General features: G+C 39.7%; 2 protein-coding genes across 5 annotated transcripts in view; both read right to left on the bottom strand.

The window, feature by feature from the left end:
* Positions 1-19,369: 19,369 nt before the first annotated feature.
* Positions 19,370-50,846, bottom strand: rbm24a (RNA binding motif protein 24a). 4 transcript variants are annotated; one of them, XM_048612695.1, is made up of 5 exons: positions 50,613-50,846; positions 31,304-31,531; positions 31,018-31,141; positions 30,692-30,746; positions 19,370-21,349 (listed from the first exon to the last, which is right to left on the bottom strand). In XM_048612695.1, exons 2-5 carry the CDS (start codon positions 31,469-31,471, stop codon positions 21,010-21,012), a joined length of 687 nt encoding a protein of 228 aa, XP_048468652.1. In that variant the 5' UTR covers positions 31,472-31,531; positions 50,613-50,846; the 3' UTR covers positions 19,370-21,009. The 4 variants fall into 4 exon arrangements, with proteins under 4 accessions (XP_048468652.1, XP_048468656.1, XP_048468662.1 ...); XM_048612699.1 differs by having other exon boundaries at positions 50,692-50,846; XM_048612705.1 differs by lacking the exon at positions 50,613-50,846 and adding an exon at positions 31,625-31,707.
* A 20,740-nt stretch (positions 50,847-71,586) lies between these two features.
* Positions 71,587-72,089, bottom strand: part of stmnd1 (stathmin domain containing 1) — a 29,421-nt gene continuing 28,918 nt past the window's right edge. The window contains 1 exon segment of the mRNA XM_020517947.2: positions 71,587-72,042. Coding sequence (XP_020373536.2) covers positions 71,710-72,042 — 333 coding nt within the window. The 3' untranslated portion in view covers positions 71,587-71,709.

Raw genomic sequence — 72,089 nt, 5'->3', positions numbered from 1 at the left:
TTTTCTCACCCGAGCAATAACATCTGCCCATTATTCTTCCTCCCTCCTACTGGGACTGGAAATTCCCACCCATTGCATCTGAATACAATATGTAACTTCCTGGCTCTGCACATCAGCCACTATATGATGACCATTAAATGAGGGTTCGTCCCTTGGATCAATAAGAAGCCTCAATTGCATGGCAGGAGAAGCACTTGGCATGACTAAAAACCAGGTGCGAAATTGATGAAGTGACAACACAAGACTACACGTAAAAGCATTTACCACTAATCCATCTTCACCTAGCTCTCTGACTTTACAAATTCAGTCTATCTGGAAATTTCATTATTCTCTTGGATTACATTCTCTTTGGATTTGGAAGGTCAGTAGTTTGCTGGGGCAGTGCCTGTTACCTTGTTTCTCTCCCTTACAATCTTAGGTCCCTTTAAGTTGAGAGATGATTCAACTCTAGGATTTAAGACCCTAAGATATAGGAGCAGAATTAGGCCATTTCACCCACTGAGTCTGCTCCGCCATTCAATCATAGCTGATATGTTTCTCAACCCCATTCTCCTGACCTCTCCTTAACCCTTGATCCCCTCGCTAAGCAAGAATCTATCCATCTCTGTTATAAATACCCTCAATGACTTGGCCTCCACAGCTTTCTCTGGCAATGAGTTCCACAGATTTACCACCTTCTGGCTGAAGAAATTCCTCCTCTTCTCAGTTCTAAAGGGTCATTCCTTCATTCTGAGGCTGTACCCTTGCATTCTAATTTTCCTACAAGTGGAAATACCTCCTCCATGTCTACTGTATCCAGGTCTGTCAGTATTCTGTAAGTTTCAATGATGCTCCCCCTTATCCTTCTAAACTCCATTGAGTACAGATCCAGAGTTCTCATATGACAAGCCCTTTATCCCCTAGATCATTCTTGTAAACCTCCTCTGTACCCCCTCCAATGCCTGCACGTCCTTCCTTAGATATGGGGCCCTAAATTGCTCACAATCTTCTAAAGTAGAATTTAATTTACAGACATGCCTTATTTCAAGCCAAAATAGAACAGCAATTTATTCCTACTGCCAAAGTTGTTAAAAGAAGGTAAGATACCAGAATAAATGGAAGCATTAAAAAAAAAGCTTAGAAAGAAAAGGAAGTAAAGTAGACAGAGCAGATGAGCTCTGGGTTGCTGGACTGAGGAGTCCGCACGTTGCGCTGCTATTCCACTGTCATCTTGCTATACTGCTAAGATTGCATTTACCTTCTAACTGCCAACTGAACCTGCATGTTAACCTTAACAGAGTCCTGAACTAGGACCCCCCAGTCCCCTTGTGCTTCAGATTTCTGAAGCCTTTCCCCATTAGAAAATAGTCTATGCCTCTATTTTTCCTAACAATGTATGTAACATTACACTTTCCCACATTGCATTCCATCTGCCACTTTGATTAGTCTCCCTGCTTGTCCAAGTCCTTCTGGAGTCTCGCTGCTTCCTCAACACTACTTGTCCTTCCACCTATCTTTGTGTCATCTTCAAACTTAGCAACAATGCCCTCAGTTTTCCAACTGTGGTCCCAGCACTGACCCCTATAGAACTAGTCACCATCTGCCATCCTGAAAAAGGCCTCTTTATCTCCACTGTCTGCCACTGCCAGTCAGACAATCCTCTATCCATGTCAGTGCCTTGCCCCTAACACCATGGGGTCTTATTTCACAGGTTCCCATGCAGCACCTTGTCAAATGTCTTTTGGAAATCTAAATAGATCACATCAACTGGCTTTCCTTTGCCTAACTTGTTCTTTACTTCCTCAAAGAATTCTAACAGATTGGTCATGTATGATTTCCCCTTGATGAAGCTGTATTGACTCAGCTGTATTTTATAATGCACTTCCAAGTATTCTGCAATTTCCTTAATAATGGACTCCTAAAATTTTACCAACAAGCAAGGTCAGACTAATCAGCTTATAGTTTCCTGTCTTCTGTCTCCCTCCCTTCTTAAACTGAGATGTTACATTTCCTTTGCAGATGATGTCTTCCCTGTTGGAACATACAAATTCATCCTTGTAGCATTATGATTTGTTGATTATTGGTCTTTCCTTTTCAGGGGTGCCTTCATGGAGTTCTATACAATATACCTTCAATCTGTGTCAGTGGATTTTTATTCTAAGTCCACCTGTAGTTTTGAGCTGAAGGATGTCAACTGTTTATTTCAAAATATTGAATGTTTTGGTATCTCTCAATCACCATCGCTGATTACGTTATTGGTGAAACCAATGTGCTCATTTCTCAGTTCTGTTATTTGTGAATGTTATGGACCAGACAAAAACCCCTCAAACAATTCAGAAGATAGTCTAGACCCTAACTTTTTCTTATTTTAAAGGTAAATGTAAGGTGTTGCATTCCAGATGCAATTCAATTGGTTAAACTACTGGATGTAGAACAAAACATACTTTATTTTTCCACTACAGTTAACATACAACAAAATAAAGAAGGAATGCAATAACTTGACCCTATTGGAAAACTTAACAGAACTATAGATACAGTAACTATTATTAATTAACTATTCCAATATAGCAACATTCCATAAACACACCCTTGGCAAAAGGAAAATTCAGAAAAAAAATTGTCTCACATGCAGTTCTCTAACCCGGGAGGAAAGAACATCAAAAGGCAATTCTGATAGAGACAGACCTCCAGCTTTCAGCTATAGCAAAGAGAGATTTGGCAACTTTTCACAACCCCAGCAGCTTCTGCTGAAAGCTAAACTAAAGATCCTGGTTCTGTGGGAGTTTGACCATACCTCTTCAGGCTGCTTCTAATGTTCCAACTTTTAAAAAAGGTCCAAAGCTTCACAAGTTGTTTATCTTCTCATAGACTGCTTGGCATCTGTCCCCCAGTCTCTCCCTAAAGGAAACCAGGACAAAATACATATCTTAAAGCCACAGTATCGTCACATGAAATTCTTCTGGCTTGGTATGATCTTGACTTTTACTGAAGATTCTTCTTGAGAAGATAAGGAAGTCAAATATCCTACTTGAATCTGTCTCTTCAAAGTCACCTCAGCATTAGACATTTGTCTTTAATGTGTCATATTTATTTGTTCACCAAGTTGTGTTATAGTCTGAGATTCAAATGGACATGCTGTTCATTGGCTATCTCATTGCTTGTTTTTCCTCACAAACTTTTCTGGCTGTTGTAATCTGAGCACTCATTAGTATTGATAGCAGTGGAAAACATTACTGCCAGTATAGTCACAGGTTTCAATTTCATTGACAGAACAAAGAAAAAAGATATTATACCACATATCTAATCTCAATGGATTGTTTGTATTTTTTTCTTAGGTTCTGCCATAAGTCTAGGGAGGCCTGTTCCAAATGCCGTCCTTTGACTGGTTTCTCCTCAACTCACTATTCTTTGACTTACTGTTCCTTGACTAACTATTCCTTAACTTGGTATAGTTCAGCTCTTTCCACCATTCGAAGAAGATTATGACCAAGACACACCTTCCTACTCAAGAATGGAAATTCCTGGTAGAGAAATATGTAAATATTTTCTATTAATTGACACCCCTATGACTGGGGATTTGGTTGTAGCACACCTTAATTCTTAGATGCTGTGTGTCTCGAACACTGTAGTTGACTGTAGATAGTATATTTCTAACCATGGCTTCCTATCTGAGAAATAGTCATGTTCACCCAGAATGTAACTTGAATTTTCTGAGATGACCATTGACACAAATATCAAATTGCAAAAGTTTAAGGTCTAAATCACTCATCTCCCTGAGGAACAGTTTATGGTTTCCTTCTGTTGTAGATTGTTCTACCTCTTTAACTTTTTTTGTGTCAGTAGCTATTTTGTGTCTTACTATTATGAAACTGTGTTCTACCTCTGCACATTTTCAGAAAGTGAGCTGTTGTGTACAGAAAAAAAAAATTCACTTTTCATAGCTAATCACTATATGCACCGGTGAGGTTTCTTTGTTTTTGTGCACTGGCAAGGACCTTTAGGCTCTGATGCCAGTCCTACTTGAAGTATTGGTTCCTCAAGTATGTTGTTTGTCAATTTATACCATAATAGGCTCTGCTGATCTTCTGTGACAAGATTAATTTTCACTTCTTAGGATTGATCTGTGTTACTTCCAGACATCGATTTCACTCCATCTGAATGGCTTTCTTTAGAGTCAGGTCTTCTTTGCGCTACAATAAATCTGACAAAGACTCATTAGCAATTCCTATCACAATTCTATCTTATGTCACCATATATGCATTTCTCTTCTAATCTATAGAAATCATTCATAAAATTACCTCTGGATTCCCCTGGATTCTGAACTCCCCTATGAGATTTTGTTCTTTCAAAAAATTTAGTTCTGAGGTTGTAGCAAATTGTAAAAATCTCCTTGGAGCTCCTCAAAAATATCTGTTGCTTTTTAAAATCCCATCATGAGCTGTAGCATTATCAGCTGTGCTTCCAATTCTGCATAGAAGTGTACTTGTTCAGCTTCTGATTTAATATCTATGTTGGAAACTATTTGGCATCTCAGAAATTGTGTTCTCAAAGACCTCTAATTCTGTGTTCTATTCAATCCATTACTGAAATAAGTCCTCTGTCATTATTATTTCTGAAGTATTTACTCATGTTTGGGGCCTAAAATATAATAGAATAGAATTTTCTGCCTTTCTCAGATAAATTTGAGGATTCCTGTTTTTATTGTGCCTTCACAATATGAATCTTCCTGCTCCTGCTTTAATAAATCATTCCCCTTAACTACCATTTTACTGAATGATTCTCACTCCTTGCTGTTCAAGTAAATGATTTCTGTCTTTATCATGGCTCTTATGAAGGATTTCCCTCTATTTTCATGGCCTAAATGAAGTCTCACAAATGTTCTGACCCTTTAGACCAGGTATGCTTATGGTTTTAATCTGCCCAACATTATCGCTTTAGTTATTTCCCCCAGGTCTGCAACTTGAGATTGTTGTTCCTTTTATGGTCCTTTACTTCTATTTCTATTTCCATATCCATGCCTTGCTAAGTATACTCGCATTGGAGGCACTGCTTGATTAAAGCTATAAGTAATCTTTTAACCTCTTACTCTTGAAGCCTAGATTACTGTACCATTCATGAATTTCCCCTGGCCTATCAGAGATTTCAAGGTTTACTCATTGACACTCCAATGTCCACTCACCCAACTCTGAAGTATGTCCCAGGACTCCTCCACAGACAACTACCTCATTATGTAACTTATATCTGTTTTGGCACCCCATTCTCTGTTGTAGCATGTCTCACAACAGATCTAAGATGCATTTATCACTCATTTGTGTATTCTTCCTTGTTGAAGATTGCCTCAAGGCTTTCTTCTGTAGGGTCCTTAAATCTTCCACTCTTCCTGGCTGGTAATTGTGCTGGATGACCAGCTGACTTAAAACTGAGCCTGAAGATCTCAAACCACTGCTCACTATGTGTTGTATGAGTAGTGAAATCAAATCTGCGGTGCCTACCATATAGTATAGGCATACCTTCTCACAATACTGTAATGGCTGCTGCTCCTAATGAAGCCTGCTGCCACCATTCCCTTTACATGTCAGAAACTACAGAAACTGCTTGGTCAATTGTGGTGGAGGAAATTACTTCCTGGGTTAATCAGAAGAGTTTCTTGAAATTAACAAGACATGGTTTATTGCATGTTAGCAACGTGTTACATATTACACTGACATGCAAGACACAGTTACTAAAATTTTCATGAAGACCTGGATGGTCGATTTTACTCCTCTGAGATCCTAGCTGTTCTGCACATAAGTCCAAATGACACCTTCACAATGGGTGCTGATAATGGCACTCCTCAGTACCAATCCTTTCCAGCCTTTCAGACCCATATGTCGCAGTTGTTGGTGGCTAGACATCACAATCCCAGGATATCACTGCAGGATGTTCTTAGGTTAGTACCCTAGGCCAAACCATCATCAGCTTCTTAAATTACCTTCTTTCCACAATTTCATGAGAACTGAGAATACTCTCTGATGATTGTACAGGATTCAATTTCATTCAAACAATATAGTCTATGCCTGCAGACAACATTCAGGCTTTCGTTGATAAGAGGCAAGTAACATTTGCACCAAGAAAGTGTCAGGCAATGAGCAACTGCAACAAGAGAGCCAAACCACCTCCTCTGACATTCACTGGCATTACCGTTACTGAAACCCTCAATATCAAACTCTTGGAGATTACCATTGATCAGGAATTAAGCTGGACCAGCTGTGTAAATACTATGACAACAAGAGTAAATCGGAAACAAAAACAAAAAGTGCTGGAAAAGCTCAGCAGGTCTGGCAGCATCCGTGGAAAGAAATCAGAGTTAACATTTTGGGTCGAGTGACTCTTCCTCAGGACTCAACTGTTCTGAGGAAGGGTCACTCGACCCAAAGCATTAACCCTGATTTCGCTCCACAGATGCTGCTAGACCTGCTGAGCTTTTCCAGCAATATCTGTGTTTGTTTCTAATTTCCAGCATCTGCAGTTCTTTTGGCTTTTATTTAAGAGTAGATCACAATTTGGGAATTTTGTGGTAACTGACCTCCTGAATCTCCAATTCCTGTCCACCATTTACAAGGCATCAAGATAAGGACAAAGGGCTGGATCTTACTTTCTTTTGGATAAGTGTAGTTTTTGTCGAGCTTCATGGAGGGTTTCCTCTGTGAGGCCTAGCAAGTTTTTTTGCACTATTGTCCCAAGCTGGCCTCTTAATTATTGACGATACCCCTCTCATCCAATGCTAGCCCGATTCTATCACTCACTGTAGTCAGAAGAATTCTCCACTGCTCAGATATCCGGGGATATACTGTCATCCCTAACAATATTTAAAAGGTCATCATACACTGAGACAACCACTGGTAGTGTGGAATTGCTCTTCACAGTCAACTTAGTGGCACAGCATCCACAAAGTAGCGTCTCTCACAGCACAGGGGCTGACACTTCCTTGCATGTGCAATAGCCCATCCTTACTAATTGCCATTTAAGTGCCAGGTAACACAATTCACCAGTCCCATTTATAGTCTGAAAAGATTTTCTACATGTATTAACACCGTGAAACTCATTGTGATAAATGCAACCTTGCTGGCCCACGTGCAAACAAAATCAGTTACTTACTAAGTTTCTGCAAAATAATCCCCTAAATCATGAAGGTCATTGCAATAATTTTGGTTTATAGCCAAGATTCGTCCTGTTTGCCATCAAATACTAAGGGATAATCACCCTATGTTGGGGTAAGAACAGAGTGTGAGCTCATAGTTATTTTCTGTCGGCTGGTGTGTTGGTTTGCCACAATCAATTTTCTACCAGAGTTTTACCCACAGTTTCAAAGAAGAATCATACTAGACTCAAAACATTTAATCTGTTCTTGCTCCACAGATGCTGCCAGACCTGCTGGGTTTCTGCAGTACTTTCTGTTCTTATTTCAGAAAAGGAAAGTTTATGTGAGGCACCAATAACTCATACAACAGAAAGCTGGGAGGAATACAGAAAGGACAGGGGTGAAATCAAAAGTCAATTAGAAAATCAAAGAGATGGCATAAAAGAATATTGGCAAATAAAATCAACATAAACTCAAGGATGTTTCATCAATACATTTAGAGTAAAAACAATAGGGTCCATAAATACCAAAAAGATAACCTACGTGTTAAAGTGGAAAATGAGTATAGGAGTTGGGAATTCATGTTGCAGCTGTACAGGACATTGGTTTAGGCCACTTTTGGAATACTGCATGCAATTCTGATCTCCCTGCTATAGAAAGCATGTTGTGAAACTTGAAAGGATTCAGAAAAGATTTACAAGGATGTTGCCAGTGTTGGAGTGTTTGAGCTATAGAGAGAGGCTGAATAGACTGGAGCTATTTTCCCTGGAGCGTCGGAGGCTGAGGGGTGACCTTATAGAAGTTTATAAAATCATGAGGGGCATGGATAGGGTAAATAGACAAGGTCTTTCCCCCAGGATGGGAGAGTCCAAAACTAAAGGACATTGGTTTAAGGTGAGGGGGAAAAATTTAAAAGGGATCTAAGAGGGAATCTTCCCACACAGAGGGTGGTGCATGTATGGAATGAGCTGCCAGAGGAAGTGGTGGAGGCTGGTACAATTACAATATTTAAAAGGCATCAGGATGAGTACATGAATAGGAAGGGTTTAGAAGGATATGGGCTAAATGCTGGAAAATGGGATCAGATTTATTTAGGATGTCTAGTCAGCATGGAAGAGTTGGACAAAAGGGTCTGTTTCCGTGCTATATGTCTCTATGACTCTATGATTCTATGTGAGTATGGCTTGTAATGAATTCTTGCATTGATCTGCACAAAAGAGGGTGATGATGCAGGCATTATAGTTAAGGAGGAAGACTGTGTAATACTGGATATGATTAGCATAGGGAAGGAGGAATTATTAATAACATAGTATCCTTGGAAATTGGCAAATTGTTGGATTTAATTGAAATCAGATAGTATGCATAAATGACTCTTTTACAGGTGTGCTAGTGAGGGACCACGGGGATCTATGTTGGGCCCTCAACCTTGTTCAGTTTGTATCAATGATGTAAATGAGGCAATTGACGGCACAGTAACCAAAGGCATGGTCTTCTAGTGCATAAGTCACAAAAAATTAGCATGCAGTTTGGATAGGCTGGACTTATTTTCACCAGAATTAGAAAAGTAAGGGTGAATTTATTAAGTGTATAAGTCCCTAAATGGTCTTGATAAGGTGGATATAGCAAGAATATTTGTTCTTGTGGGGGAATCCAGAACTAGAGGACACTTTTAGAATTAGGGTTTGTCCTTTAAGGTCAAAGATGAGGGGAAACTTTATCTCTTGAAGGTTGTACAATTTTTTTAACTCTGCCTCAAAAGGTGATGGAGGCAGGGTTGTTGGATGGATTCTTGTTAAGCAAGGGATTCAGGGATTTTTGGGAATATGTGAGAAATTTGGAATTCAGACACAAAAGGATCAGCCATGACACTGTTGAATGGTGGAGCAGACTTGAAGGCCTAAATGTCTTACTCCTGCTCCTAATTCAAATGTTAGTATGCTGAGATAATTTAGGCAGACAGGTTAAATTTTACAAAGAAAGGTATAGAGTAATCAAGGACAGTCAGTATGGATTTGTTATAGGAAGGTTATGTCTAACATGAATGATTTTTTTGAGGAGGTAACAAGGACGATTGATGAGGGTAGTACAGTTGATCTGATCTACAAAGGTTTTGAAAAGGTTCCACATGGCAGACTGGTTCAAGATGAAAGCCCATGAGATTCAGGGGAATGTAGCAAGCTGCTTGCAAAATTGGCTAAGTGGCAGGGGTGTTTTTGCAACTAAAAGGCTGTTTCCACCTCAAGCATAGATCCTTTATTTTTTGTGATATATATTAGTGATTTGGTTATAAATGTAGAGGTCATGATGTAGAAGTTTGCAAATGTTATAAAAATTGGCCACATGATTGACAGTGAGGCGGAAAACTGTTAACTGCAGGAAGATATCAATGGACTGGCCAGGTGGGCATACAAGTGGCAAATGGAATTCAACTTAGGGAAGTTTGGTGTATATTTTCGGAGGTCAAACCAGACAACGAACATACAATAAATGAAAGAATACTGAAAGGTGTAGAATACATGAGGGACCTTGGAGTGATGTCCACAGATCTCTGAAGGCAGCAGCACAGTCAACATGATTCTAGGATGGTGTCTTGCCTCCCTGGTGCCAAGGCAAATTATGTCATAGAGCAGCTGCAGGACATTCCTCTGGGGGAAGGTAATTAGCCAGAGATCATGTTCATCATTCATACCATGATTTAAGTAGGAATGGAAATGATGTCCAGAAAGTAGATTTTTGGGGGGGCTAGGTTGGAGATTGAAATAAGGACTCTAAAGCAGTAGTCTTAGGATTTAGTGTCAGACACACATTCTAAGGAGCATAGAAATAGAAGAATTGAGTGATTGGACACATGACTAGAAAGCTGGTGTAGCAGGATCAGAATTCTGAGGAATTCGAACCAGTTCTGGGAAAGGTGGGATCTACAAAAGCCTGAACAAGACTGGAATAAATATTGTTGTTGGCAGATTTACCGATGTTGTTGGTTAGAATTGAAACTAGACTGATGAAGGATGAGAACCAGAAGGCAAACTCAGAACAGGAAATAGGAGGCAGAAACTTAACATGTGACTCTGAAACACAAAAGAAACAAAGGTTAAAAATATATACAGCACAGACAACTGGCAGTACTAAAAATATATGTGTAAACACAAGGAGTATAGTGAATGAAGTTGATGAGCTGAGGCCAGAGATAGACATATGACAGAATGATGTTATTGCTATAACAGAAACTTCACTTAAAGGGGGACAAGATAGCACCTGGATGTAGAGTTTTCAGGCAGGATAGAGAAGGTGATGAGAAAGGTGGGGGTGTAGCGTTATTTTTAAAGGTTCAATCTCAGCTGTGAGGACGGATAATACTAAATTAAGTAATGTATGTAAGTATCATGTGACGCCATATGCGTTGCGGTCAGAAGCAAAAAAGAGACAGCTACACTACAAAGTATATACTATGGACCCCCAGATAAGGGAAAAGAGTTAGAGGAGCAAATATGTAGGCTAATTTCCGGGGAGTGTCAAATGAATAGGGCAATAATAGGTGGGGACTTCATCTATCCCACTATCAAACATCTGCATAACAAGGAAACCCACGTCAGGCTCCTACTTATTAACTACAGCTCTGCCTTCAACACCATAATTCCAAACAAACTCATATCTACACTCTGAGATCTGGGTCTTGGCTTCCCCTTCTGTAACTGGATCCTCAACTTCCTGACCCATGGACCGCAATCAGTAAAAATAGGTGACAACACCTCTTTCACCTTAATCCTCAACAATAGTTCCCTGTCAAGTTTGCGTACTCAGCCCCCTTATATATACCTTATACAGTCACGACTATGTGGTCAAATTCTACCCAACTCCATTTACAAGTTTGCTGTGACACCACCATCATAGGTTGGATCTCAAACAACAAAGAGACAAAATACAGGAAAGAGAATGAGCGTGTAGTGGCATGGTGTAAAGAACAACAATCTCTCCGTCAACATCAGCAGAATGAAAGAGATGGTCATTGACTTTGGGAAGTGGAGTGGAGGACATGCCCCTGTCTGCATCAATGGTGCTGAGGTGAAGATGGTTAAGGGCGTTAAGTTCCTCGGAGCAAAGATCACCAACAATCTGTCCTGCTCGAACCACATTGACACGAGGTCAAGAAAGCATACCAATGTCTCTACTTCCTCAAGAGGCTAAGGAAATTTGGTATGTCCACAAGGACTCTTACCAATTTTTATAGATGCACCATAAAAAGCATCCTATCTGGATGTATCACAGCATAGTCTGGCAACAGCTCTTCCCAAGATGCAAGAAACTACAGAGAGTCGTGAACACAGCCCAGCCCATCATGCAAACAAGCCTTCCATCCATTGACTCCATCTATACTTCCCACTGCCTCAGGAAAGCAACCAACATAATCAAAGACCCCCACAGCCACGTTATACTCTCTTCCACCCTCTTCCATCAGACCGAAGATATAAAAGTTTGAATACACAAACGAACAGATTCAAGAACAACTTCTTCCCCACTGTTATCAGACTTTTGAACGGACCTCTCAAATGTTAATTCTGATCTCTCTTTCTCTCTGCACCTTCTCTGCGGCTGTAACACTGTATTCTGCACTCTGCTCTACTACCCTGATGCACTTTCTATGCTACGATCTGGCTGTATAGCACACAAAACAACATTTTTCACTGTATCTCAGTACATATGACAACAATCAATCAATCAAATTTGGGGCACAAACAGTGTATGAAACACTGAGAGTGCAAGCTACACTCAAAAGAACTTTTTGAGCTAGCTTGTAAAAAGCCCAAGAGAGGGCACAATTCTAGATTTAGTCTTAGGAAATTAAGCTGGGCAAGTTATTGAAGTAGCAGTGGATGACGACTTTGGATGTAGTGATCATAATAAGTTAGATTCAGCATCATTATGGAAAGGGACATAAATAGAATGGGTGTGAAAGTTTTAAATTGCAAAATTTACAAATCTGAGAGATGATCTGGCTGCAGGCGACTGGTTACAGTTACTTGAAGGAAAGTCAGTGACAAATCAATGGGGGGCATTCAAAAATAAGACTCCACAAGCATAGTGTAGACATGTTCCCACAAAGAAGAAGTGTGGCACTACCAAGTCTGGATTTCCCTGTTATCCTGAAGCATACAGGCCAAGATAAAGCAGAAAAAATATAACTTACATAAACCTCAAAAAAAATATTATTTGGGAAGCTTAGAGGGATGTAGAAAGTATAAATGCGAAGTGAGAAAGGAAATTCGAAAAGCAAAGAGATGACATGTAAGAATATTAGCTAGTAAAGTTAAAGAAAATCCAAAAATGTTTTCTTTAAGAACAAAAGAATGACTAATGGAAGGGTTGGGCTTATCAGAGAGCTATACAATAGAATCAAAGAATCCTTACAGTGCAGAAAGAGGCCATTCAGCCCATCAAGTCTACACCGACCCTCTGAGGAACATCTTATCCAGACCCAGGCCCTCATCCAATCCCTGTGACCCTGCATTTTACTATGGCTAATCCACCTAGCCTGCACATCCCTGGACACTATGGGCACTTAGCATGGCCAAAATACCTACCCTGCATATCTTTGTACTGTGGAAGGAAACCAGAGCACCCAGCAGAAAGCCATCTGGAAGGTACAGTCTAAGGATTTTGTTGAATTGGTGCAGTGTATTTTGTAGGTAGCACAAACAGCTACCACTGAGCTTCAATGGTGGAGGGAATGCATGCTTCTGGATGTGAATCAAAAGGGCTGTTTTTTGTGATTTTTAGCTTTTTTATGGGCTGATTCTTGTGAGCCAGTAGTGAGTTTGCATTTGATGCTCGTCATTGCTTGCTGAACAGCTTATTAACAGCCCAACACAGGTTGCAATTTTAGCAAACGCATCAGACGCACTAGCCATTGGGATAACTTGACATAGAAATCAGAGTAGGTTCTTGGTGGGTTTAACTCAGCATTTGCTCCAGGAGATCCATATTGGCCATGGGCACACTGCAGAGCAGGGCACAATCAGCATCAGTCATATGAACCCTTCCATCACAGATACTGGCACTCCACTTTCAGGGAGGCCTTGCCACTATCCTGGTATCCTCCAATGCACTGGCACTGTGCCCTGCAAGGGCAGACTGGTTTAGGACAGAACACTGGCAACAAGCAGTGTATTATATTGATCTTATTAGAGTTTCTACTAGAACTGCTTCCTTGCCCTCAGGATGCATTTCTTGCACTGACTTGCTGCACCTTTCCTTGCATTGGCAACTGGCATAGTCAGACAACCAGGCAGGTGGCCATGCTTTGCAGCAGTCTTAAGTGGGGGCATGTTCATCTTGTTGTGAGTCAGTGTGCCATATCTCTCATGACCTGTACCACATAGTCTCAGTCTTAGCGTCAAATGTATGACTTCTTCAGGGAACAGTGCTACATTGTCTGAAAATCTTAGGGGAGTAGTCTGCAGTGAAGTCAATGGGGGCACCCATCAATCAAGGGGGTTGTGGTACCAATGTTTATGCTCCCACAAAACAGTGTCCTGCAGCTGCTCAATGACATCCTTGAACCTTGCACCATGAAGGCAACATATTATCCTGCAATCACATCTATGGATGCAGAAATGCCTGTCAGTTCCACTATCAAATCTCCTACTATCATTGCCCTTCCACCCTTCTTCCTTGTTACCCCCAGCCCGTACAACTTGGGCAACTGAGCCACTCATGGTGCCATGAATTTGGCATTTCTCTAAGGAATCATTGCTCTCATTTGTATCTAAAATGGAGAATTGGTTTAGTGAGCAAGATAGACTTGGGAGTCTTCCGTACTACCTGTCTGGTACCCAGCCAGTGATATTCATATGCCATTAATGAATAAAAAGAACCTTCTAATCTGTCTGCCAGTCATCCATTCCCTTTTTGCCTGCATGCTTCTAACTTGCAGTGTTGCTATTTCCTTAAACATGCTATTCATGTAGTTTTCAACTTCATGATGCACCACAGTGACTCCAGTCACTACTTGAGTTCTGAAACATGGAGCTCAAGTTTCTGTAGCTGGTGACGTGTCCTGAACATGTACTTGTCTAGTCTATGGAATTGTCCATGACTTCCGTAATTTCTAAAAGTTCATTTTTAAAAGAAATTAAGCATTTTAAAGATGATAAGTGTAGCGAATGGGTTTTTAACAATGAGAGTTTTTTTTTGGAAATGGTGACTTTATCAATAGACACTTAAGAACTTTACTTAATCTCAGCATTGGTCAGGATGAGCATGAGGGTTGTCCATGGTGGGTAATAGGGAGGGTGTAACGGCAAATGATGATGGATTAGGAGGCCTGAGTTGGCACTAAGTTCGTATGGGGATATAAAGACCCATGGGGTTTCAAATACACACTCGGATCTGTCAATCAAACTCTGAACTAATGGGCAAACACTCTGTTAATGATAGGTTGTGATATTAGTCAATCAACGCTAATCCTATAATGATAACTTTCAAGCTTATTTCAACTGGCAGAATGAAGTAGCAAGGATTTTTTTTTCTTGTAATACTGCAGGCAGTGTTTTCAAAGATTTAAAGAGCAGGTAATTTAAATATATAGGTCAAAGATTTTTAAGATCACATGACAGAATAAGTGTTGGGAGAATGTTTTCCCAGGTTGATGATTCTAGTTCTAGAGGAGTAAGGAGATCAACTAGAACTGAATGAAAAGTTTATTCACCCAAATGATTGTGATTCGGTGGAATTCATCAACCACAGAGCTTTGAAAGCTCAGTCATTGCGTACATTCAAGACAGGGATCAATAGATTTATCAATATATGCTCCCAGACCTCTGAGTTTCTCTAGCACTTTCTGTTTTTGTTTTAATTAAACAATTAATTTGTGGGTGTGTCTGTCTTCATTAAAGAAGGTACAAGAAATTTCCAAGAAATAGTAGTGACCCAATGGAATGAGGGACTGACATAAATTACTATTAGTCAAAAAAACTACTACTGGGGAAATTAATAGGAGTAAAAGTTGATGAATCCTCTGGGCCCAATAACCTACATCCCAGAATGTCGAAAGAGGGCACAGCCTCAGAGTGAAAGGAAGATCCTTTAGAACTGAGATGAAGAAGAACTTCTTCAGCCAAAAGATGGTGAATCTATGGAATTCATTGCCATATAAGGTGTGGGAGCCAAGTCATTGAGTATATTTAAGACCGAGATAGATAGATTCTTGATTAGTAAGGGAAGAAAAGGCTACAGGGAGAAGACAGGAAAGTGAGGTTGAGAACCATATCAGCCATGATCGAATGTCAGAGTAGACATGAAGAGTCAAATGGACTAATTTTTCTGTTACATCTCATGGTCTTAGGAGGTGGCTATAAATACAGTCAAAGCATTGACGGTTATCTTTGAAAATTCTACTGATGAGAGATTGGCCTCTGCAGATGGGAAGGTTGCAAATATAATCCCAGTATTTCAGAAGTGAGGAAAATAGAAAATGGGCAATTACAAACCTGTTAGCTTTATGACAGTAGTATTATAAATACTAGAATCTATTTTGAAGTTCGTGATAATTGGGCGATATAAAGCAATCTGATTGGGCAAAGCCAACACAGAATCAGGAATGTTTAATGTGGGTTTTTTTGGTTGTTATTATCAGTATAGATAAGGGAATACCAATGGATGTGGAATAATTGGATTTTCAGAAGGCTTTCCATAACGTCCCACACAGGTTAGTAAACAAAATTATGAGTTAGGGTGTAATATATTGACATAGATTGGGAATTGCTTAACAGATAGAGATGAATAGAAATAAATGAGCTACTCTCAAGACGGCATTCTGACTAAGATGACTAAGGTACCTCAAGGCTCAGTGATGGGGTCCCCATTGTTCATAATCCATATCAATGTTTTAGATGAGACAGCCAATTGTAATATTTCCACATTTGCAGATAATACAAAACTTGGTTTGAATACAAGTTGTTAGGAGGATGCAGAGAGGCTTCAAGGGGATTCAGACGGTTTGGGTAAGTGGACAAGAGCACAGCAAGTGGAATATAATGTGGATAAGTGTAATGTTATCTACTTTGGTCGGAAGAACTGTAATTTTTTTTGTTATTTTCCTATATTTTTGGTTGTGGATTGAAATAGGAAAAGCTATTAAACACCAAAGAAAGAAGGATTGCTACACTTTCAAAAGCAAGTCTCCTTGTTTAAGCAGTAGTGAAAATCCCATGGTGATCAATGGCAGCTTTGTATGAACAAAGATTTAGCTGTCAATAAGTAATTGATTGGTCTGCGAATTAGAGACCAGTTACTAATTAAAAATGACTCCTACCTTTCAACAATCACGAGATTGGCTGCCAGGTAGCTCAATTGCTTGGGGTTGTGAATGTTCGGGAGAAGCCATCAGATCTCTGCAAAGGCAGTAATTGTCTACTTTCTCTGCAGTAAAAACCACTAGAAGTCTGAAGAAACTTAGTGCCCTCAGCAGTTGCTGTAGGCTGTGGTTCTTAGCTAATGAACTTATAAGTATGAACCAGCCTCCCTATACTTTCTCCATGCAAGTGAAAGAGAAAAATCAGCTCAGTGAACCTGTGAACACAGACCATCAAATTGTCTTTCCAGTCTTTCCCTCTAACCAACACACTTTTTTTTGTTAGTGTCTGTTTGGATGTGTAGTGAAAGGACTATGTATTTTTAAAATGTGGACTGTAATGAGAAAGAACTGTTTTGAAAAACAGGGATTTACCAGGATGGCTGCATAATTTCACAGCAAGGAATCTGATATCAATTGTGAACTTGTTTGTGTGGATGTAGGTTCTTGCAATATACAGACAATCAAGAGCAAGGAGTTGTTTGCAAGTAAAGCTGAGTGGTTCTTGGCTAACTGATCAGGTTGGAACTACAGAGACACAGACTCAGAGAGATAAAGATTCAAAAATGAGTGCAGTTGTTTTCCCCAGCAAAAGCTGCCTGGTCTCTGCAGTTAAAAAAGAAAAATCAGTTTAAACTTGAAGAAAACCAGTTATGTTTCCTGCAGCAGTTGCTGTAAGATCTGATTCTGAATTGATAAATCAGAGACAATGAATCAGTGGAAACTTGCGAAATACAATTGAATACCAGGGGCTTGGCTAGCCAAAGAATGATTATCTCAACATCAGGCTCGGAAAACAAAGACCAGTGAACTGACTTTCCAGTTTTTTCTACCTCTGCCAATGATCTATTTCTCTTTTTTTTTTCCAATGTGTGTGTCTAAGGGGTGTTTATAAGGGGAGTACAGTTTGAGTTAGATGTAATAAATGCCAATTGTTTATACATGTTGTTTATACATGTTTGGCTGTCTTACAGATAAAAAAATGACAGTTCTTATTTAGGACAGAAACCTAGTCTGTGCTATCAAACGATCTGAAAGTCAGGTAAGTTGGTGTACTGAGATACCTTAAATAAAACCTTAACATCAGGAATGCTGGGGTGTGATTTATGACATGCTACCCCAGTGAATCATAACAGTAGTAAGGAGTTTATAAGGGGGTTAGACTTTTTTAAAAAACTCATCCACGAGATGAGGCCATTGCTGGCTAGCAGAGCATTTATTGCCAATCCCTACTAAAAGTCAATCACATTGCTGTGGGTCTGGTGTCACATGTAGGCCAGGATGACAGTTTCCTTCCCTAGAGACATTAGTGAACCAGATGGGTTTTTCCCCTACAATCAACAATAGATTCATAGTCATCATTAAGACTCTTAATTCCAGGTATTTATTAAATTCAAATTCCACAATTGCCAAGGTAGGATTTGAACCTGGGTCCCCAGAACATTATCTGGATTAACAGCCCAGCAATAATACCACTAAGCCATCGCCTCCACCTTTTAGCTAGTGGCGTTAGCTGTCATTGATTCATTGTTTAGAATCTATTTTTCATTCTTGTTCAGTACAAGCTTTCTGTCTACTTGCATTTAATAAAACAGCCAGCTCAAGCAATTTTGCATTATTTTAAAATTCTTTTAACTTTTGAGACAACTCCAGGAATAACAGGGATTGATTTCCCATGTGCTACCCCAGCGAGGTGTCACAAAACAGAGGTGCTAAGTAAACTCGTGAGAGATTACAAATTGTTGTCTAAAGTGACCTGATTGTGATTGTCCCTAAGGCACTGAAAGTTAACATGCGAGTACAGCAAGCAATTTGAAAACAAATAGTATATTGGTATTTATAACAAGAGGACTTCAGTGAGGAGCAAAGATGTCTTGCTTCACTGTTATAGTAAACAGCAGTGGGACTGCACCTGAAGTATCATGCAGATCTGGTCCCTTGCTGAAGGAAGGATGTACCTGTCAAGGACACCATGCAGTGGGATAGCAGGACTGTCCTACAAGGAAACGTTGATGAGACTGGACCTGCATTATCTAGAGTTAAGAATAAGAAGTGATGCATTAGAATTTTTACAAGGATTAACAAGATGAATACAGAAAGGATATTTCTGTTTGCTGGGGATACCAGACCAGACCAGGAGACAGCCTCCGAATAAGGTACAAGCCACTTAGAACAGAGATCAGGAGAAATTCCTTCACTCAGAGGATGGTTAATCTTTGGAATCCTCTACCCAGAGGGGTGTAGAAATTCAGGAATTAACTATGTTCAAGACAGAGATTGATAGTTTGCTGGATACTAACGACATCAACAAATGTGCACATAAAGTGTGAAAATGGCATTGAGGTAGATGATCAGCTGCGATTGCTAATGACAGAGAGGGCTCAAGTGAATAAAACAGCTACTCCCGCTCATGTCTTCTTAAATTTGAAGATTCAAACAGATTAGACTTATTTGCACTGCAACCATTTAGTGCCTGTTTTGAGCCTTTGGCCAAAGAAACCCTTAAACATCTGTGGGGAAATTTCAGACTTCAGTTCACAGTGTAAAATATATTATTTCAATTCAGGTACCCATTTGTATCTAGCTTTTCTTTAAATTTCCATTGACTCCTGACAGTGGTTCAAGCGATACCAACTAAGTTAGTCCACCATCCAAAATCAAAGTTATCACTCCAGTTTTCTTATCTGTTGTGAACTGGTTTTGACTTTTTAAACATATCCACAGATTACTGATAATGGAAAAACAAGTGGAATAAAAAACTACCAGGAAAACAAATACCATGACATCCAGCTTTTTATTTTTTTTTTTATTTTGAATGTATTTAGAAGAGATGAATGTTGATATATTATAAAGCAGTTTGCACAGTTATAGAAACATGATAGCAACAGTACTTTTACATCAAAAATGAAATTTTGTAGAATGCTAGCTACCATAGCTTGATTAATTAAACTTGTCCAGCAACATGAAAAAGGTTTTCAAAATGCTTGGTGGTCTTTCCCTTGTAAGAAAATCTTAGATTTTTTTTCATCAAGTATAAAAAGAATCTACATTTAGAATATTCACCTGTTTGAAGTATATATAATAAAAACATTTAAGATTGCAAGCAATTGAGATTTAGAAACAGGCGACAGCGCAGCAGTTACAGCTTTCTACCAGGCAGAATAATTGTTCTAACTATTTTAACATAAATCTAAATGTTTGACATTTCTAAAAGCCTAAAGCCAGAGGTCTTTCTATGTACAGCTTGTAACATTATGAAAAAAAAAGAGTAAATATTAATTTAATATCCTAAAACTGACAAATGTCAAGGTAACAATACCACTGAATAGTGCGTCAGAAATATTTTAAATAAAAACTGGAGTCAACATTTTGAAGATTGATATGGTCTAACATTATAAACTAATACCTACTTAATAATTTATTGCAATGAGCTGAATACATATACAGTTTCGCACTTATGTCCCCTTCTTTAGTGTGCATACTGTAAAAACATTTACAATAAATAATTTTAAAATAGTATTACAATACAGTATTTTATAAGGCACAGTTTCAACCAATGACTAATAAAATTCACTTTTTTTTAAACTTTTTGCTTTCAATCAATGACCATGGACAGATGCAGTAAAACAGAGAGGAGACTGTTATTGTTAGGGACTGATCTGATTTCAGATCCAAAGTGCTGACAGCAGCAGTTAAAGTTTCCCGAAAGTGAAACAGGATGGTTGGGGTGGGATGGGGGAGTGGATTAAAATGTGACAAGTCATCAAACATGCACAAGTGATGTGTATTTCCAGAAATGTCTACCTTATTAATTGTCCGCACAGCTGTTCTGTCCATTAAATCCAGATCACTTGCTCAGATTTCTATTCATGCATAGAAGGGAAGAATATATTTTAAAAAAAATAAATAATGTTGGTGCCTGGTCCATCATGCCACATGGTCATGTGCTTTGATTGTTCGATGCCCAAGAAAGACTTCAAATATCTCAAATACTTTGCATAGGTCAGAGTTTAAAAAAAAAGTATGACATTCAGTGCTTTTAAATTGAAATGGTAGTCATTACTATAATGTTGAATTTTTCAGTGTCTCACTGACTCCTCGACAAGTACATCTCATTTATTATTTAAATTATTATTGCATATCACACGTTATTGCATACAGCTCCTGCAGTTCTTACATGCTGAAAGAAACGCAGCATTTTCCCTGATGAAGAAATCGTTTGAACAGTTATACTACATTATGTCCCATTGTTAATACATGAATGTTGCAGGCTGGTTGAGGCTTTGGACTTGCATTTTAATATATTTCTTGATTGTAAACAAAAAAGCATATTCTGCTATCCCGTCTTCTTGTGCTATGACATTATACCGCACAATTGTTTGTAGTAATCAAAGCTGCAAAAATATTTTTCCCTCACAATCATAAAGTAGTATATCTTTGTCTCCCACCCCACGTCCGTTTATGTCCTGTAGTTGTAACTAGTTGAGGAGTGCTGGAATATATGGTTGCTCTCCTGATTCTAAACATATCGCGTACTTCTATGTTTAAAAAAGTTCCACTGTTATTGCAGGCGGTCAGTCTGCAGCTGCTGTGGCTGGTACTGGCTGAAGGCTGCGGCAGCAGTTGCCCCGGGAGCTGCATTGGGCATAGGCTGCTGCACTGCGTAGCTGTACCCCGCGGCAGTGACATAACCAGCAGCTGCTGCCGCGGCAGCAGGGGATGCAGCGAATGGATACTGCTCGTAGGCGGCAGCGGCAGCAGCGGCTGTGGCTGCAGAATACTGTGCATATGCAGTTCCTGTGTAGTCAATGTAAGGGGTCGCGGCAGCTGCAGGTTGCACATGAGGAATGACGACTCCAGGTTGCATAAAGGCTTGTGGGTAGACATAATGAGTGGGGATCCTGAGAGATAAGCAAGAATAACATAGCAGTAAAGAAATAGCCGCGACAACTCTAGGCTTGATCTGTCCACAAATTTTAACATTCTAGTTGTTATTTGTGCATATAGGGTTGCCACAATACGGGAAGTCTTAATTAGTCCACTATAAAACCATTGAGTGCCCAAAGGCCTTTATATATGTGCAATAAATTTTAAAAGATATTGGCCAACTAGGTACAGCATGATGTGTGACTTGAATTAGTGAGATAAACCGCTTGTGCGTTAAATAATAACGGATATCAAAAAAGTCTGACAACTTGCAATTTTACATTTATAAAAAAATAAAGCAGTTAATCATAAGCAATATGATTCTTGCACAGTTAAAATAAAGAGATAATACATAAAAAATTGCAAACAATCTGTCAGGTCTCATTGGGCTTCAAGTTTTTAGTCTTAATTCCTGAAAATTCAAAACTTTAAACAATTTTTTTGGACAGTATTTCACGGTGACATTTTACAGGGCAGTTTCTATTGATATTTTGGCCTGTAGTAATTGTAAACATATCATGGCAACCCTATGTGTTGCTATGCAGTCTCGGCACTCATTAATATCATATCACAGATCCACAACCCCATCACCTAATTAAAGTAAAACACAGGCAAAAAGAAAAGAAAAAAAAATTAAAAATACCAAACAAAGGTCACATGGTGGTAAACAAATGGTCACACGGCAAGATCACTCTACACGTGAAATCTAGTAAGGCTCTGCTTCATCACTCAATGAGTCTCCAACAGAGATCCCACAGACATTAAAATCACAGCACTGAAGTCCAGTACATGTGCATTACATTCTAAGAAAAGGTCACAGGAAGAAGTCCTTTAGCAAAACGAAAACATAAACCTGGACCCCATCGTCTGGCTTGCAATGTTCCGCCTAATAACATGCAAAAGAAAAAAGACACTAAAAGACAAAGAGATTGCATGAAAGGAAAACATGTCACAGCGAGAGGGGATAAAGCTGACTGGAGAGACTGAATAAAATTATATATTTTTATTAAGATAAAATGGAGTATATAAAATATAAAATATTTTAAAATATTTTGAATTGTTCTATAGTTTACGGGATTTCACTCTTAAATCAGTGCCCAGTGGATCTGCATGTTCCTCTACAACACAGTGACTATGTAAATTTTGGTAGAAGGTGATGATATTAGTTCAGTGGTAACCATGTCATCTCTTTCTCAGCTTATTAGTTATTGTTGTGAACTAAGCATCAAGAACTGCAGACTTGACCACCAAGCAGTTAGATGAAAACCACTAGAAAGCCATCTTATACTAGATGGTATGTTGTACCCTTAGGTGACAACTAATTGTATTTCTTTTCGTCATAATGTCTTGCAGTTACGTAGGAGGTGGTGAAACAATCAAACTGTCTGGTTTAACTTTTGAATGACACTTCCATCTTCTTGCTAAATGTGAATATGCTAAGAGATCACTAGGCTGGTGAGTCCAATTCCACTTAGCTGTTATTGTCAGAAGCACAATGGCATTTGATTTACAAATTCTAGGAAATTCTTACTTCAAAATTAAGTCACTCCATATTCCATATACAAAAAGCCAAGGGAAAAAGAAAGACTGTAAAAAGTTGGCTACAGGATTAACAAATGAATATCCAAAACTTTGTGAATAAAAATGCTGTGGAATTTTAAGTGCATCAATTATTGACTGAAAGTTTTATTATGCCATTTCCAACTTAGAGATAACATGACTATAACAAGAGTATTAAAAACTATAACCAAAAATTCAATTTTTTGATTAATTCTGTAATAGTAATTCCTGATAACAATGGCATTATTATTGCCCTCTGAAGTACTACAACCTCAATCCAGTTTAGCAAAATTTCCCTGAATTTTAATTGATCTTTGATCTTGTTCACAATTGCAACTATTGAGAAACTAGTACGAGAAGTTCTAAATAGTTCACAGGTACCTAAGTTAAAAGCAAAGACTGATGAACGGTGTCCAACATCTAGTCAGACATCAAGTCAGACATTTGAACCTTCCACTTAACGTGAAGTGTACAGAAATATGCACACAATAACACCTTGTTAAAATATGGTTTATAATCTGTTCAATGTAAAGAAAACAGCTTGAATAATAAAACTGAGTTTAAAAGGTATGCACAGTGTAGGTCAATACAAAAATGTCTTATAAGTACACCTGTATGTATCAGATGGAAAACAAACAAACAAACATTTTTTTCAAAACTATTCACTGCCACCTTTTACCATTATTGATCAAAAAAAGACAGGAAATTAATTTCGGACTGAAAATTGTCTCAAGTGGTGTCAATGGTATACACAACACGGACAGGTTGAGAGCGAATATTTACTTCCCTCTTCTTCAGATAGTATGCCTAATCTACTAGATATTGAATGACGACATCAGTGTTCAAACTGGGGGTATAGCACTGCATCACTGCCTAGTAATACCAAGGTGTGGAAAATTGACAGAGACAAATTCAACCACAGCAGTTGGGCAGTTTAAATTTCTTGATTAGATATTTATTAGACAAAATATGAAACAAGAAAACAAGTTTTATTACTAGGCAGTGATGCAGTGCTATACCCCCAGTTTGAACACTGATGTCGTCATTCAACATCTAGTAGATTAGGCATACTATCTGAAGAAGAGGGAAGTAAATATTCGCTCTCAACCTGTCCATATTGTGAAATTCAAAAATCCGTCTGGTCCTCTAATAAGGAAGGAAATATGCTGCTCTTGTCTGGCCTGGTCTATGCTGTACACCAGATCGACAGCAATGACTCTTAACGGCCTTCTGAAATTGCCCAGTAAGCCACTCAGTTGCTACAAGATATTGCCTTCTCGATGGCAATAAGGGATGGGCAACAAATGCTGGCCCTGCCAGCAATGTCAACATCTCATTAATTCATATTAAAATATCAAGACTGGGATTCAAACTTTGTTCTTTCATATTGTTGGTGTTAGAGAAACAAATCTGCCCATCTTTATATAATATTCTAGCGTTACAAAGGATAACCATCATATTTTTAGGACTGAAAGGGCTCTTGTGGTACCTACTCTTTCCCTAGATCTGGGCCAGAAGGCTCAAGTCTCATCTGCTCCAGAGGTGTGTCATTGGTTGGTTAAAATATCTAATACGACAGATACAATTTAGCAGCCCATATGGAGAAGCTACTTATTTAAATATGCATGTCGTAAGTGGCACAGTGATTATGACCTTGCTTCTGGGCCAGAAAGCCCAGGTTCAAGTCCCACTGCTCAGAGGTGCATCATAACACATCTGAAGAGATTGAATCAATATGTACAGCTTGATTTTTTAGGCCTGTCCATGCCCAGATGACAAAAAGGATGGGTGTTAAAAATAGATAGCTCCATTCTGTCCAGGGAGCATTTTTCTGGAGGTTTGATTAGAGAGCTTAAACATTAGGCAACAGCGTTTCCAGCCACCGCTGGGATTTGGCTGATTAAGGTTGTTAATGGTATTAAAAGGAGGCCAACTAGTATTTTCCCTATGGCCTCATGGTCTCTTGACAGAGGGGACAGACTAGCTGTTTAACAGCCCTCCTCCTCTGCTCCCAGTGATGGATTTTTTTTTAAACAAATAAAGGCCAAATTTTAATTTAATATGTTGGAGAGAAAGTACCTCCATTTTAAAGCACTCTCACTCTTACTTGCCTGCCAATGACATCCTCCTACTGCTTGAGGGCCAGCCCACCGTCCTTAATTGGAACAATTAAGTAACAAATAAGTTATAAATTTCTTTGTATTTGTTCTGAGCTAGGATGACCATACCATCATTTTTAGGGTTTCTAAAAGACAGAAGACACCTGCTTCATGCACGATATTACAGACATCAATGGAATTGATCTTAAGGAGTTATCTCCCCATTCTTAAGTCCTTCATTCCCAGCCAGACTGACATTTCACTTGGCCACAATGAATAGTGGATATGCTTTATCCATGAAAACAAAACTGATGCTAAAAAAAGTTTACAAATTGGAATCTATCCTCGATTTCAATTCTTCAATATTAAAAATTTCCTCTACTTGACACAATGATAGAGACCACTGAAGACCTTTCACTCAAGGTTTTATAAAACGACAACATTACATTTAAAAGTATACATGGTAGAAGAGAAAACCTAGCTTCGTCTGTAGGCTTGAGCTTGTCAAAAAAGTCTACTGCCCATAAAACATGCCTGGAGCCATTCATTCACCATCACTATTGGTTTTCAGTGCTGTGACACTTTGATTTTAAAAGCCTCATCTCTGCACCTTAGGTCTCAAACCCCATAGCTCTGTAACCAAGATCTCTCTGCTGTCAAGTTCTGGTAAGTTGTGTATCCCTGATTTATATTGCTTCAAGCTTGTATTCAGCTCTCTATGTCCTAAAAACTTCCTCAGACTCAGCCTCATCATCTTTCCTCACTCCTTCCTGTGAAGTGCCTTTTTGCCAGTGCTATATAAATGCAAGTTGAATGTTTAACAAAAATGCTGCCCATATACAATTTATTGAAATGAATCAAGACCTTATTTTGCATATTGCTAAATTCCCAATCTCAGCAGCAATAACGGAACTGAACTATTTCATCTGAAGTTGTTGATTTTGGTATTTTTTCTGGACCTTGAAGATCAGCTGTTTGGTATCTTCCCTTCAGCATCAAACTACACCTAACAATGTAATGGGAACACCAGCAAGCAGCTCAAAATTGAATTGAGTACTTTCTATGAGTGCTTAGTATTTACAGCATGGGAACTGGGCATTTGGCCCAAATAGTCTATGAGTGTTATATAGCTACTTTGTGGTTAAAAAAAATCCACATTCTAACTACTTTCTTGACAAAGGCACTCCTCCTGTATTCACTATTGGATTTATTAAAGTATCTTATACTTATGACCCCTCATTCTGTTCTCTCCTGCAAGTGGAAACATCTTTTCCTGACAGTGAAAACAATCTTAGATACCTCTAACAAGTTGCCCCTTAGTCTATGAGAAAAATGCTCCAGCCAGTCAAGCTTTTCTTAAAAGCATAACCTTTCAGTTCTGGTATAATTCAGTTCTGAGAAAGGGTCACTGGACCTGAAATATTGACGGATTTTTCTTCACAGACGCTGCCAGACCTTTTCCAGCAACTTCTGTTTTTGTTCCTGGTATAATTCTAGTTTGTTTTTGCATATTCTTCAGTATGTAACTCTCCTTATAACAATATGGTAACCAAAACTCTTCATCGTACTCTAAAGTGTGGTCTAACCAATTTTAGTTATTTTTGCATATTCTTCAGAGTGCTTCTACAACCGTACTGTAACATGATGACTAAAACTATACACAGTACTCCAAAATGTGGTCTAACCAATATTCTGTACCATTCTATCCATCTAGAAAGGAACTCCAGTGCTTGGTTAGCTTTTATACCTTTTCAGTGTAATTACTTTTATCTGCCTATATTCTGTGCCTGAGCACATCCCTCCACTTCAGTTGATGAAGGAGCAGCACTCAAAAAGCTTGTGATTTTAAATAAACCTGTTGGATTATAACCTGGTGTTGTGTGACTTTGATTTAATTACTTTTAGTGATTGCATTCCTTTAACCCAGATCACTCTGCTCCTCTAGTCAAAAATAATTTTCCAAACAGTATATGGCCTCCTTACTTTTTCTACTACAAAGCACCATCCCACACTTATCAATAGTGACATTCATTTGCCAATTAAATATCCATTTCGCATGTTTATTATGTTACAGTCCTCCTCTGCATTAACTATGCCCTTCAACTTGGTGTCATCCACATATCTTGAAACTGAATTTCTAATTCCCAAGTCTGAATTGTCTGTTAAGGATGAACAATGGTGGTCCCAGCTCTGATCTCTATGGAACACTATTTTTGACCTCCTAAACTAATGACAGCTCATCTCTACCTGAAACATTAACTTTGTTTCTCTCCACATAAGCTTCTTGACCTGCTGAATTTTTCCAGTTTATTTTGCTTGTGATTAATTGCTACTCTGATCTGTAGCTGGCTTGCTATTCATTATATCACTTGCTCCCATGCCTTCATGTTGACCTTAATCATGAGACTTGCATTGATTGTAAACCACGATTGGGCCAAATGGCATACGACTATCGCACAATATACTTTATGAGGCTTTCCCAGTTTGACATATTCTTATTGTTCATTTTCCTGTGCAGCAGATGCTCACTCATCCTCCCAGAACCAATTGAAGGGGGCTAGTTAAAAAGGTGTTAAGATTATGTACATTGCTTGAGAGATAGAAACATGGATTTCCCCCACATCTTCTCCACCTTACAGTAATTGCAATTGATTGAAGGAAAAGATTCATGAAAGCAACCGCCCAGCTAAATTTTCAACTGGCTATCATGGCAAAACATTCTATCAGATAGCATGTAGTAAAACTGTAAAACAAATATCAGTGAGTGCTTTGAAACCGATTAGGAAGCATATTTCTATGAAATGTGAAGAAAATTCTATTATTAGGCCCCTGTCCAATTAAATTTGACTTCTAAACTTTGTTATTGTGACTTATACATACAAAAATGCCCTAGAATCCAGCAGTTACAGCAAATTTTCTAAAGTTAAATACTTAAAAGTTAATAACATCAACATTTCAGAATTTGAGAGAAATATGTAAGCGTACTGCTTCAAATTATGCCACATCTACATGTCACCTAATGGAAGGTTAAGACATATTGATTAGAACAGGTTAATTCTGTGTCTACACACAAAAGTAAGAGCACAGAAACAGGCCATTCAACCTAACCACTGTTTATGTTCCACGCAAACCTCCTTCTGCTCTCTATTTCCTCTTACCCTGTTAATTTATGATCATATTCCCTTCTCCCTCATGTACATATCCAGCTGCACCTGCATGTTCAGCCTTCGATACTTAAACCTCTGATCAAATGTCGAAAATAAAATTTACAAGAATGACTTTTTCCACATACTTCTATATCCTATACACAAACTAAAGTTGAATAGAAATTTTGAAAATGACTGTTACTGTGTTCAAAAACTGGCATATAAAATATCTCCTTCAGAATCTCTTAAACCTATTTGTGGGTACATGTGTTTATGGGAGGGGGATGGAGGGGGTGGGGGTGGAGTGCTGGGCTTGGCTTTTGGTTAAAATCCCCAGAAAACTGAACAGGTGCTGGAATGTGAAACTCGAGCTCACAAGGGTCATTCTCTTTTAAACTCATGGGAACTCTTAGCACACTCCCCAGCCCGTGCCATTTCACACTGGATGAGTGACAAGACAGGCTGCAGTATGACTCCCTACTCTATTTTTAATCTTCTGCTAAAAGGGATCTATTAAACAGAGGAAATATCTGTATAAGGCAAAATAAGCAACTTTCCTTGTGCAATCCATAAGAATACGGATTTAAAATAGTGGCTGATTTGTAATCTATACTTTCATGCCTCAATATACCGACAGTGAAAATGATCCCTTCGGATTTGTTTCCTTCAAATGCTGAAAATAATCGTAATTAGGTGGAATAATAGGTTCTTTTTGAAGTATGCTAGATAATTCTTTATCAAGTGCTTTAGTAAAGTAATTGCGGCAAACAAAATTGATATAAAAGTAAGTTGACATAAAGGGCACAAATGTTAACCTAGGCCAGCAGTTATAAAATTTGGATGAGGTCTTCAGTACCTAGTACAATGAAATAATGATGTTGCTTTTCAGAACTCAGAATGACTTGGTCTTTTCCACCTACATATTCCATGACTCATCCATTACTTATGAAGTTTATTGTTATGGATCATCATTTATTCATAGGAGAAAGCAGATTGGCAGACTGAAATTGTGTGCACACCTATGCTACGCATTTGGCACCCTTTTGCTATGGGGATTGTTGTTGCTTTTTTTGTATAATTTCTAAACAATATAGAATGAATTAATGGGATTATGAGTCAACATAAATTTATAAAAAGGAAAAATATGTAGGGTTACAGGGATGCTCTTTACAGGGTCAGTGTGGACTCAATGGGTCAAATGGCCTGTTTCCATACTGTAGGAATTCTATGAAAAATATTATAACAGTGTGGTTCCTCCCCATATCTTGCCATTGTTTTAGATGTGTAAAGTTAAAGCCAATGTACAGGCAGAATTGGAGCAAAATTGCAATAGGCTTTAAAGATTCTGGATGAACCATTTTAGAATGTAAATTTGAAAGTGAACTAATCTACAGCATAAAGCTCAGAAAGTGGCTAAATGTACTGATGCTTAGATAATCTCTTCCATTCAGATATGGTACCCAGCTTATAATTAGATGGTCACAAAATACAAGAAATGTCTTTAAGGAAATGTAGTCTTCCAAAGTCACATTGAATTACGATGTTCTGGATAATTATTAAGGACTGTACCCATAAGTTTGCAGAAGATAGCACTTGTGTTAACAAAATTAAAAAACAACCAAACCAAAATAAATAAACATCGCAACATGCAGGCGATGGGTTGATTTGGTAATCAAAAAATAAAATCACACAGAATTTAGCACTCACTACAACCCAGAAACTGAATTGTTAAACTGGAAATCAGGCTACAGCAACAAAGCAAAATAAATGGGACCCCTTGCTCCCAAATGGCAAAACAAATTAACACTCTTGAACAAAGAAAATTCCAGAAAAGTCCTCACTATAGCTCTCTTCATTACAAAGCACGCAGTTTGCTTGTTTAGCTCTAAACACCACTTCATTAAAAAGTAAAAAGCACACGCAGCTCTATTACACTCTAAGAAATAACATACATGCAACAGTTAATCACCATTTTAGCTTGTTTGTGTGTTTGAGTCTACTGGTTACAGTTTAAGATCTGCTCATTCGGTAACTATTCCACCTCATATCATCAAATGCTTCTCTCATCATCATGTTATCTTAACTGTAAACGACCCCTGTCAGATCAGAAAGAAATACATAGAATTGAGTCAAGCCAAAAAGGGGGCACAAAGTCGATTTGTTAAAATAAGTAAATAATACCATTACACGGCACCAAAGAGTATTTATCCGGGTGGTGCGTTGGATGAACAGAATCGTTTTCAGAACTTGACTCACTGAGAGATTGCACAGCGTAATGGAAGATATATTTATTCTCAAAGTTTGTTAATCATTGACAATGGGTGTTAAACTATAGTCGCCCTTTTATCGTTAGTTAAATAGACACAGAATCGCTTTCAGGTCCTGCTGCTTTACAGAATAATGTTGAGGTGCAGTTCGGTGAGGTCGGAAGACGTTAACAGTAGAAACATATCTGCCTTTAAGTAAAGCAGAAGCCGGTTATGAAGTGCGGTAGGACACCGAAGGTACTTACCCATACGGCCTGGGGACGAAAGCGGGGTGAATCTGCTGCACTCCGAAAGCGAAACCTGTCAGAGACAACCCAGAGACAACGTTACAAATAGAAACAAAACCTGACAGGCAGGCACCGTGCCCCACTACAGGTCAAATGTTTTGGCCAGCCACTGTGAACATACATCGCAGCGTCCAGATTCACACCATAACCCTTTCGTCTAAACCGTTCTTTCTTGTAAAGTTTCTGTTGAATGGATTTTGACTGTTTTTGATTGTGGGGGAGGCGGTGGGTGTAATGTGATGTTGGGGGTTATGTTGTACTCTGACTCAGGCTCCTACACTCACCCGGCTGCATGATGCGAGGTTTGGCCCCGAGGTAAGCCAGGTTGACATTGGCTTTCCTGCCGTCGATGATGGGGTTGGGATCTTTGCATGCCCTCTCCGCCGCCGCCCGGTCAGCCATGGTCACCTGGACACACAAGAAAAATACAGGAAAAGAGGGCGAAGAAAAGCCGGGACACATCCCAGCATCAGTAAACAGCCATCGGACTTCACAACAGTGATCAGTAATTCATTCATGTTTAACGTCGCTGGTTCACTCCCGAGCTCTTCGCCATCCCTCGGTACTTACAAAGCCGTAGCCGCGGGATTTGCCGGTTTGCCGGTCCGTGATCACCACCGCCTCCTCGATATCGCCGAACACCTCGAAGTACTTGCGGAGAGACGCGTCCGTGGTGTGATAGGGCAGCCCGCCGACGAAGATCTTGGTGAAGGTGGTGTCCTTCTGGGTGGTGTGCATCTTGCCCCCGGGGCTCAGGCTGCAGCGGCTCCCTCACTCCGTCCGACTGATCAGCCAACACTTGACCAAAAATTAAAACAAAACCAGGTTGTTGCAGGGTTCCCTGTCTGACTAGCCCCGTTCCCTAATATATTAACACAGCAACAAGTTAACCTTTCCGGCTGCTCCTCTGAGGTAGATTAGACAAAACAAAATACTGAATGCAGCAAACTCGCTAGCACACCGACCACATTCGCAATCCGCTTCTTTCCAGCACTGCCCGCTGTCCGGGCTCTTTAAATGCCGCTGTGGGCCCGCCGGCTGCAAACGGCGCCCCGCCCCCCACGTGACCCCGCCCACCCACCACTGACCACGCCCCCACTCTGACCACGCCTACTCGTCGCCCCGCCTCTGGTTGCCCCCCACGTGCACACTAGGCTCCGCCCACAACAATCCATCCCTCTTTGGTCGGCCTTGCCCACTCTGACCCCGCCTCCTTTCTGACTCCACCCTCCAGCCCCGCCCCCTCCTTGACAGTCCCCCTACTCCCACGGTCTGCATCTTCCGCTGAAATCAAGACCACACCCGTAATAGCCAATCTGTTCGTATTGGTCATCAATCCCTTTCCCTTCTCCCCACTCCAGCCGTTCATTTCGTGTAGCCCAAGGGTCACTAAAAGGCTTCATAGTGTGGTGCATTAGTTGCAGGAGGATCTGGGTTTTCCTCGGGTGGAGCAGCCGTGAAACATGCACTTAAAGCACTTGCCAATTGTGAACGAACGATATTACCCCGGACCGCTTTAACTAGGGTAACAGGACAAGAGGACAGCAGGAAAACATCTCTTGTTCCTATCACAAAGGAGCTGGACTGAATTTCAAATGTGAGAACTGAAAGGCGAATTCAAACTTAAAACACATTAAGGCAGCGGTCAAGGTGCACTTTCATTGTGTGTTATTTGACAGAGCTTGACAAAGTATATTACAGAGGGAGGCAGAATATATGGCGAGTAAGGGATGGCATCCTTTACTTTATGCATTCAAGATATTCCTGATTCAAAGTATAGTAGTTGAGGAATAAAAAACCTCACATGAATAATTTGATCAAGGGGAATGGAAGTGATCAAAACAGACTCTATAGGTGTGAGGCTGGAAAAGCACAGCAAGTCAGACAGCATCCAAGGAGCAGGAAAGTCAACGTTTCGGGCTGAAACCCTTTGTCAAGACTGGGGAGCCAAGAAATAAATGGGGGGGGGGGCTGCGGGCTGGGGGAATGGTAGAAGAGATGGTGAAGAGCCTCTGGCTTCCAGCACCTGCAGTCCTTATTGTCTCCATACCACTGAAAACCAACACTGCGAAGTCTCTTCTAAGGATACCCAGCTTGAGAAAGTTTTCCTTCGCCCCCCAAAGATAGCTCAGTGAGTCATTCTCCCATTGCAAACCCTCAGTTGTCTCCTCTGCCCTCAAGCTCTTCACCTTCTCTTCTACTCTTCCCCCAGCCCCCAACCCCTCCCTCTATTTAGTTCTGGGCTCCCTTCCCCCTCCCCAGTCCTGTCGAAGGGTTTTGGCCTGAAACATTGACTTTCCTACTCCTCTGATGCTGTGTGACCTCCTGATCAAATCAGACATATGATTCCCCATGGCTCAATAGGAATAGCCACTTAACTGTGGAGAGAGGGGCTAGAATTGTAAGTTAATGTTGATAAGTTTAGTTATGGTTTATGATTCAAATTATAATCCACCACCTGGTGTACAGAATTAGCTTCGGATGGGGATATGTTAGGACTTTGATATAGTCCTCACTTGAACATGGATAAGGTACTAAATAGTCCTAAACACATGTTGAAGCTGCCATAATGAACAGTTAATGTCTTCAGAAAGGGAATTGAAAAAAAATCTGAAGATGAAAAGAAAACTGGCCCACTTGTGCAAACTAGCAGGGATCTAGGAGTGTGGTAATTTTAATTTGATTAATGTTGTTTCGATCTTGTGTAAACAGTTGCATTGTCATAAAAGAAGAAATAAGGCAATGCAGTGATTATGTTGTTACTACAGTAACAGTGGAACTGCTGCAACACAATAGCTGAAAGAGCAGGTAGTTAGTATTAAGTAGAACAGTTACTTTCACTAAATTAATTTGTTCTGATCAGCCGGATATCTAACATGTGAAAGCCCATTCATTTCCTTTGCTTAAGAACTCCAAAACAAGCAAGAAAGAAATTTGCATCTGCCTATAATGGTTCCATTAAGCAGCTGACACTTTCTCCATGTAGGAACATATCCTGCTGACCCAAGTCTCTAGAGTTGAGCTGCAAGTTGGCAGAACCAAGGGTTAGGGATTCCCAAAATATACACTTGGGTATTGCTGAAGTTTAACTTGCTGAAAATAAACATGCAACATTCTGAAGCTACTTCTTGATGCTTGACCAGCTCGGATTATTCCAAGTATTGAGACATTGACTTGCAAGCTCAAAGAATGTCAACCCATTTTTAAACAAGATTGGTTGGTTAATCATCATAAGCACCCGAGTGTACTGACAGCAATAAACTTTGGATTAGTGACTTTGACACACATGTCTTTTTTGTTACTGAACTCCACTACATGGCACCTTGGGGCGAAGTGAGTCCACTGCTATTAAACCTTTTAAACACACATTTTTCAGTCTTAAAACTTTATTTATCATTTTATTGCCAAATTTGACAGAATAATATTAAATAACATAGAGAAACAAATCAGAATACAACATGGCTTCTGAATAATCAATCAAGCATACACCACTTTACAGATCTACTCCAAAACCTTAGATATTCCACTTTAATCTTGTTCCCTTCGTAAAGACCTGTGTCTAACACATTACAGTTTAAGAGTTGGTATCATTATACAGTAGGTATAGATACTCAGTCCCCAGATCAAAACCAAAGTAATTTACCTGATAAAAGACTTTATGTAATGTTGCATGAAACATTATATGCAAACAGTATCATAAAAATGGCCACTGCAAATCAATATCATGTGGCACCTTACCATCTTACAATTGATATGGTATAAGTAGCTGACTGAGATAATCAAAAATGCACTTTCATTTAATTATACAAATACCATGAAAATTATTACATTTGTGAGTACATTCACAGCGTAAACAATATTGCAGAGGTATTTATACCTCAAGCTCAATAACCTCAATAATTTTATACACGTAAAGCAGTTATTCCATCAATGTAGCACCATGTCTCCGTGGACAAAGGAGAAACTTAACATACCATTACAATAGTTTTTTTTGGGCCAGTCAAGGCAACACACAATTGACCTCTATAGAAATAAGGGGTTCACATGCGCCATTGTATGGTAAAGTAGAGGATACTCAGTTCAACAGGTCCCATTCCACATAGCTACTATAAAATGTGGGATAAAGTCTATGAGCGATACACAATAACAATAGGCAGGATTGTCTCATCTGAGGCTAAGTGGCATGATCAGCCTAAAAAGCCAGACTGACCTCTCATTGGAGACAGGGCAAGTTTTTCCCACACAATCGTGTTCTTCTCAGCTCATTACATGTACAAACATGTAAAAAAAACCAGATTTAAGGTCAGGAAGTTCTGAAGCCCTTGGGGACTTTCCTTGGGGATTAACATTTAGAATGCAGACAGCAACTCATTCTCTCCAATCCAACAGCATAAAACAACTGCTGCTCATCACCCTCATTCACTCCTGGAGAGTTCAGAAACCATGCAGAAAGTAGAGGTTCTCCTGAAAGTTATCTAGGAGAGAAGGAATTTCTCTTCCTTAATCACAGCAGCAAGAGACCATTTCAACTGATGAGGCAACCTGGACAGAGGAGGCTGAGGAGATCAGTAGCCAGATGGCTCACTGAAACCTGGCTCCAGCACTACAGGAGGACGAATGATCTGTGGCACTTGCTCAGGTTATGTACCACTGGCTAATCAATGGTTTATGCTCTTATGAATGTGAGTAAGCACTGTAAGCTAAAGATTTAGCAGTACTGGCACTGCAGTGTACTACCTCTCACACATATATTAGAGTTTACACTTAACACATTAAAGGAGCTAAAAAAAAACTTCGCAGCTCACATACTACCATGTCACTGACCTTTCATCAAAACTAGGACAGCGTACAAATCTGACAGCTTTTCACCAAAGGCTTGCATGTTCAAGGGTACAACCACAAAAGATGACCTTTTGAGTTGAGGCATACTGATGTCAGCCAGTAACTGCCTCACTTGGGGAGGCTTGTTGGCCTAGTCAGGCTTCATTCCCAAGTGCTAAGCGTTTTTAGCAATGACAAGCTGCTAAGTGTTTTAGCTCCTTTAATGTGTTAAGTGTGAAATCTGGCAGATGTGTGAGAGGTAGCAGCACTGCATTTGACTGAGAATTTTCATGATCTGATCAACATTGAGAGGCTTCACACTTCATACCATAAGTGTTTGAGCAAAGAAACTCCTTGGTTGTGAAGTAGCCACGTAACAGATGTTTAGAACCCTTCTAGTGCAGAAAGAGGACATTTGGCCCATATAATCTGCACCAATCCTCTGAAGAGCATCCCATCCAGACCCACCCTATCCCCACATTTCCTATGACTAATCCACCTATTTTACACTTCCCTGGACACAACAGGCCAATTTAACACAGCCAATCCATCTGACCTGCACATCTTTGGACCATGGAAAAAAAAGCCAAAGCACTCAGTGGAAACCCATGCAGACATGGGAAGAAAATGCAAACTCCATACAGAAGTCACCCAAAGCTGGAATCAAATCCGGGTCCCTGGCACTGTCAGGTAACAGTGCTAACCATTATGCTAACAAGGTGTAGAGCTGGATGAACACAGCAGGCCAAGCAGCATCAGAGGTGCAGGAAGGCTGACGTTTCGGGCCTAGACCCTTCTTCAGAAATGGGGAAGGGGAAGTGGGTTCTGAAATAAATAGGGAGAGAAGGGGAGGCGGATAGAAGATGGATAGAGGAGAAGATATGTGGAGAGGAGACAGACAGGTCAAAGAGGCGGGGATGGAGCCAGTAAAGGTAAGTGTAGGTGAGGAGTTAGGGAGGAGATAGGTCAGTCCAGGGAGGACAGACAGGTCAAGGGAGTGGGATGAACCACTGCGCCACCCTGCTCACTAGAGCTTAGAGGGATAAGTCCCATAAGGTTCACATCATACATATATAGTTGGTTTTCTTAGCAGATCAGAAATCACACAACACCAGGTTATAGTCCAACAGGTTTATTTGAAAACACAAGCTTTCAGAGCCTCAGTCCTTCTTCAGGTGTCAGTGAGAGAGATAGTATCAGACACAGAATTTATAATTAAAAGATCAAAGGTTCACACCATTGTTGAGGATGTACTAAACAAACCTAAGAATGCTGTTAAATCCTTAATCATTAGAAGATTTTAATTGATTAATATGTGTATGTAAATCCCCAAATTCCTTTCAAGCCACAGTCCTGAGAAAACTAAAGACTTTAATAGTGTAAATAACAGGTGACATTCTAGGTCAAACAATGCATGTTATGTGTGAGATCTTGTTTAGAATCTGTTTGTGTTTTAGTTTGGAGTCAGACTAGTTGTAGTTCTAAAGTAGGAATTTATAAAACACCACATTGACTGACTGTCTATAAATTGTGTGCTTTTTGAACAAAATTAAATGTATCTGGAAATACAAACTCACCTCATAGATTCATATGTGTGTGTGTGTGTGTATGTCTGTGTCTGTGAGTGAGTGCGGGGGTGGGGGAGAGAGAGATGTGTGTGTGTGAGGGGGAGAGAGAGATGTGTGTGTGAGTGAGGGGGGAGGGGGGGGGTGTGTGTGCGTGGGGGTGGGGGTGTGTGGTGGGTGTGTGGGGGGCAGAGAGAGTGTGTGTGTATGAGGGGGGGGAGAGAGTGTGTGTGAGGGGTGGAGAGAGAGAGTGTGTGAGTGTGAGAGGGGAGAGACAGTGTGTGAGGGAGAGAGAGAATGTGTCTGTGTGGCAGAGACAGTGTGGGTACATGTGTGCGTGTGTGGGTGTGTGTATATGAGTGTCTGTGCATGGAAGTATGCGTGTGTGACAGTGTTTAGTGTGGTGGGGTCACCTGTAGTGTGACATGAACCCAAGATCCCAGTTGAGGCCGTCCTCATGGATACTGAATATGGCTATCAGCCTCTGCTTGGTGACTCGGCAATGTTGTGTATCCTGAAGTCTGCCTTGAAGGACGTTTACCCAAAGATTTGAGGCCAAATGTCCTTGACCACTAAAGTGTTCCCCCACTGGGAAGGAACATTCCTGTCTGACAATTGTTGCACAGTGTCCATTCATTCATTGTTATAGCATCTGCATGGTTTTACCAATGTACCATGCCTCGGGGCATCCTTGCCTGCAGCTTATGAGATAGATAGCGTTGGCCAAGTCACATGACCATCTGCCGTGCACGTGGTGGGTAGTGTTCCCACATGTGATGGTAGTGTCCATGTCGATGGTCTGATACGTCTTGCAGAGGTTGCAAATAGGGTTGTATAGTGTTGTGGTCAATGTTGTCCTGAAGGCTGGGTAGTTTGTTGCAAACAATGGTCAGTTTAAAGTGTGGTGTTGTTTGAAGGCGAGAAGTGGAGGTGTGTGGAAGATCTTGGTGAGGTGTTCATTGTCATTGATAATGTGTTGAAGGCCGCGAAGAACGTAACGTACTTTCTCTGCTCCAAGGAAGTACTGGACGATGAAGGGCATCCTATCAGATGCATTTCATGTCTGTCTTCTGAAGAGGTCACTATGGTTTTTCACTGTGGTACGTTGGAACTGGCGATCCATGAGGTGAGTATCATATCCTGTTCCTATGAGGGCGTCCTTCAACACCTTCAGGTATCTGTCTCGTTCCTTCTCATCGGAACAGATCCTGTGTATGCGTAGGGCTTGTCTGTAGGGGATGGCCATTTTAATGTGTTTCAGGTGGAAGCTAGAGAAGTGCAGCATTGTGAGGTTATCCGTGGGCTTACGGTAGAGTGTGTTACTGAGGTGTCCATCCCTGATGGAGATACATGTGTCCAAGAATGAGACTAATTGTAAAGAGTAGTCCATGGTAAGTGTGATGGTGGGATGAAACTTGTTGATATCGCTATGTAGTTGTTTCAGTGATTCCTCGCGATGAGTCCAAAGGAAAAAAATGTCGTCAATGTATCTGGTGTATAGCATTGGTTGGAGGTTCCGTGCAACAAAGAAGTCCTGTTCGAGCCTGTGCATCAAAATTTTGGCATATTGGGAGCAAATCTGGTCTCTATGGCTATTCCGTGTGTCTGGATGAAGAACTGGTTGTTGAAGGTGAAAACGTTGAGGTCAAGGATGAAGTCGATGAGTTGTAGAATGGCATCTGGAAAATTGGTAATTAAAGCCCTCTAACTGATTAAGGATTTAACAGCATCTTAGGTGTGTTTAGTACATCCTCATCAGTGGTGTGACCCTTTGATCTTTTAATTATAAATTCTGTGTCTGCTACTACCTCTTTCACTAACACCTGAAGAAGGACTGAGGCTCTGAAAGCTTGTGTTGTCAAATAAACCTGTTGGACTATAACTTGGTGTTGTGTGATTTCTGACTTTGTCCACCCCAGTCCAACACTGGCACCTCCACATCATTCTTAGCAGATGCAATTCCCATTTTTAACTAACAAAGTTATGTCCCCGAATGTAATTCCAGCAGACTGGGGTGTGAATGAGTATTCATGACATGTCCATTAATGCAAAGCAGGCTCTGACCTGAAGGTTGGGAACCCAACTGACCTGAAAACCTCTGAGCACTTAATAGCAAAAGTTGAACTTGTTGTTTGAAACTGTTTTTTTGTCTCCCCCCTCAAATAGGATCTGCGTTTGCCTTTCTAAAAATACCGGTCAGGCCTGGAAATGTCCGCCCAATGTTCTTCCAGTGAATTTTGACAAAATTTTTAACTGAGATGGTATAAGTGCTTGAAAAACGAACACTGTATCAATCACTTACTGGACACTGTGTCAGCCTAGCTCAGTGACAGTACTCTCATCTACAAGAGATACAAGTTTTATAAGTTTAAGCCCTAGTCCAGAAACTTGAACACATAATTTGGTATAATTCTGCCTGGTACTAAGGAAATACTGCACGGTCAGAGGTGCTGTCTTTCGGATGAGACTTTCTGTGCCTCTTAGATGGATGTAAAAGGTGCCATGGCTATTAACCATCTCTAAACAGCTTCCAATACAAATATATCCTCGGTTTAGATAAACAGACCTGAATGGCATGGAATTCTCTAAGTGCGGTCTCAGCACCTTCCTGTACAACTACAGTACGACTTTGGGTAAGGTTAATGCTCTGGAGTTCAGGGTTCAAGTCCCACCATGACAGCTGGTGCAACTTGGGTTCAATTAATAAATGTGAAGTACAAAGCTCGATTCATGAATGGTGACTATGAAGTCATAATTGGTTGTTGTCAAAAGGACATTCATAATGTCCTTTAGGGATGGAAATCTGCTCCCCAAACCCTCAAAGTGGTCTGGCCTACGTGGTTTTGACTCCAGATCCACAGCAATCTGGTTAACTCTTATCTGTCCCCTGGAATGTCCAAGTCAGCCACTCAGTTCAAGGGCAATTGAGGATGGGTAACAAATCCTGACCTTGCCGAAACCAATGAAAGACTAAAACTTCCATATCCTATCCTCCTACAATAAAATCCAGCATTGCTTTTGCCTTCCCAATTACTGGCTGTATCTATATGTTGGCTCCTTATTACAGCTTCTCAATTAACATAGTACTCTATTTTCCTTTGCTTCCCACCAAAGTTGACAACTTCACAACTTTTCTAACATTATATACCAACTGCCAAATGAAGCATGTTGCGGTATTTTACTCCGCTAATAGATATCAAAAGCAAGTTGCTGTTTATGTCATTTTTTTTCTCCATAATTAAAACACCTAAAGTTGAAAAAAAGACTCTAAACTTTAAAGTTAAATAATTGCATATTTGATAGTCACAAAGTTAGTTTATCAACTATTAATACCTTAATACCATAATTAAAATTGTTACCTTAGAATTTCGGCTTCTCCTAAAAGCATGGACTTAGACTCATATGGTTTTTTAACTGTGCGCTAAGTAAGTTTAGGCATGTTAAAAATGTACAATTAACCTAATTTCTTAGGATGCATCAGTGTTGTTCAGTCAGGGATATTTGTTACTTGTACATAAGTTGTATGTTGATTACATGCAGATTGTGGGCAATAATTGGGGTTTCACTTGAGCCCTATAAAGAGACAAATATTGAAACTTCAGTGTGGTTGAATTAGGTTGATTAAATGTAGTATAACAATTTATTACTGAGTGAAACATTATCAATGTAAAGTACCAAATACGATTTTAGCCATCATATTACAGAAAAAATATACAGGCACTGGAAATGGTGCAGAGAAAATTCACAAGTCTAATACGAGAAATGTACACCAGAGAGGTTTGATTGACTTAAATGGCTAGCATGGGATTCAGATTAAAGACAAATACATGTGTATGATTCAGCTGATGTAGACTGTAAACTTGCCTCCTTCTCTACAACTGAAAGCCAATGTTAAATCACCAAGTCGAAAAATTTCCAGGAATTTCTCAAGATGAAGCATCAGAAGACATTAAGTCAAAGACCTTAAGTCAAGGTCATGCCTTTCAGCAGGGCACCTATGTCATGATGTGACACATGAAAAGAATGAACAGCTCGTGTCTCTTTTCTCTTGAAAAAAGGCTTTGGGGTGAACTCATAAAGCATCTTGAAAACTGTGTTTTAACCTTTTAATAAGTGCATACAAAGCAAATGTGTTCACTTCCCTGGAAGAGCATATTTAGAAGCCATCTATATAAGACTGTCCAAAAATCTAACAGGGAATTTAGAAGAAACATCTTTACACAAAAGAATGTGATAATGTGGAACTCACTACCACAAGGTGTGGTTGAAGTTAATATTACAGATGTAGTCAAGGGAACATTAGAAAAACGCGTGAGAGAGAAAGGAATAGACAGTGTAAGGGACCATATATTTTTCCTTTCTGAACTATAAACTGGAATGGAGATCAGAATGCTATATACCTGAAATACCAAGAGAGTTTTACAACTTAGAAAAATCAAAATAACATTGCTTTTCAAAGAAATGAAATCATTATTTTGCAACAGAGTGGCTCTAGGAGTCTTTGGGTTAAGGAAAAACTGCCTGACAACAGCCATCAGGTTGGTTGAACTGAATTTTATTACGGATCTGTAAGTGCAGAGCAACCAGAGACTCTATAGCCAGCAAACTCAAAACATCTACCTCTCTACATTCTTTCAGTGTGAGTGAAAAGGCAGATAAACCAAGAAACCTGAAAGAAATTCAAATACAACCAAAGACAAACACAACAATTATCAAAGTGAAGAATAACAACTGCTTTACGGACAAGAGCAAGTCAACATTGCCTCTCACAGTTCATTTTGCTTTCAGTGATGTAACCTACCCTTGAGATTTGGACATTTGATCTTCTGAATTTTGTTTTCTCTGTCAATATTTTTCTACCCATAATATGTGTCAAACCATCAGATCTTTGTCTGTTTTATTATTGAATGAAAATGTAAGTAATTAGGGATTTAAAGGGGTATAGTTTAAGTTTTATAGTGATAAATTGGCAATCCTTTCTTATCTCTGTCAATTGTTAAAGTTAAATATGTTTATAGTAAAGTTATTTTCTGGTAATGATGAAACCTCGTGTAAGTTGCTTTTATACTGAATAGCAATCAGTCAGGAAAATTGATCATCTTGATGGTTTAGATGGAATTTTACATATTTTCTCACTACTTGTGGAACAGAGCGGCTCAATTATTGGTGTACTCTTCCCAGTTCTGACAAGAGTTATGCTAATAGGTTTACATAAGGACAGGTGATGGAAGGCATTATAAACATCAGCATGTTCTGGTTTACCAAATAGTTTGCCATATATCCCATGTAATCTTAAGACTGAATAAGGAATGTCTACAGTACTGTCCTTCACCAACTGGCTCAGTTAGAATATATTGCTGGAATATTTATCTTGGGCTGCACTTTCTCAAGATATTCTCATCAACCTGATTAGGATAGAAAGACATTTCACTCGACGTAAAATTTATATTGTACTTTCTTTTAAAACAGAGACAACAATATGTGAATATCAGATAATGAAATTATTTCATTTTTTTAATCCGTGATGTGGATGCTGCTGGCTGGCTAGGCCAGAATTTTTGCCTATTTCCAGCTGCCCTTGAGAAGATGGTCCTGAGCTTCCTTTTTGAACCCCTGCTGTCTTTGGGGAATAGATATGCCCACAATGCTCTTAGGGAGGACATTTCTGGATTTCCACCCAGTGACAGTGAAGCAAAGGCAATAAAGTTCCAAATCAAGATGCTATGTGCCTTTGAGGAGAGATTGCTGATGATGTTGTACATATGTGTCTGCTGCCTCTTGTTCTTTTTATCTTATGTTCCTGAAACATTAGAAAGTATATTTAAGCAAGACTAATCAGTGAGGAGAAGGGAGAGACAGGATATCAGACAGCAAGTGTCATTCTTCATTTCAATATTCCAAAAGAAGATTCAATTTTATGTTCACAAAATACCTCACCATTGACTTGTTAGCAGTTGGAAAATCTTAATACAAACATTAACACCTGTGAGATAGACAATGTGACTGAGGGAGAGGGACTAACATCAGAAGAAAGGCAGGCCGACAGGTTATTTTCTTCTAGTTGCAGTTTATAAACAAATAAAGCTTATATAAGGATTTTGGAAGGGGTGAAAACTTGAGAGTGTGAGGTCCAAGCTCTTTCTTCACATCGGAATGGGGCAGCGAGCAGCAAAAGTGGATGGAGGGTTTACAGTGAATTGAGCGAGAATGGAGCAAAAGGAAGATATCAAAGTTCAACATATGCTTTAATTGGAAAGTAGTGGGGTTACATGGTAATGAAGGACTGTTGAGAAGGAGAATGGGCTGTTGGGAAGGTGGAAAGACAGGGAACAAGTTTGCAGCAAAGGAGTGTGGAAAAAACATGAGCAAATGAGGGAGAGATGGAAAGGGAGCAGCTGAGTGCCAAATTTTCTCTGCAGGTTCGACCCCAAATACCTCCTGTAAACTGATGGTACCTTTCATGCCATGCCACATACTATGTCTCATTTGAGGGAAAAGAAGGAATCACAGAAGTGGCAAGGGAGAAAATGAAAACTAGATTTTTGTGGAAGAGGAGAAGCAGAGAAGAGGAAAATAGGAAAGCAGAAGAGGCGAGATGAACAATAAGACAATGTCTACAGAGTTAAGGAAGAGCGACATATTCTTTGACTCAATATAAGAAATACCATAGGAATCAACTGGATTATATATAATAGAGACTAACTCTCTTAAATATAATAAATGACACCTACCCTTTTAATTGTATAAATTTTTATGGATATTGGTACCATGTGATAATTATGAGTGACTCAATGTCATAACATAAGAATGGTTTAGTGATTTATGACTTTTTTAAGTCACATCCACTCGTAATAAATACTTATAACAGCTACAGATTATTGAGTGTCACAAAAGCCATCTTTTACCGCAACTGTGTAGTATAAACAGACCTAACAGTATGAAAGATGGTAATCTTTTTCCTTTAACATTTTTGTGAATTTTATGTTCATCGAATTGGGGAACATTAGCATTATGAAACCCCAGGTCTGGGTTGATCTGCAAATGCAGGCCCTATTGCACCATTATGTATCTTTCCTGTCCCAACAGAACTCTCAACCACTGAGTAACTAAGTATTGTAAAACTATTTTGTGCTGTTGAACACAAGGGTTTTGGAAACTATATTTTAGATGCATTGGAGGCAGAAAAGACTTTTATCACATCTGTTTGGGCTGGACTTGAAAATGGGACTCTGAGGTAAAGACAACTGGTTAATGCAATTTGCCACTGAATCAAAAGTTGATTAATTTATTTCTCTATTATATGGTATAAACAAATATGAAGAATGCTGCGACACATGAAACAACTTTTGTAAAGCATGTTGATTCAGCGATCACCATTGTGTTGTATCTCAATGAATTTTTGTTGATTTTTAATACATTAGCACTACGCTTAGCCCAATGACTATTCAATACTTACCTTTTCTCATTGTTCAATGATATGACATTGAGAAGCAAATCCCTTGATGATAGTAAAAACTAATTCAATATTTAATCAAGATAGATGCCTGATAGTACAAAACTTAAGTACTGCTGAAAAAGACCCACTTGACCAAAGCTTTTTGCACTTATCAGGACATATACACAAATATCAATGTAGAGGGAACACAATCTACATTGTGTTCATTGATGGGCAAGTGGACTCTGACTGGTAGAGGCATTCTTTATGACTGTATACTGCTAGCCTATCTTCACCGTCAATGCACACCTTGGGATTCCCATAGTTCCATTTTCTAAAATTCATTCATTGGATGAGGGCTTCACCTGGCTAGGCCAGCATTTATTGCCCATTCCTAACTGCCTGGAGGGCAGTTAAGAATCAACCACATTGCTATGGGTCTGGAGTCACATGTAGGCCAGACCAGGTAAGGATGTCAGTTTCCCTCCCTAAAGGACATTAGTGAACCAGATGGATTTTTCCAATAATCAACAATGGCTTCATGGTCATTCTTAGACTCTTAATTCCAGATTTTTATTGCATTCAAATTCTACCATGGCAGGATTGGAACCCAGGTCCCCAGAACATTATCTGGGTCTCTGGTTTAACAATCCCAGTGATATTAGCACTAGGCCATTGCCTCCCACTTGGCCTCATCAGCAACCTTGCAAATAGTGTCTGAATGATTCGATTACTGTGCAAGCTTGATGCTGAATTACGGCACATAAAAGCCATCCCAGAAGATAGTTCCTACCCTGAACAGACTTTTATGTACAATATATTGTGTAAACTTAAAAACAGGCCTAGGGCTGCTACTTTTGGTCCTGAAAGTGCTCTATTTATATCATTACCTTGGAAGGGCCAGGCATCACAAAAGGTTGAGCAACAGGTGAAGCTGGTGATTTCATTCTGATTCTGTACAATAGCAACATGGGTGGCATGCACCACTAACAGACTGCTGCTTCAAGCTAGAAAGATGTTCTACCTATGGCACAAATAAGTAATATACCATATAAAGTGCAATGCTGGTGTGATGCTAGATATAAAGGTCACACATCCCAAAGACTGGTGGATCATATCAAACAGCATACTCATTTGGCTGGTCACAACAAATCATTGTGTCCAACCAGCCATTGCTTAAAAAATGCAAAACAGTGTCCAACATTAGATGTGATTCTGTGATTTGGTATAATGTGCCAAATAATCCCAAGTGTGCTAAGAATTATGCTGACAAGCAATTTACGATATCAATTGGGCTCACAGTGCAAAGGACTTGCACATACTGGAAGCTTATACAGAGTCTTCTTGCTTGGAGACAGAGAGAACATATACACACATTGTGCTTGTTTCAATTTAACAAAATTGGTGACAGCTATTTTCTAGTTTATTTTTCAGGTCGACGCTTACACTGATCAGAGTCAACTTGCCTGATTTAAATTTAAACAAAACATCACAATTTACTGTTGGCCATCATCTGAAGTATTTTCCATGGCATTACTTCCGACAATCAGAGTCTATCTGCCAACAAAACAGCACCTCTTATCAAACCCTCTCTTTATATTGGTATTCTCGCAGATGTCCTGAAGACTGTGAGTTGAAAAGCCGAGGCAAGATGTGTCATTTTCAGCAATATTTAATTAAGAATCAACTACAAAGAATGCTTGCTCCTGTGAATAAATGTTTGGCTCCACTTATTATCTCCCTCACACCCACAGCACCTCACACCCCCAAAGCACCTCCAACCAAGAGAGCTGGATAAAGGAAGTTACTACCCAAGAAGTACAGGATCTTCAAGATTTTGGGCTGGGCGAGGAGGTCATGAAATTAGGAATATCAATTGAAATATCTTTTAGTTTTGTTTTTTCCTATAGAACAGTAAATTTCTAAAATTTCCATTTTACTTAACAAAGCACTGATTATTTAAGTAGATATGCAGAGTACTGTTATTTCTAATTATCAGAGTTATGTGGTGCACCCACTGTAATTTGTTCAGTAACACACATCTCCTGCATATCTCTGCTTAACATTTGTATCATAGCTGTAGATGAAATTGGCAATAGAAGGCCATTAATTTAAAATACAGTAGGTGGAGGAGAAAAAATCTAAATCAAAAATGTGCCAACCATTGGATTATGATATCTGCTCCTCTCATATTTCATAAATCCTCAGTGGATTCATGAAGAATTGTGGTTATGCAACTGAAGAATAATTTCAATCTAAGTATATTTGTGGAGAGATTAAAAGTTTTCTTTTTGAGCTATAAACACACTTTACATTCAGAGACAACTGTAACCTGGACAGATATCCCATAAGTTTGCCCATTTTGGTTGTTAAGATCACAGACAGATTTCAAGAAACCATTTGGGTATACAAGACTAATTTGGAGTCTATCAAAGTCCAAATTTTTGTATGTCTACAGATGGCAAAAAAACAGTAGTTTATGGTAACACATGTAATTTCCACTAGTTTTCCAAACACACAAGGACTTGTCTTCTATCTGTGGTAATACCTGTGAGACACTCCTTTATTACTACATTCAGTAGTGATCTAAAAGTTCCTACTGAGCATACTTTTTTCAAAGTCTTTTTTGAACCTTCAATGATATATGATGATTTAGATTCAAATGAAAATAAGGTTTGAATTGGCAACTCATTGCAGTCGGCTGATTGTAAGCTTATCTCCTAGCAACAATTTTTGCTTTCAGAAGCGCAGATGGATGTAACATTTTCTAACATTGGCATCTTTCTTCAGCAGGATGCAAATGACAATCACAGTAATGCTGCCATTTTCCACCTTATTTACTACTTGGATAAAAAGCATTTTCTTAGGCCAGTCTTGTTTATTTGGTTACTGCATTGAGCAATATTGGCCTAGAAGTGATAAAGGTTACATTGGGCAGGTGCTATATTTCATTCCAAGCTTAAAAATACCATGGATCAGTTTACAGAGCTCATGTATCGAGGTTGCTGATTTGAATACTGGATTTTTTAATCAGTTCTGAAATAATACCTGCCAATCTAAGTGTCACATTCTCTTTAGAATGATACAATTCTCTTAATGGGCTCTTCCTTTCATACTCATTCAACGAAAAGAACCATTTGTACTTTAATCTTGCAAATGGCAAAATCTACTTCTTCAGAATATGAAAAAAATGACCTGAATTTATGTACAGCCTTTAACAAAGTACAACATTGCAAGGAGCTTCATAACAGCCAAAGAACATGATGGCAGGTTACCGATGCTTGGCTAAGAGGTCAGTTTTCAGACGCATCTTGCAGGACCGAGAGAAGTTTAGATTGGGAAATCCAGAGCTCGAGGGCACACAACTGAAAGCAAGGCTGTCAATGATGGAGAAAACAAAATGGGAGATCACAAGTCTTGATATCTTGGAGTGTTTTGACCTGGACGATGAGGTCACAGAATTAGGGATATCAATGAAAATATCTTTTAATTTTACTATTTCCTATAGAATAGAGAAGATAGTCTCTAAAATTTCTATCAGCATTTAACACAGTACTGATCATTTAAGCAGTAATGCAGAGTTTTTTTTTCTTGATCAAACAGTCATGTGCAGCAGCCACTGTAAACCAGCATTGCCACCTTTACACATGTAATGGTGTCACACTGATGCTTTCACTGATGACAGAACTTAATGATACCGAAAAAAAGTGAGAGAAGAAACATTAACAGCATTGGTCGTTATTTTCCAATGTTTCTGAGAATGAAGGGTGGTGCCAGTGGATTGAAGACACACTAGTTCAATAAAGTGTAAAGATGACACCAACAAATGAAGACCAATCAGTCTAACCTTGGTGGTGGGAAAGATTTTAGAAATGATAATTTGGGGCAAAATTAATAATCACTTGGCAAATGTGGTTTAATTAAGGAAATTCAGCACGAATTTGTTAAGGGAAAGTTGTGTCAAAAGACTTGCTTTCAATAAGGATATTGATGTTGATGTGTTGCGCATTCAATATAGTGTTGAAAGTTGACATGACCAAGATAGACTGCTTCAAAATGCCTCAAAAGTGGTAGTGGACATCCAATGCTGCCTTTCCAATGCCATCTGGGAGTGGATGTTACAATGTTTGAGCAAGTAGTTAGGTATAACATTCCCCTCCACAACCCACTGCACTGGCCTGTTGACAGCCACCTGGGCCAGAGAAGGTCCACGAGGAGGTCCTCTGATCTACCCACTCCCACTCTGCACCAGGTGACCAAAGATTAGAAGCATGTGGTTGAAGTGTAACCAGAAATTAAATAGTAGTCCTCTTAAAGAATGAAAGAGGGGCTGTGGGCTTGTGCAATCTGTACACACATGGAACACCGACTCCTCACAGCCATCGAAAACACAAGTGGAACCATTTGACTGGGTCAGAAGATATATGTGCACAAATCATTGAAGGTGGCAGGAAAGGTTGAGAAAGCTGTTAATAAAGCGTATGGCATCCTGGCTTTATCAACAAGAATATAGAATTCAAAAGCAAGAAATTCATGTTAAGCCTACATAAACCACCAGTCTGGCTTCAACAGGAATATTCTGAGCAAACACTTTTGGAAAAATGTAAACACACTTGAGAAGGTGATGGGAATGGATCCAGGGATAAGGAACATCAATTACTTCAAAAGCTTGGAGAGGTTGAGTCTGTTTTCCTTGGATGACTGAAGGCTGAAAGGTGATTTGATATAAATATTCAAATCATGAAGGGTCAGGATAAAGCAGGTAGGGAGAAACTGTTCCCATTGTTGGAAAACTTGAGGATCAGAAGACCTTATAGGGGTTTATAAAATCATGAGGGACATCGACAAGGTGAATAGCAAAGGTCTTTTCACTAGGGTGGGTGAGTTCAAAACTAAGGTGCACATTTTTAAGGTGAGAGGAGAAAGATTTAAAAGGGACCTGAGAGACACTGTTTTCACACAGAGGGTGGTTCGAATGTGGACTGAACTGCCAAAGGAAGTGGTAGATGCAGGTACAGTTATAACATTTAAAAGACATTTGGGCAGGTATATGAATAGGGAGGGATGTGGGCCAAACACGGGCAAGTGGGACTTTTCATTTGGGAAACTTGGTTGGCATGGATGAGTTAGACCGAAGGGTTTGTTTCAGTCTTGTATGACTGAGTCAAAACTAGTGGCTGAGAGTGTGGTAGAGGTAGGTTCAAGGCCTGAGAGGGGATGGAGGCAGATTCAATTGAGACTTTCGAAGGAAGATTAGATGAATATCCCAAAAGGTAAGGCTTGCACCGCTAGAAAAGACAGGTGAATGCTCCTTCAGAGACAGCACAGGCAGGTCGAATAGCCTCCAGTGTCTTGAAACATTGTACGATTCCATGAAGTCTATACATGCTATCAGGGTGCTGACACTACAAAATGTACGTCTAACTGTAGGTCGATTTATGCAAGTTAACGCAAGTCCTCAAGATCCTTTTTTTTACCTAGTGCGTTGTATTGGAAGCTGGTGAGCGTGCCTGTGTTCTTGGTGTCCGGTGACACACTGCTAAGTGCTCCTCCCGCTGAAAGCTCAGAAATGCCCGAGAGGCACAGACAGCCCAGGCCGAGCTGACATAGTCACTAACGACTTGGCGATCTTGACAAATCCCAAATACAAGTGGTCAAAATTAGACGCACTTGGCTGTTTCTATACTTCAGCGCAACAGCAAGTTTGTACGAAAGCTTGGGACAATTCGCACCGGGAGTGAACATGCGAACATTTTGAAAGTACACCCAAACGAATCACTAAACTTCAATTAAACCATTCAAAATGCCGAAAAGTTGAGCTCCGCAGAAGGATCTAAACATGTATAAAGTTGTAAATTGCCTGTTTCGACATTACAAAATTATTATCCCGAATATTATTTCGGAATATTTAATGTTTTATACAGTTGATTAATACGTAGTTCATAAATGTGTTTTATAAACATATATAGTTTATGAATATATACGCTATATATACACACTGTTGAGAAGGAGATAGTCTCCCGCTGAGAGTATTTCAGACCCGCGGACTATCACTCACACTTGGCCAACTTGCCTCCTGACGCTTTTGTTTTCTGCTGCTCCCCCAATCTGAGTGCTGGGGCTAAGTGCAGACTCACCGAATGCTTCAAGCTGGTGAACAGCGTCACCCGATCGGGCTGTAATCGGACGCCTCTTTATTTATTTATCATCGCCAGATGCGCATCGCGTGGCCTGAGAGGCGCAGTGTCATGTAGCCGAGTTGCCCGGGTAATCAAAGCCAGTTTCTGCGCGGTTCTGCTGCTCTGTGTTTGTACCGTCGGAGCTCATGCAGCTCAGTAGCAGCGAATAGCTGGCCATGTAGGGACCCGGAGCGCCGCCTTTCGGCAGCCTGTCTCCCAGCCCTTCAACGCAAGCTATTCAGTTAATCTTGTTTATACGCGTTTGACATTGCACGGACGGCCTCTTTACGTTACTGATATATAATATTTAACCACGTTCCAGTTTATTCGTCATTTGCAAAGTACTTTAACCCAACTTTCCAGCGTTTTCCACGTTTACCTATTGAGATAAAAACAACCTCCTCCCACTTTTATCAGAACATCAAGTGCTATTATTACCTTAGGAACATGATGGCAAAGGATTCCAGGAATTGTGTTGGTTTTAATTAACTTGGAGTCGACTCATTTATCCCCGGCAACGCTAAGTAAATCAATCAGTCCAAGTCTGATTAATCCGTGTTAGAAACATGATTTAATGACATGTATGTCCAACTCTCTGTGTGTTTTACTTCATTTATAATTTCGGAGTCACTGATTAAATCTACTTTTCTTCTATTCCTGTCCGTTGCCCTTCATTCCTCTCGCCATTAATTGCTGCGGGAATTCTCCCGACCACTCATTACGATTTTGGTGGAAGATTGGCGCCAAACCCAACAGCGTAATGGGTGAGTAAGTGGGTGGACCATTCCTTTCTGTTTCTCCCATTCTATTCATTTCTATTTGTGTTTTTTTTTCATCTTTTCCCAATTCTCTGTTTGTCACCTCCTCCTGTCAGTCTCCATCTCCTTTATGATTCTATTGTTTCGGTGTTCCTCTCACCCCATTCAATTCAGTCTGTTTCTATAGGTCCGTCTTTTTCTCTTATACTTTAGTTTCTCAGTTTCTTTTTCTTTATCGCTCCCCTTTGACTTTGTCTTTCCTTCCCTTTCGCTGTACACTGTTTCTACGCTTAATGAGTCATTGCTTTGCATCTTTTAAATTGTACAAACTGTCAAGCTTCTTGAATATTTTAGGAGTTGCACTCATCTGGGCAAGTGGTAAGTATCCCATAACACTCTTGATCTGTGCTTTGCTGAGGTACTAGGGAGACACTGCAGAGTTAAGTGCCACAGAACTCTTAGTTTCTGACATGCTTTTGTAGCAATTGTATTTATATGACCGGTCCAGCTCAGTTCCCGATTAATGTAACTCTTGGATGTTGATTATGGGAGATTCAATGGTGTTACTGCCATTGAACATCAAGGGGCAATTGTATTATTCTCTCTTGTTGGAGATGGTCATTGCCTGGCACTTGTATGCAAATGTTACTTGCCATTTACCACCCCAACCTGGATGTTGTCGACTTCTTGCTGCATATGGAAGCTGACTGCTTCAGTATCTGAGGCTTTACAAATGGAACTGAATGTTGTGCAATCATCAATGAGCATTCCCACCTTTGACCATATGGTGGAAATAAGGTAATTGAGGTAGCAGTTGAAGATGGTTTTGCCTAGGACACCACCCTGAGGAATTCCTGCAGTGGTGTCCTGGAGCTGAGATGATTAACCTCCAATAACCACAATCATCTTCTTTGTGTTAGGTATGATTACAACCGTACAGAGATAACCCCTGATTCTCATTGGGTCCAGTTTTTACAAGGTCATTTGATACCATACTTGCACGCAGCAGGACAATTTGCAAGATTACCAATTTAATGGGAAAATCAACATTTATTGTGAGAAATTTTTGGACCCATACCTCAGGAAGGATGTACTGGCCCTGGAGCAAGTCCAGAGGAGGTACATGGGAATGATCACAGGAATGAAAGGCTTAACATATGAGGAACATTTGAGGACTCTGGGTCTGTACTTGATAGAGATTAGAAGGATGATGGAGATCTAATTGAAACTTACAGAATACTGAATGGCCTGGACAGATTGGATGTTGGGAAGATGTTTCCATTTGTAGGAGAGACTAGGACCTGAGGGCACAGCCTTAGAGTAAAGGGAATGCTTTTTAGAACAGAGACAAGGAGAACCTTCTTCAGCTAGAGAGTGTTGAATTTATTGCCACAGAGGGCTGTAGAGGCCAGGTCATTGACTATATTTAAGACAGAGATAGATTGTCAATGGGATCAAAGGTTACAGGAAGAAAGCGGGAGAGTGAAGCTGAAAAACTTTCAGCCATGATTGAATAGCAGAGCAGACTCAGTGGCCCGAATGGCGTAATTTCTGTCCCCATGTCTTATGCTCTTATTTATACTGTGTGAGAGGAGAATGTTAACCGGTTGACAAATAGTCTTTGATTGTTAGAGGTGTTGCCATGGGGTATGCATTCATTAATCTGATTACCAGTTAACTTCTAGGCTCTGTTTAAGTTTTAAACCAGGCAGATTGGCTAGGCTTTGCCCTGGGAAATGAAGCAGCAAGTGTTCAACACGTTGTCTTTAAGTTGACACAATAGGAATAATTTCATAACAGAATTTTTTTTTAAATTAACTGACACAAACCTCTATACACAAAAGCTATTACCATAAGTACACTATCTGTGGACTGATAAGGTCAGAGATAAATTGTTTCATATTTGTTTTTAACACAGTTGCAGTATTTGAGATGCTTTGCAATGTCATAACACTTAAAAGCAAATCTTTATGAAATAAAATTGTTCAGTATAAAATTATCCAAGTTCTACTGTATTCATTACAATAGTGTTGACTACATTTTTCCTTCATGTAGTAGCTCCTGAACCTCTGCAGCCTGCATTCTTTGGCCAGGCAACCTTGCTTATTGTCTCACACACACTTTTTAACTACTGCTCCAAACACAGATTGCTTCTCACTTGTAATTGCTAGCAGCAAGCATGAAGTGAAACAGCTGGTGATTTGAGAAGCACTTCCACAACTATTAGCAATCTTCATCTATGGTCATGGATACTGTATATTTGCAATCTCAGTAGCAAATAATAGTTGTTATAATGGATTCTCTAGGAACAAATAATAAAGTAGAACATCTACCATGCAAGTCTTAGTGGTATTTGGAACTTTTTTTAGGAGTTTGGAATAGATATATAAACTTGCTCTGCCATTTTGTTAGCCATCTTTGATATCACACTTCCTTCCATCTTCCTCAGTTGGCTGAATGGCAGGTTTGTGAAGCAGAATGACACCAACAGTGCAGGTTCGGTTCCTGTACCATCTGAGATCACCATGAATTTCCACTACTCAGCCTCATTTCTGACCTGAGATTAAACTCACCACCAGTCATCTCTCTCTCACTAATGAGAGAGCAGTCCTATGGTCCTCTGGGACTATGGCAATTTTACCTAAGTCTTTTTTTTATCTCTGCTTTAAAATCTCCATTTGATGGAGTCATACCTGGCACAAAGGAAGGTGGCTGTGGTTTTTGGAGGTCAGTCATGTCAGCTCCAGGACACCTCTGCAGGAGTTGCTTAGGGTGGTGTCCTAGGCCTAACCATTTTCAGCTGTTTCATCAATTACCTTTGTTTGATCATAAGACCAGAAGTGGGGATGTTCCCTGATGATTGCACGTTTAGTTACATTCACGACTCATCAGATACTGAAGCAGTATATATTCAAATGCAACAAGACCTAGACAATACCCTGGTTTGAGCTGACAAATTATATTTGCACCACATATTTGCCAGGCATTGACCATTTCCAGTGAAAGAGAATCTAACCATCAACCCTTAACATTCAATGGTATTAAATGCTGCAACTGCTGCATCTCCACTATCAACATGCTGAAGGTTACCATTGAGCAGAAATTAAACTGAGCTAGCTATATAAATACTATGGCTACAAGAGCATGTCAGAGGCTAGGAATGTTTCAGCAAGCAACTCACCTTCTGTCTCCCCAACAGCTCCTTAGACAACACCTTCCAAACCTATGTCCTCTACAGTCTAGAGGTAGCAGACACATGGGAATGCCACCACCTGGAAGTTCCCAACCAAGCCTCTCACCATCCTGACTTGGAACTATAATGCCATACCTTCAGTATTGCTGGGTCAGAATTCTGGAACACCCTCCCTAACAGCATTGTAAGGCTCCCTAAACTAAATGCAAAACCTAAACCAGCAGTTCAAGAAGGCCGCTCACCATCACTTTCTTGAGGACAAGTAGAGATTGGCAATAAGTGCTGTTCTAGCACAGATCCCACAAACTAATTTTTAAAAGTCAATTTTGCATGTGTAATCCCTCAAAAACTAATTCCACATTCTCATTGTGTGAGAGATTTCCTTAAAAGGAATAAAATCAAGAAAAGTTCTCTCAATCTTCAGGTGATGGAACCTCTCCTGCCCTGATTAATTTTATACAGTACCTACCATTTCTACAAGGTAGTCTCTGCATCGTCAATGTTGTGGAGAAAGCCTAACCTTGATAGGCCAAAAGGTCTTTTATTAATGTGAAGAAATTGATAGTCTTACGATGATTGATAATCTTACAATGTTCCATTTTATGGAGGAAGACAGGGTCTGACCATGATGAACTTCCACTATTGTGTGGATTACTTAGTGCTAATATTTTGACAAACATCAGCTCTGTTGATGTTCTTTAGTGTTTTGATGAACCTTTTAGACTGGACTAAGGACAACTCAGGGAACACATACAATCCCCTAAAACTTCACCTATTTATGCTAAAGGGAGTACATGTACCCAAAATTATTTAAATTTACCACGATTCCGATTTAAGTAAATCAAATAATACAGTAATATTCACAAAGTATTATAACTTAAAAAATCAAGCAGAAAATATGCATAAAAGTTGAACATGACCAGTCCAATATTCAGAGTTTGATCTTGAATCTATAGAAGTTTTTTTTTAATTTATTGAGCACGTGCTGAGCACTTTTTACTGCAGGTAACTGATGCCTGACATCTTTGTCATTGAAACCAAATGCACAAATTCAATATCCAATTAAATAAAACAACACTGAGGTTTCCATGGTGTAAATCTGAAAAAAAAAGTAACCGTAAGCTCACACCTTCTGCATTTTTAACTAGCATGCTCTTTTATTTAGTGAAGGGCTTCAAGTCCTCTTGCTTATAGATGGTGCTACTATTTTTGCTCACTAAGTTGTGGAGGCAGCCTCCTGCAGGGACTGCATCTGTGATGTGTGCCTTCTGGATATTGTTATGCCAATCAAGCTCCAATCATAGTAACAAGACACTCTTTGGGATTGTGAAAAATGCATGTTTATGCATAAGAAGTACGTAAACTCACTGAGACTGGAAAAGTTGTCAAGGAACTGTCAAAGCCAATGTATGGAGTTGGAATAAAGCGTTATAGGCGTTTTGGAGTGCCTACTCATATAAAATCATTATAGGATTTGTGCTGAATTATTGATTTTCCAAACCACCATTTTCCAACATAAAGGGACTAAAGCCTTAAATAAAATGCTTGTTTTCAAAAGTGATTGATTGAAGGAATTTCAATCTATTAGCTCTTTTTTGTTATCAATGAATGATTTTTTTCCAATAGTGATATCATCAATGGATACTGTCAGCATGACTGTTGAAATTTGATCATGACAGATGCTAAGCAAGTTGGCATGGAGGGGAGGGGCAAAGGATCATGAATACAGGGATATCAGTTGGCATGAAGTAGCATAAGAGCTATAAATAGCCATATGGATGATTTAGATCATAGGGTGCACAAGGGTATGAAGCTATAGATGGGTGGGTAGATAGACATATGGTAGTACAGGGCTATAAAAGGCGATGGCAAATAGGTAAATAGGCGTACAGCAGCATGGGAAGTATAAATAGTGATGAGTGTTGGGTAAATTGTAATAGAACATAGAACAGTACAGCGAATACTACACGAACAGACACTTTGGCCCACCATGTATGTACAGAACATGATGCTAGACTAAGCTAGACCCATTTGCCTGCCCATGGTCCATATCCCTCTATTCTCTGCCCGTCCATGTGACTTTGACTATCTACCCTAACTATGTCCCTTATAATTTTATAAACTTCTACCAGGTTGCTCCTCAGCCTCTGATCCTCTGGCGAAAACAATCAAAGTTTGTCCCACCTCTCCTGCTAGCTACACTCCAATCCAGGCAACATCCTGGTAAATCTCTTCAGCACCCTATCCAAACTATCCACATCCTTGAAATAGTGCAGCAACCAGAACTGCGCAGAGTACTCTAAATGTGGCCTGACCAAAGTCCAATGCATTTGCAACATGGCTTGCCAATTTTTCTACATAATACCCCCAGAAATGAAGGGATGCGTGCCATATACCTTCCTCACTTTCTTATCCACTTTCAGGGAGCTCTGGACTTGGACCCCAAGATCCCTTTGTATATCAAGTCAGCACTTGACCTGAATCCTAACCCAGCCTGCCCATAGACTGAAAATTGGAAGGGCAGGTCCAATTTTTAAAGATCAGGTTCACAGAACTGAGATTTCTTCAGCCTCTGCACATCCCAAATGAAAACAAAAACTGTGGCCATCATCCCTGTGCCTACACAACAGCAAACCACCCAGCCTCATCTCATTTTCCAGCACTTAATTCAAATCTATGTTATAGAACTTTGGGTGGATATCCAGAAACCCTATTAAATGAGATGAGGGTTTCTAACTCTACTATCCTTTCAAGCAGTGAGTTCCAGGCTCCTACCACTCTCTAGATAGAAGAAAATGTTTCCTTATCTCCCCTATAATCCTTCTACCAATCACTTTAAACCTTTGTCCCCTAATCTTTGACAGCACCACTAAGAGAAAAATCCACTTTGTCCAGGTCCTATGTACACCTCATCTCGGCCTCTATTGTTTCAAAGAAAACAACCCAGCCTATCTAATTCTTCCTCATTGCTGCATTTTTTTCCAATTGTAGCAGCAAAATCTCCTTTGTACCCCTCTAGTGCAGTTACATCTCTTCTGCAATGAGGCAACCAGGACTGCATACAATACTCACATTGTTGTCAGACTTGTCTTTTAGATAGCTCCAGCATAACCTCCTTTCTCTTATATTCTATCTGTGTTGGCTAATCAAGGAAATTATTCTACTTGCCTTCTTAACCACCTTGACAACCTATTCTGCTATCTTTAGAAATCTGTGGCTATGCATTAAAAGGTCCCTCACTTCCTCTACACCTCTCAGTATCCTCCAGTTTGTTGTGATACCATTGCCTTGTTTCACCTCCCCAAATGCATCACCTTAAACCTCTCCAGTTTGAATTCTCTTTGTCACTTTTCCGCCTTCCTGGCAAGCCCATTAATATTTCCTGCTTCCTTCCTCATTATCAACCATATAGCCAATTTGTTGTCCTGTCTATAAATGTCTTAATCATGCTACATTACGTCCAAAGTTTTAATCCCAGAGATTATAAACTCTTCATCTTCAATTAAACTATTCAGTATTTTACCTATTCTTATTTTAAATGCAATTAATTTTAATTTCATAATCTGATGTCTGTCCTGTTTTCCTGATAAATGCTGCAACAAAGTAATTATTTAATATTACTGCCAATTTTCTGTTTGTGCTTGTGATTTTTTTTTAAATGTTCATGTGTTGTCCATATCTATTTGCCTTATAGGGGATGATGGTGGTTATTAAGTACATCAATGTACACCTTTTTCCCCTTGTGACTTTTTTTTATATTTGTAAATTGTTATGCTGTCTTTTTTGATAATTTACCCTCCTAATTTTTTTAAACTTCTACCTCTTCATGAGTAGAAGTCTTATGGCACAATGGTTATATCCTTACCTTTGAGCCAGCAGTTCCGAGTTTGAGTACTATGCAAGACTTATTGGTTATGGAAGGTGCATTTGTAAGGTAGCCAAAAAATTGATATCAGCCCGTAAATCCTACCAATATGCTGATCGAAGGTAGGAAGAGTGGGAGAATTTCCTGGTACACCAAACTGCAGAAGGCAATAGCAAACCACTGAAGTACTTTTTCCCATAGGCATGGATCAATCCAATAGATGTCCGTGATCCAATCCCCAGAAACAATGATGGGAGAAAGGCAGAGGTCATTTTACATTCTTCATTGTCAAGCTCTGTCCTCCATTTATTCAGTGTATGGCTTTTCACATCATTATGTTTTATTCATTCATGGTCACTCATTAATGTTTAGTTTGTTCTTGTCTTTTAGCAAAATATGGTTTTCTGTGACTCTGTTAAACAAAGTTTTAAATATTTCCCATTGATGTTCTACATCTGTTCTTCCATTATTTGGTTGCTTGTAGGGTTCGATTTCTGTCTTATTGATAACCATGTCACATCTTCTTATTGTCATTTTGTTTTCCCTAATAACTACAATTTCTGCACTTCCCCTTTTCTCTTTTTGTCTTTTCTAAATAGGTTTTACCTTTTAACATTTAATTCTTAGTCCTGATATTTCCTTAACCATTTTTTGGTAATACGTCTGAATTCTTACAATGTATTTTGCCCCCAGTTCTCCTGCTCAATTACATAAACTCTGTGCATTTCTGTACGGACACTTTATAATATTTTAAAAAGCAGCTCCTCCTACTTTATACTTAATCATCCTATTACATTCTGTTTCCTAATTTCTACAAATCTCTGTTCCAATTAAGTCATCACTTTTTCTGTTTCATTTATATTTAGGCTGAATTCATTTCCTGTGCATTTCTCCCTTGCCTTCCTAGTTTGCAGAAGCATCGAGATAACATAGGAATCTGAATAATATGGTACATACTTTTCAAAATTAACTTTCAAAGGAGAATTTGAAATGATGAAGCAAACAGAGATAAGGAGGAATGAGGATCCGAAAGGATTTAAAAATGCAAATGAGAATTTTAAGACAAGTATAAAATAGAGAGAAGGCAACAATGAAATTAGACTGGAGAAGAAAAAGGCTCCAGGAAAAAGAACAAGACCAAAGGATTAATTGGACACTTTGACAGAGTAAGTACAAGTGTGATAGGTTTGAGAACCTCTGCCTGTTCTGCATGCTTCTTTCACTTTACATTCTACAAGTTCCCAGCTCTTTTCAATAATTCAACAGTTTCTTAAAAATTATACTGTTGTCATGTTATGCCTGTTATTGCAGCGTGTGCCCTCTTGTTGTATCAATATAAGCAACCTATTATTTTTTATTCATTCACTAGATGTGGACGACTATGGCCAGGCCAATATTTACTGACCATGCCTAATTGCCCAGAGGGCAGTTGAGAGTCAACCACATTGCTTTGGGTCTAGAGTCATATCTAGGCCCCAGACCAGATAAATACAGCAGATTCCAGTCACTAAGCAACATTTGTAAACAAGATGGATTTTTCCTGACAATTCAGAACTGTTTTAAGGTCATCAATAGATTCTTAATCACAGATTTTTTTGTGGAATTCAAATTCCACCTTCTACCATTGTGGGTTTTGAATCTGTCTATGGGTATAAGTGCAGTGTATGTTGAGGTAACTCCCATAGACAGTTCATATTGTATGAGCAATTTGTACCTCTGTTCATCATATTGTAGGGGCTCTCTGAACTATTGCTCACTATAAGGAAGATTTGTTGCCACTGTCCCCTTTCAGGGAGGAATCTACAGGGCCCAGTCGTCTGTTATTGAAGAAGAAAACCACTTTGTACTCCAACAAAATAAGGCTCTTGTTGTAAACAAAATATCGTTTATTGCATGATAGCAATCAGATACATAAATATGATAGACATTGGGAAGAATTTTCCCAGTCCCTAAACAATGTGGGCAATGCTGTGAAATTTGGCAAAATCACATGAGGTATCAAGTGAAGCACTAGGCGTTGAGAGTGACAAGTAGCATTTTCCAAACAAGTGCCAGATGTTGAGACTAGTTTCTCGCTAGTAAATAAGAAAAGCCTATTAATAGGCACTATCGCTCATTATCAGCCTCATTACTCACTAATCTAACCTCATTAATATGCATTCTTCCATTTTTCTACCTGCTGGGTAGAAATTAGATATCAAGAATTCCCAAACATGAAAGTCAGAGCAGGAACCTGGATACTGCAGTTCTCTGCTTGCTCCTCTAGAATTTCAACTTGGACATTCCCCAGAAGGAAAAGTACAGTAAAATGCGAGAGTGATGCATACTGTTCTGAATTGTTTTGCTAACTCAGAACACTGCTCCAGCACAATCAGTACATTCGTTTCCAATTATTACCTCTGGGTCATCAACAACATCTCAGGGCAGCTGAGACTGCATGCAACCCGTGTCCACAGATATTGGAATCTGCTATGTGCCAGCCTCATTGCATCGTCATAGCACATCTTTGATTTATGTACACATCTGTACTTTAATTCTGCACTCTTAAGTGCACCAGCATCCCTCAGTGCAGTACTGCTATAAGGACACTTTGCTGCAGGGACAGGCACTCAGTTCACTGACTGGACCAGGCTGCATCTCAGGGCTTTATTCTCCTATGTACTCGAATGAGTACTGTGAAAAGTTTATGACTTGCCACTTACAGCATTATCCAAGATACAAGAAACCTAGGTGTAGATACTTAAACAATTGGTATAAAATAGAAAAAAGTTAAATAAGAAAGTCTGGCATAAGAATAAAAAGGAGAAATTTTAAAAATACACAGCCCTGCCACCCACAAAGGTGGGATGTGGGAGGAGAGTTATAAGCATTCCACCACTGAGACCTCGATGGTGGCGGGGCGGTGGGTGTTTGGGCAGTGTGCATCAACTGTAGCAATGGTGCTCTGGGGATAGGGATCAAAATTGCAGTCATAACTCCAGGTAGTGGGTCGGAACATGTGGGGCATTAGATTTCCATGAAGTGCCAGGCAGAAAAGAACATGGGAGGTTCGGGAGTGTGATAGGATGAGCTGGCTGAGCATGGGACTTGTGCTCTAATCCTACATTGCCTTTCATAGTCTCTCAATTCTGAAATGCTCTCTCCAAATGGAAAATGATTGAGACCACACCCAGAGTGGACGGAGTCAGTGCTTTTTTTGTTTTGAGCTACAATGTGGGCTTGTATCAATCATGTACTTTTACAGCAAGACATTTGCAATCAAATCATACGAATGTGAAATGCATAGTGTGCAACTGGGTGATGTGCAAATGCTGGTCACCAGCAATCTGGTCTTGTCATTGGTATTTGTAAATTTAAGATAGACATCTCTGTGAACTCCCAGGTGACGTTAAAAGAGGCATGTGTGAGTCACAAAGCATAAAGCTAATGCAAAATTCATAGGCTGCACAGGGATAGGATCTGATTCAGTCACAACTTCATCTGTAAGTTTAATGTAAGATGCTCTTAGGAGGCATAGATCCCTTACATGGTTGATGTGGACTAGGAGGAGAAAGTGTTCAGTACTCATGCAGTAAAAAGTCAAATGTCAAAATGCCATGTAGAATCATTCCATGGCCATCCATGCCCCATTGAAAGTGGCAGTATGCGAAGCTTTCATTTGTGAGTGTTGTAAATGCTGATTGCCACTTTGTTAACGAACTTTTCTGTTCATATGATTTCCACACAGGTTCATTGCAAACATTACTGATGGATCCAATGGTAGAAGGCATTATCATCACAATAAGATGTAGAGAAATTGAGGAGAAATAAATGTGATTCCAAGTTTAAGACCAGCTGCAGCCTCCAGCAGACAGCCTGCACATAAAATTATTGCAGGTGAAGGGTCCCCAAGTTGTATAGGTGATGTAGAAGGACCATAATTTATTATTCTCCAAGCCATTTCCTCTGGATGAGCAAGGCACAATGTCAGAGCAGACAATGGATGTGCCAGGACTGTGTCACTGAACTGCGCCAACTGCAGGTATGGGTGCACCCTATCCAAGTGGCTGTCAAAATGACAGAGGCATTGAACTTTTATGCAACTAGCTCCTTCCATGATCAACTAGGGACCTGTATGGGATCTCTCTGTCAGTCATCCACCCAAAAATGTATCAAGGCTGTTACTGATGCCATCAGAATGATCACACCACTTTATCATGTTTCCCTGTGACGGGGTTAGTGCTGTGGCCAGGGTTTGGCAATATAACTGGCTTCCCCCAGGTGCAGGGCATAATAAACTGTCCACACATTGCATTGAGAAGGCATAATGTTATGATGCTGAGTTCATCAATACAAAAGGCTTCCATTCCATCAACCTGCAGGTGATGTGTGATTATCGGTTCCACTTCTTAGAGGTTTGTGCCTGTACCCAGGAACTGCTATGCCTATATTCTTGAGAACTTCCATGCTCCTCCTGTGCTTGAGAGACCAGATGCCTTATAAGAATAGTTACTAAGGGACGAGGGCTACCTTCTGCATCCAGGGCTGATGACTCCTTTACTTCCCACTGACTGAGGCAGTACTTAGATATATTGTTGGACCAGGGCCATGGTGGAGCAGACAATGGATCTCTCTGATGATTAGGTTTTGCAGTTTGGATTGGTCTGAAGGATAGCCTTGCACTACACTCCAAACAGAATGTTCCACATAATCTTAGCAAGCTGCACTCTGCACAATTAGAGCAGGCAAAGAGGACATGTGATGGCTGCTGATAAACTGGAGGAGTGGGTGCAATTTCTGAAGAGAAAGATAAAGACATTAAACCGGAAGAACATCACCTTCTGAATGATAAAGTGCAGCAGCGTCAGGCACAAACACCAGACAGGATTAGTTGACACCCAGTTTCAGTAGATGAAAGCTTGCTGCAGTGATCACTCGTTAACTGTAAAATTGTTTGCTTTTTGTATCGGAGAATGTTTTGAACAGATAGAGGTCTTCCCTATATGTGATGGTCCCGCATTGAACGAAAAGATGCTGGACTACAATATACATTGAAGAAAGATTAGCAGTGACTTAGAGGGTTGTAAGACAAATATGGCTAAGGACAAGTACTCTGTGTAGCTGGATGCTTAAATAGCACATGATGTAGGATTATGTAGTCATATGTGGAAGGAAGTGTCAGCTATGTCATCTCTGTGCTGTGAGAGTTGTTGGTTTGGCACTGCTATGCCACAATATTCATGTGAAGGGCAATTCTGGGCTGCCAATTCTTGACCAGGTACATGGTTGGTGTTCAAAGATGGCATTGTTCCAGGGATGGTGGTATATGCCATCTGTGGTGAGTGCTTCCAGCTACAGTGTGTGGAAGGATGTGGCTAGGATTGGATGAGAGTGGTGTTGCAAGTAGGTAACAAGGCGAGTTTGGGACAATAAAACCCACTAGGCCACATGGACAGAAACCCTCCATCAAATCCAATAAAAATGACATGTTAGCCAAAATATGGAAAGATTCAGTTCATAGTTTCAGAGGCTGAGAAGACACCATCAAGACCCTAAACTGTTCTTCCACCAAGTCCATACAACACCATCATGGAGGGTAATACTGTCCTCAGCATTACCCTTCCAAACCCTTACACGCTTATAAAACAGTCCATACATAGTCTCAATATTTACATTTCTAAATACTGTGTCACACTCCTGGCACATACTTTTAACAGTGAATACTTGTCTTTTGTTTAGTAATCATTGGAATTGTTCAGAAGGCCGGATGAGGCAACATTTTTGGCTTTTATTCTCTATTCATTTCCATGATCTGCAACTTTTGGTTTCCTTATGTAAGCTTACTATTACTTCATAGCAATAATCATAGCCAAGGTCTCTGCGTTCCTCATCAAGTAACGCAGATTCTTCCATGTCTCTTTGTCATGTTCTCTAAGATTCTGATCCTGTTTAGGACAAATTGCTAAGTTTCATGTCATTCCTTTCCATCCAATAATGTATTTACATTTCTCTATCGCAAAATTTACATCTGAAATCTCACTACTCAAGCTTCAAAGTACGTAACTCCACATACATACTGCATGCATAAAATAACCAGGTAAACAAACTTGCAACTTATTCGTCCAAGGGTCTCATTTGCTACTTGAGAAATGTTAAACATGCAGTGTCTCATTAGCAACTTGAGAAATGTTAAAAATGCATTATTTATAGCAAATAAATAACTGTTATTTTTCTTGCTGCAAATAAAATATTGCTCTTCAAAAATTGCTAATTTTGAAACCATGTATTATAGTGAATTCATAATTCTCCCTTTTTTTTCAAATATTGGGCAATATATCTGTTTGTGTTTTACACTTGTGTTTTACTTATGCTTGTTTTGCTTACATTCAGTTTCATGGTCATTATCAATTTCTTACTTGCTTAAAGTTCATCAAATATACTTTGCAAGTATAAAAAGCACACAGTTTTGGGTGGTTTAAAAATGCTGTATGGGAATTGAAAAGCAAACACTGAATAAAGAACTGCAAATCTGATGGTACTGCAACAATGGAGTGCCATCTAGCTGTCTGCCACTGTATTAAGTCATCCCTTTACAATTTAATTTATATTAAGTTGATATGAATATTAAATTTTATTTCCCACATCACAGTTGATATGCTAAAGTTTAAGAAAAATGTACATGCAATAGAATTTTGTTAGGCAAGCATATCAAAGACTATGGAAAAAATGGGTAAATGGAAATGAGGAATAGATAAACCAAGATGTAATTGAATGGGGGAATTGGGGATGAATGGCCCAGCCCTATTTCACTCACTCCTTAGACTGTAAGACCATAAGATGTTGGAGCAGATGTAGGCCATTCAGCCCCTAGAATCTGCTCTGTCATTCAGTGAGATCATGATAATCAAGTCCACTTTCTTGTTGTTTCTCATAACACTTGATTCTCTTACTGATTAAGGAACTGCCTGTCTCAGCCTTGAATATGCTTAACTATCCAGTTTTGACTGCCCTCTGCAATAAAGAATTCCATAGACTGACCACCCTCTGAGAGAAGAAATTCCTCCTCACCTCGTTCTTAATTGTGTATCCTCTTCTTCTGAGATTATGCCTTCTGTTTCTATATTCTCCCAAAAAGTGAAACAACTTTCCACATCTATCCATGTATTAAGAACCTTTTATGTTTCAATGAGGTTGCCTCCTTCTGTAACTGTGTCTCTGCATGTCTTCTCCACTCTAATTATTTTTGTCTCTTCTGTGTCTGAAAATTCTCATTGTCATTTGTAAATCCGTTTAAGGCTTTGATTCTCTGTATGTCCGAAAACTGCTCCAACCCTACAACCCTTGGAGGGATGTGCACTCCACCAGCTTGTTACATATCCCTGACATTCAGTGCTGTTGTGTTATTGCCTTAAAAGGTGTGTTGCTTTAAGAGCTAAATATGTTAATGTGCTAAGGACCAGGATGTAAACCACATGACCATGTGCAAGAGCATTCATGCAGTTATCGAGAACTGCATATTGTAGTCAAGGCTTTTTGAGCGTTTCAAGTGACCTGAATCTGTACAACTCAGTCTGCATTACTTACCGATAACTTACAATGTATTACAATATGGAGTATGATGCTTAAAGTCTAGAGAATTAATAATGGAAAGTAAAGTTACGGCAGATGAATTGAACACGTAATTTGCATGAATATTCGCTGTAGAGGATACAAGTAACATCCCTGTAATAGCTGTAAATCAAGAATTGGTGGTAGGGAGAAACCCAGGAACATTATACACAATCAGAGAACTAGAACTGAAGAAATTGTTGGAGTGCAGACTGAAAAGGCCCTGGGTCCTGATGATGTTCATCCTGTGGTCTTAAAATAAGTGGCTAGTGTGACAGTTGATGCATTTGTTCTAATTTTCTGAAATTCCCTAAATTTGGGGAAGGATCTGTTGGATTAGAAGATAACGAAAGTAACCCCTTAATTCAGAAGAATGGGAGACAGAAAGCAGGACCGTTAGTTCAACATCTCTCACAGGGAAAATATTGCAAGTTGTTATTAAAGGGAATTATAACAGGGTACTTAGAGAAATTCAAGATAATCAGGCAGAGTCAACATGGTTTTGTGAAAGGAAATCATGTCTAATCAAACAATTGGAACTGTTGGAAGAATTAATGTGCTGTAGATAAAGGGGAACGACGGATATATTGAACTTAGATTTCCAGATGGCATTTGATAAGGCACCAAATTAAACGTTATTTTGGGAAATGATAGCTTATGATGTAAAGGGTAACATATTGGCATGAATAGAAGATTAGTTAGCACACAGGAGATAAAGATATACATGGGTCATTTTCTGATTGACTGGATGTAAAGAGTGGTGTGGCACAAGGATTAATGCTGGGATCACAATGTTTTACAATTAAGATAAATGACTTGGATGAAGCAACTGAAAATTTGGTGAATTCAAGTAATGGATGGAAAAGTCAGTTGTGAAGAGGACATAGCTATAAGTGGATATAGTTAGATTAAGGGAGTGGACAAAGATCTAACAAATGGAGCATACCATGGGAAAATGCGAGGTTATCCATTTTGACAAGGAGGATAAAGAAAGCATATTATATAAATGATGAGAGACTGTCGGGCACTAATATGTAGAGGGATCTGAATGCCCTAGTGCATGAATCACAAAAGCCTAGTATTCGGATACAGCAAGTAATTGGGAAAGTTATTTGGGAACGTTATTGTTGATGTCAGAGGAATTGGATACAAAACTAGGGAGGTTATGCTTCAGTTATAGAGGTCCCTGGTGAGGCCAAATATGGAGTAGTGTACATAGTATCAAAATATAGAAACTAGGACTAGGAGTAGGCTCTTCCGTCTTTCGAGCCTGTTCGACTATTCAACATGATCATGGCTGATCCTCTATCTCTATACTATTTTCCCACTTTCTCTCCATACTGCTTAGAAACAGAAATCTTAAAATGTCTTAAAACCTAAACATTTATTGATCTCTTTCTTAACTATAGAGAATTCCACAGGTTTACAACAATTAGAGTGAAGAAACCTTCCTCATTTGAGTGCAAAATGGCTTATCCTGTATTCTTAGACTGTAACCCATGGTTCTAGATTCCTAACCAGAGAAAATATCCTCCCTGTGTCTAGTCTAAACAGCTCTGTTAGAATTCTATACATTTTAATAAGATCCCCATTCATTCTTGCAATGAATACGGATCCAGTTGAACAAATCTCTCCTTATACAACAGTCCTGCCATCCCAGTATCAGCGTCATGAACATCAGCTGCACTCTCTCCATGGTAAGTGTATTCTTTCTTAGGCAGTGAGACCAAAACTGCATACAATACTCCGGGTGTGATCTTACCAAGGCCCTGTATAACTGCAGTAAGACATCTTTTGAGCTCAAATCCTCTTATAATGAAGCCAATATACCATTTGCCTGCCTAAGTGCTTGCTCCACCTGCCTACTTTCATTAACTGGCGTACAAGAACACCCAGATCTCTTTGTACATTCACACTTCCCAGAATATCACCATTTAAATAATATTTGGCTTTTTCATATCAAAGTGTAAAACTTCATGCTTAGCCACATTGTGCTGAATGTTTTTGAGAAGATTTGTAGCTCAAGTTGTAGATGAGGTTGTAGACATGCTCGTCGAGCCGGTGGGTTTGGTTGCAAACATTCTGTCACCCTGCTAGGTAACATTGTCAGTGCGACTCCTGTGAAGCGTTGGTGTTCTATCCCGCTTGTTATTTATATGTCTCGGTTTGCTGGGGTGGTTGGCATCACTTAGCTGCATGGTGCCTCAGTGGTTAGCACTGCTGCCTCACAGTGCCAGGGGCCCGGGTTCAATTCCCTCTCGGGCAACTGTCTGTGTGGAGTTTGCACATTCTGCCCGTGTCTGCGTGTGTTTCCTCTGCGTGCTCCAGTTTCCTCCCACAGTTCAAAGATGTGCAGGCTAGGTGGATTGGCCAAGCTAAATTGCCTATAGTGTTCAGAAATGTGTAGATTAGGTGGGTTTGGGGAATGGGTCTGGGTGGGATGCTCTGAGGGTTGCTGTGGACTTGTTGGGCCAAAGGGCCTGTTTGCACACTGTAGGGATTCTATGGACTATGGACTTCCGGTTTTGTTTTTCAGTGGTTTATGTATTGGGTCCAGTTCCACGTGTTTGTTGACGGGGTTCCGGTTGGAATGCCAGGCCTCCAGGAATTCCCTGGCTTGTCTCTGTTTGGATTGTGCTGTTATAGATGTGTTGTCCCAGTCAAATTCGTGTCCGTCTTTGTCCATATGTACTGAGACAGTGGGAACTGGCCATGCCTCTTGGTGGCTAACTGGAGTCCGTATGTCCTTATTGTCAGTTTTCTTCCAGTTTGACCTACGTAATGTTTCTCACAGTCCTTGCATGGTATTTTGTATTTTGTATATTACGTTGGTTTTATTGGTTGTGGGTATGGGATCCTTTATGTTCGTCAGTAGCTGTCATAGGGTGGTTGTTGGTTTGTGGGCTACCCCGACACCTAGGAGTCTGAGAAATCTTGTGGTCATCTCTGATATGTCTCTGATGTACGGTAGGGTGACTAGTGTGTCTGGTCGTGTTGTGTCTTCTTGTTGTGGTCTGTCATGGAGGTAATGGTGGTTTGTGCTTTTTGGCTATCCATTCCTTTTAAAAACTCTGTGTAAGTGCTCCTGTTCTGCTTTGTGCAATTCTGGATTGCTGCAGTGTGGCTCGTTTGAATAATGTCCTGATGCAGCTTCGTTTATGGGTGTTGGGATGATTGCTGATGTAATTAGGTATCTGGTCCGTATGGGTGGTCTTTCTGTATATGCTAGTCTGGAGTTCCCCATTGTTCTTACGTTCTATCATTACGTCTGGAAGGGTAGTCGGTTATTGTTCACTTCTTCTTTGTGAATTTTATTCCAGTGAGCATGTTGTTTATGTGTCGGTGGGTTTATTCTAGTCTTGTGCATTTGATAATCATGGAAGTGTCATCTACATAGCGGATCCAGAGTTTGGGTTTAATAGTGGGGAGTGCTGTTCATTCTAACCTTTGCATTACCCCTTCTGCTATTAATCCTGATATCGGGGATCCCATTGGTGTTCCGTTGATTTGTTTAAATATATGGTCATTGAAGGTGAAGTGGGTTGTGAGGCACAGATCCAACGGTTTCAGGATGCTGTCCTTGCTGATGCTGTTGGTGTCATGGGGTGCCTACCTAGCCAACCAGACCATTGCTACACAGCTGGATGAATCAGGACGGCAGACACCCCATGACACGATCATTGACTTCAGAAAGAAAGAAGGAGAACAAACCCCCATCTACATCAATGGAATTGAAGTTGAGAGGGTGAAGAGCGTCAAGTTCCTCCGAGTAACAATAACCGACAACCTTCCTGGATTTCCCACGTAGATGCAACAGTCAAGAAGGCACAACAATGCTTCTTCTTCCTCAGGTGGCTCAGAAAATTTGGCATGTCCATAAAGTGCCCCACCAACTTCGACAGATGCACCATTGAAAGCATTCTGTCTGGGTGCATAACGGCCTGGTATGGCAACCACTGTGCTGAGGACTGTTAAGAAACTACAGAAAGTGGTGTGCATAGCCTAAACCATCACAGAAGTCAACCTTCCATCCATGGACTCTATTTACACGGCTTGCTGATTGGAAAGGCTGCCAACATCGTCAAAGACCCATCCCACCCAGTAATGACCTCCTACAACCTCTTCCATCAGGCAGAAGATACAGAAACCTGAACACACACATGAGCAGGTTCAGGAATAGCTTCTTCCCAGTCATTGATAGACTGATGAATGGACTCTGTAGCCTCAAATAACACTGATCTTGTTAACGTTGATCTCACCTAGCGCATACCCTGTGCAATGTAACCTGTATGTCTCTGTCTATGTCTTTTTGATTTGTCCATCCTTGCTTACTATGATCTGCCTGTACTGCGCGTAAACAAAGCTTTTCACTGTACTTCGGTACGCATGACAATAAATCAATCAATTGATCAATGGTAGGTGGGAAGGAGTTTGGTTAGTGCCCTAGGAGGGTTTGGGTGTCTTGGAGATCAGTCCTTAGCAGAATGATGGTAACAGGAAATATCAAAGAAAAATTCTAGAATTATTACTATTTTTAAAAGTAAACTTGATGGTGTAAAGGGGAGGGAGTATTCAGGCCTGTTGATATGTGATAAATCGCAACATTGTGTCCATATCTTCAGCTGCCTGGGGTCTAAGCTCTGGCATGTCTCACCTCTCCACCATTCGAAGTGGCAGAGCCAGAACTGGAAAGTTGCCATTCCTCTTAATAGAAGATGGTCAACATGGAAACAATTATCTTAGGCATTGTTAGACTTGTGTAATAGACCCTGTAAAGAGGTGAGTTCAGCCTGAATCTTTAGCCACCGGATGAGGCCACCACCTTGATTCAGCTCCATGTTACCTGGCCGTTGCGGGTGTTTAGTTATTTTTGGTAGGTAAGGATACCAAGGACATGGATTGAGGCTGGATAAATTGAGTTGAGGCACAGATCAGCTATCTGTATCTAAATGATATGTGGGATGGACTCAAGGGGTTAAAACTAATGGCTTAATCCTCATTCTGTGTTTCTGTTAAGTCAACTGAAAGGTAATTTTTTTTCTATGCTCTATTTTGCTTGGTTCCTCCCATGCTCCACACCATCCTTGGATCAGAGGAATGGAAATTCATCTACTCTCAGACCTTAGTCTCATGCTAGACCTCAGAGATAAATGCAGACATGACTGTCTCTTCAAAGTCTCATCAACCACTCTTTTTACTTCTGATCAATTAATCTATCCTCCCATTGGCACTTTTGGGATCATTGAAATTAATATGTTGCGAATCATGACTTCAATCTGACATTAGCCATTCAATGCAGCAATCTGTTGGAACATTTCCACCTTTCATTTGATTTTTTTGGGCCTTTGCCAACATTTATTATATTTTTACAAGTAAAACATACATTTCTAAAAAAAGCAGAAGTTTCTGCAAGAAACATAATCAATACGGACAACCTTTATTGACACAGAATAATTCTCTTCACAATGGTTTCATACATTTTGGCAATTCTTAGTTTAAGACAATGCAACAAAGGTGAAAATTTTCACTAAGACATTACAGGCGGTGATTGATGTATCATGTGCAGTATTGATTCAGATTTTGTTCACAATTACTTCGTCAGCTATTTTTGTTGTCAAATAATGTCCATCATCAAATTCTACAACCTCACAACAGTCCCCTGCATTAATCTTTCTTTCCTGTTGGTTTAATCCAGTCTGGTCAACTAGGTCGTTGTTTTCATCCTTTTCATTTGTGATCTCCTGTTGTTCTTGCTGGTTTTCTTTGTGTTTGGTATTTATTTTCTCAACAACTTCCTCCAGTTTTGCCTGGTCAGGTTCTGGAGGTATCCTAGTAGTTTCTTCTTGTATTATCGCCGGTGAAGAATTAAACTTATTCAGTCTTTCCTTTAACTTGACTTCTTTCATCTAAGAAAGAACATTACTATTATGTTTAACGAGTAATTTCCAACTAT

This window comes from Rhincodon typus, chromosome 2, assembly GCF_021869965.1.
Source record: "Rhincodon typus isolate 14 chromosome 2, sRhiTyp1.1, whole genome shotgun sequence".
Classification (NCBI taxonomy): domain Eukaryota; kingdom Metazoa; phylum Chordata; class Chondrichthyes; order Orectolobiformes; family Rhincodontidae; genus Rhincodon; species Rhincodon typus.
This window is presented reverse-complemented; position numbering and strand designations above follow the sequence as displayed.

Bases quoted from the DNA above. Each gene is read 5' to 3' on its own strand.
- rbm24a (XM_048612695.1), bottom strand. From the start codon at position 31,471: ATGCACACCACCCAGAAGGACACCACCTTCACCAAGATCTTCGTCGGC. The intron at 31,142-31,303 runs GTAAGTACCGAG...TTGTGTGTCCAG, and splicing joins AATCCCGCGGCTACGGCTTT to GTGACCATGGCTGACCGGGC. The intron at 30,747-31,017 runs GTGAGTGTAGGA...TGTCTCTGACAG, and splicing joins ACCTCGCATCATGCAGCCGG to GTTTCGCTTTCGGAGTGCAG.